The sequence below is a fragment of the Leopardus geoffroyi genome, chromosome E2 (genome assembly GCF_018350155.1).
Source record: "Leopardus geoffroyi isolate Oge1 chromosome E2, O.geoffroyi_Oge1_pat1.0, whole genome shotgun sequence".
In the NCBI taxonomy this organism is placed as follows: domain Eukaryota; kingdom Metazoa; phylum Chordata; class Mammalia; order Carnivora; family Felidae; genus Leopardus; species Leopardus geoffroyi.
The window spans coordinates 29019505-29091110 of record NC_059335.1 but is presented as its reverse complement, the minus strand read 5'-3'; positions in this window follow the sequence as shown (position 1 = coordinate 29091110).

Genomic DNA, 71606 nt, shown 5'->3' with positions numbered 1-71606 from the left:
TCTAATGCCTAACTTTTCCTCATTTCTGATGACATTACAAAGTACAAAGGGCATCTAACTGCAAGTGAATCCGTTTATTAACACATCTTTTACTCTATTCTTCCCTTGCAAAAAAAAAAAAAGTTATGAGTGTGTGTGTGTGTGTGTGTTAAAAAAAATAAAGGCTGTTTAAATCACTGAGAGCACACCCAAATCTCCATTTACATAGACACAGACGTAAATAAATGATTTAACAATTTGGGAGTCATGAGTCTCTGACCTCATGCTTTCTCGACTAACCTTCTAAAAAGATTTTGATATCAATTGTTTCTCTTTTTTCCCCAGAAGCATAATACGTGGTAACCTTAGCATGCGCAATCTGTTTCAACAGAAGCATACAGACGAGTGCAGCCAGCGGCGGATTTTAATATCGTGGTAGAGCTTGTATTACCTTGCTGGAAACCAAATATCCCCCCTCCTTCAAATGCAAGTCCCTGGACACCCCCATCGGAGATCATTTGTTATGCAGAGTTTTGTGAGGCAATCAAAATTAATTCACAGTGATCTTTTCACCCAGAACCTCCAGCCTCGAATAATGGTCCTTCTCAACAGGTGTTCATTGTGGCCGTCTGACTCCAAATTGCCAGACTAAAGGTTTTATTCTGTCATCATTTCTTTTTTAATCTCAAACTTGTAATTTACTAACCTGTAGCAGCTGCCAAGAAGGGCCCAGCTGCTTTACGAAGAGGGGAAGTGTAGCTCCAAGAAGGAGGCCAGGGAGAGGGGAGAACTTCACCTCTGGACAACCAGGAGGGCAAACTTGAAATTCACAGGCTGGGCGGAGCCCGGACAGGGGCTCAGTGGCACCTTCCTTCCTTTGAGGCTGACCTAAAATGGGTGATATCTGATTGATGAGAGCCGACCCCTCCAGAAAGCCTTCAGAAACGTTGTGGGTTTTGCGCAAGTGAGTAGAGAAGGGATCTTAACGGCGGCAACACCAATCGCCAGAAAAATACCATGCAGAGAGAAAAGATTTTGAAAACTTGCATATTTCAGTTCAGCCAGGCTAGCATACTGTCTTCGTCAGCTTTCACATCTGCCTCCTTTTAAGGTAACCCTAGAGTGGGGAGGGAGGAATTAAGTTTTACTGCGAAGATTCTTGGACTTCATGGCTCATCATCAGAATCAAGCTGGCTGAGTGTGTGTGAGAAAGCAAGAGACCAGACTCGCCATTTCCAGATTGCTACAACTATAAGTGCCAGGGTTCCGGCCCTAGAGATTCTGATGTAGTAGGTTGGCACCGGGCCTGGGATTATACATTTTAACAAGTATCAAGGGCTTCCGACGCTAGGGGCCTTGAATCCCTTTCATCATGGCTAGCTAAGCTGTTTCACTGCCTCAGTAATCTGATCTCTACAATGGGCTCCCCCTCTTCAGTCTCCACAATCACTTGGTTCCCACCACATGGTTCCACCTCTGAGCAGGTACCCCTGGGGGCCACCGTTCTGCCTAACAGGTGTCTTCTTCCTAAGGAGATGACGTCCTGGAAGAACATAGGCCAGGTTGTCAAGCAGCAACCAACTTTGCCGTGTTGCCAATTCTTGGCCTCCTGGGTTTTTTGGTAGATGATGGCTGCAGCTTGTTTATGACCCCTGGGCTGACGTCTTAGAGGATGCAGCTTCGGCTGAAGTGGGTGCTTTGTGCAAAGACTGGAACTGGAGGCAAATCCTCCCTGACGTGGGGGGGACGGAGGCTCACCGAGAGTTAAGAGGACCTCGGGAGGGATCAGTTGCAACTCTCCGCTTGGGTTTTGTCGTAGCCTACGAGTCAGCATCCTGCAAGGGTCAGAAAGGAGGCAGGGTGACCGGCACTGCTCTGTCTGGCCCCAGAGTTACAGGAAGAGGATTTGGATTCCTTTGGAATGTGCTGGAAGGAGTGGACACAGACCCAGGCGACTTCAGAGAGGCAAACCAGAAGGCTCATGCGTCCCGAGACCATGCCTCCGTGGAAGAATCCCCAGTTGGGAAGCAGGATGCGCCTTCCTTTCCGGAGACAATTGCTCCTTAGCATTTTAGCTACAATTGCTCCTTAGCATTTTAGCTTGGTTCTTCCTGAAGGTTCCCCTGGATCCATTCAAAACTTAATTATGGCTGTAAAAACTGCGAGGGGCGAAGCCGGGTTGACGAGTTTGTTGCACCGTTGTCCCCTCCGGTACATTTGTCCGCACGGAAGGCAGTGTAGCTGCTCTGCACACTGATGGACATCGATTTTGTAATACACGAGCAGCTCTGTTCTGCTCTCGGGAGCCTCTTTCGTTTCATGGCGGCGTGGAGAGGTTTCTTGGGCCCTGGACGCCAGGGAGCCCCCTCCCTCACCACGAGCCTACGGGTGAAAGCTCGTGTCTCCCAGCCTCACTTCTGGATTGCACAAGGCACCATTTCAAGTGAGAAGAGACACCCAGTAGACTCTTTAGGAAAATGTGCTGTTTTTTTTCTTGGCCTCACTGTAGGCCATTGCGGAAAGGTACCCCAAAGAGGTTTCTAAGTGGGAACTGACATCTCAGGTGCGTTAGGCCGCTTTGGTGACAGACACATGCAAAGCTGCTGGAGAAGTACAACCGGGGATGGTATTGTGCTCTAATTGTCCAGCATAAGTCTTATAATGAGTATTTATAAAACACGTAAGTGCAGGGCGTGTGGGTGGCTCAGTCGGTTAAGTGTCTGACCCTTGAGTTCAATTCAGGTCATGATCTCACGGTTTGTGGGCTCGAGCCCCCCCGCATCAGGCTCTACACTGGGATTCTCTCTCTCCTCTCCCTCTGCCCACCCCCCCTCTCTCTCTGTCTCAAAATAAATGAACTTTAAAAAAATACATAAAGGCATACTTCAACGTAACCTTACCCCCCATATGGAAGCTCCCAGAAATGATTGCCTTCATTTGAGAAAGTCAAGGCCCAGAGAGGGAAAGACTCTTGCTTGAGGTCACACAGCCAGTTTGAGACAGGGCATATAGCTCAGAGGGTAGGAGCCATCTTTTGGCCAGCCAGAGATTTTAATCTGTTGAATCTGAATCACCTACTTGTTACGAGAACATCGTACTTTTTTTGGTTTTGGGCCTAATGTTTCCCACGTGCTTGTATTTATGTTACTGTTTGGTCACCTGAACCATTCACTCGTTCACTCGGTCGCTCAACAAATGTTATTAAGCATCTGGCAAGAGCCAAGCATAGGAGCTGGAGATACAATGGTGAGCGAGGCAGACCTGGTTGAGGCCCTCAAGGAACTTTTGGCCTCGTGGGGGAAACAGACGTTATGCAGATTGATACACATAAGTAAGAGATTGCCGCCACGATAAGTGATCTGGAAGGAAAGTTCATGGTATCAGACGGAGACCTGACCAAGTGTGGGAGTAAAGCTGGGTGTATCAGCCCGGTCAGATTATGTTTTGCTGTGGAACAAAGCGCCCCCGCAAACTCAGGGGTTAACGAGGCATATGGGCTTCTCTCTCGGGCGGGCCTTGACCCTGTGCTCGCTCAGGAACTGGCCCACAGAGGCTCCATCTCGACCGGCTCCCCCGATCACAGGAGAAAGAAATGCACTTCCGCGTTCCTTCCCAGAGGCCGCCATGTTACCTCTGCTCACCTTTCATCGGCCAGTTCAAGTCCCAAGGCCACACGCAACTTGAAAGAGGGCGGGAGGGAATCCTCCCTGCGCCCGGAAGGAGATCCAGAATGTCTACCGCCTAGGGTTAGGGACCGCTTCTCTGGTTTTTCCCGAGGATCTGAATCGCGAGCGAGTGTCAACCAGGGAAAGGTTAGCATAATGGAAGCTCGAAAGTGCCATCAGCGCGTCTGCAGGCCCTGAGGTAGGGAGAATCGCAGCCTGTGTGAGCAACGGAAAGAAGTAGCTGGAACCCAGTGGGCAAGGGGGACGCGGTTCCCAGGCAAACAGGACATGTGGGGACTTAGCCACCGACGGAAGACTGTTAGCCCATACCGGAGAGAGAGGAGGGTGCAGGTAGGTAGAGAGAAGGGTCTCAGGGACTGGGTGCTCATGCATCACCACACACCTGTTAGGTAGCAGAGTACCCATTGTGTTGGAAGGAAATCGTGGCCCAGAGAGATTGAGTTGCTTGGCCTAATGGTTGCAGCTCGTAAGCACTAGAACCAAGATTCAAAGCCTCTCCCTTAGACTTGGACCCTCCCTGGTCCCCACTGCCCACAGGGGCCTCCCCCTGATGCTGGAAGAATCCGCAACGTGTTACGTCCCCCCCCCCACCCCCCAGCCCCTTGTGGGGCAGTGCCTACACTTGCAAGTCTCATGCACGTGTTATGGAATGGAATTTCTGGTCAAAGCGAATTCCGACGTTCGTATTTCCACTCGCTAAGGAGCTCCTCCGTGTCACGCTTCTGAGAAAACTTCCGAAGGACGGTATGTGCGTATCAACGAGAATGAGACGTTGGAGACGTCAAGGAGAAGTTTCAGCAGTGGCTGCTGGGGGAAGCAGGGAAAGCCTTCTCCAAGCTGAGCCCCCATCTCCCAATTAGCATACGGAAACATTTTTAAAGGAAATAACCTTCACGAATAAAATGCTATAATCTCAATAAGACATTTCAGCAGGGGAATTATTAGATATTAATTCATGCCCAGTTGCACTGACAGCTCTCGGCCGTCAATGCAGGCCTAATAGCACACTAGGTGAGAATTAATATACCATAATTCACGCTCTGTCATGCATTATTGCTTAAATAAGATACATGAAGAATAACCTATTCTGGCAAAAGAACTGGGATTCTCAGAGTTCTCCCGGCCAAGTTATAAATAGTTACGTTAGGACCCAGAATTTTTTTGTATTACTAAATTTGAAATAAATTGCATATATGTATCCTCATCTGTAATTACTGTGAACAGTTTTCGTAAGTACTGACATTAAGTTCAGTCATATTCCATGTTTTAAAATTGAACTGAAGCAAAATCACATAATTTTCTTGGGACCAAAATAGAAATCTCTCTCCTCCATGTATAATTGTATCTGGTGCTACAGCACGCGTGACGGAGCGTATCCGGACGTGGCTTAGGGACGACGAAATGGGTCTGACCTGGGGGTACAAAATAGAAAGAGTGGGGGTCTGGGGGGGGGCCTACGGGATATTCTAGTTATGTTTGTGAAGAGTTTGAGTCTCGCCGGACAGTGACCATTACTCATGATGCCTTGTTTTCCTCACAAGGGAATGCAGTAGGAAGCAATCCCTGTCTTCCGGAAACTTCCAGCCTCCTGAGAGAATCAGTATTGACCCAGGTGATAAACTAACCTTGTCCTCACGGGATAGCACCCAAGAAAATGCCAAGGTGTGAAGAGGAAGGCCATGGAATCCTTTGCAAGGGCTCTGTTGGCAGAGTGGTAGGATCCCAGAGTTATTTTTTTTTAATGTTTATTTTTGAGAGGCGAGGGGCAGAGACAGAGGGAGAGAGGGAATCCCAAGCAGGCTCCGTGCTGTCCGCGCGGAGCCCTATGTGGTACTCGAACTCATGAACCAAACCATGAGATCACGAGTGGAACCGAAATCAAGCGTCGGATGCTTAACCGACTGAGCCACCCAGGCTCAGTCCCAGGCTCCCAGAGTTATACGATGAATCACTAATAAACCATTCATGTATTTATCATACGGTTCTCGGGCACCGTACCCTGTGCCAGGCCCTGGGGCGGACATCGAGCCCACCAAGAAGCTGGCAGCCTGGGGAGGGAGCGGGCACTTAGAGATAACCACAATGTCAGGTGACAACAGCAAAAACCAGGGTAACACAAGGGCTCAGAAGGACGCAGTGCCTGTCTCAGACTGGCAGAGGGGAATTTGACCACGGGAGGCTTCAAGGAAGAGGTGACACCTGCAATGAGTCTTCAAAGAGAGGAATTACGGGCACCTGGGTGGCTCCGTTGGTTGGGCGACTGACTCTGGATTTCGGCTCAGGTCAGGATCTCAGGATGGTGAGTTCGAGTCCTGCGTTCGGCTCTGCACTGAGCACAGGGCCTGCTTGGAATTCTCTCTCTCTCCTCTCTCTCTGCCCCTCCCCCTGCTCACGCACTCTCTCTCTCTCTCTCTCTCTCTCTCTCTCAGAAGTAAATAAACTTAAAAATAGTTATTTAAAGAGAGAGAGGGAGAGGAATTAGATAACATATTGAGAGCTGTGGGCAAAGGTGAGCCGAAAGGAGATGGAGGTAAATGCAGGGAGAGTGGCAGAGGGCGGTGAGGGGCTCGTGACATGACTGCCCTGACATGACTCGATCTTACTTTGAGACCCAGCCTTCAGCGGGATCTGTGAAGTCCGTACCCAGGAAGACACGTGGGGGAAGCAAGGAGACCAGGTAGGAAGCTGCTGTTTCAGGTTGGGGGAGAGGGGGTGAGGGCCAGGATGGGAGAAGACGGAGGGACAGTGCAGGTGGGACAGGCAGGAAGCAGAGGGGACACGTAGAGACTAAAGGGAAAGAGGATGAGTTTAATCGTGGACGTGGTGGGTTCTAGGTCTTGCGCTCGTGAGAGAGAAGTCTGGGCTGCAGGTCAGGTCTTGGGGGGGTCCCCCACATCGGTAAGCCTGGACCATCAGAGCCGAAAGAGTCACTGGAGAGCATCTTACCCACCCGTTTCAAAGATGGGGCAGCCCAGTTCCAGAAAGGGGAAAGACCTTGTCAAGATCACAACAGACCTCTGAATCCTTTTCCAGATGGATTACTCCCTGCAACAGAGAGTTTTCCACTTTAATCGGCAAGTGACAGAACAGACTAAAAGCAGGGGACAGAAATCACCAGTGGAGCGATGGCTTACGACAGAGTGCCCTAAACTTTGGTCATCCGCAAACAGCACTCATAAATTTCACCATGTCAGTTACCTAGTATTTTATTTATTTTTTAACGTTTATTTATATTGAGAGAAAGAGCATGAACCTGGGAGGGACAGAGAGAGGAGGAGACACAGAATCCAAAGCAGGCTCCAGGCTCCGAGCTGTCAGCACAGAGCCTGACGCGGGGCTCGAACTCCTGAACCGCGAGACCATGACCTGAGCTGAAGTCGGACGCTTAACCGATTCGCAGTTATGAAGTCATGTGACCCCGTATTTCCTAAAACATGGCATACCTTGGGAAATACCGGGCTAGAGAAAAAAAAAAAAAAAAAAGAAACAATATAAGGTATCGTTTCCACATGGTCCGAAGATGGGCTGTTTTATGATTTATCAGAGTGAAAGAGGGGCACCTGGGTGGCTCAGTGGGTTGAGCTCCTGACTCTGGCTTTTGATTCAGGTCATGACCTCGTGACCCCGCGTCCGACCCCGCGCTGTCAGCACAGAGCCTTCCTGGGATTCTCTCTCTCTCTCACTCTCTCTCTGCCCCTCCCCCACTCACACATGTGCTCGCTCTCAAAAGAAATAAACATTAAAAAGATAAAAAGTAGGGGTGCCTGGGTGGCTCAGTCGGTTAAGCGTCCGACTTCAACTCAGGTCACGATCTCGCGGTCCGTGAGTTTGAGCCCCACGTTGGGCTCTGGGCTGATGGCTCAGAGCCTGGAGCCTGCTTCCGATTCTGTGTCTCCCTCTGTCTCTACCCTTCCCCCGTTCATGCTCTGTCTCTCTCTGTCTCAAAAATAAATAAACGTTAAAAAAAAAAAAGATAAAAAGTAAAAAGCAAAAAAAAAAAAAAAAATAATGAGAAAATGCCGAGCCGCCATGCATGCACTCGATGACTTTATCGGAGATGCTGTAAACCTATTTCGAAGAACTCTCTGGTGCAAACGCTTTGGTCTTGCCGCTTTGGGTCAAACAAGGGGGATTCCCTGTCCTGCCCCTGCCTCCTGGTATAGTCACAGCTCAAATGAGAAGGTCGTACACCCAAGAGCTGTCCTTGTGCCTATGAACTTTCCGCAAAGACGTCCAGATCTTTCCTGGAGGCCACCCCCACCGCAGGAAGGAAGCAAGGACACAACCATTGGAACAACACCTTCTGGGGAGTTAAGCGTTGCCCGCTGTGTGGGGTCTGCTGAGGGTTCAGCCCACAGCCTGGCTTCGTCTGGGGCAAACGAGGCATCTGTTGGTTCTCAAGCGTATGTCCTGGGACTCGCTCCCCATCTTTTGGTTTCTCATGCTTCTTACCTTTGGATCCCCCCCCCCCCCCACCCAAAGCACAGCCTGAGAAGAGGACTTGGGTGCCGAGAGTTTATTTGGAAAATGCGCCAGAAGCCACGAGTTGAAGGAGCAGGGAGAGTCAAAGAAGAAAGGACTAAAAGCCAGAGAAAGCGATCGAGCTGGTCACTGCTGTGGGCCTGTCTGGGAAGCGGGTGGGACGCACTCGGCAATGTCCGGCTCACAGGACAAAGCTGGGGTAGCTATCGTCTCCCACCCCACAGGCGGAGGGTCGGCCCTGGCTGTGCCTGCACCTGAGTTGAGTGCTGTTCTCGCTTCCAGGCACACTGAGGCCGAAAAGAGGAGAGGTGGCCCAGGCACGTGGACATCGGACGTCGCACTGTCCACTACCCCTGCGCTGAAATTAGCGGGGCCACGCGGCTGTGGCTCGGGCCCCCCAAAGGCTAAATCCCACACCGCGTCCTCCCCAGAGCTGAGAAACGCGGCTCGTGTGGAAGCCACTGGAAGGGTGCACCCCAAAGAGTGACGTGCTGTACCTGTCCCCCACGTGGTGTGAGGGAAGGTGGCAGAGGAGAGGGGCAGAGCCCTGCCTCGAACCCCGCCCCCACGTCTCCCCACGTACCCCACCTTTCTCAAGGAAGCCGCCTCACCTTGTCTTCTGGGAAACATTCCAGGTTGGAGAAACCCTGCTTGGGCAACCCCCCCCCCCCCCACCTCCCCAGAGCTCCGCTGTCGGTTTCAAGTTGACCTCGATTTTTCGTTCCCTTTGCGGTACTGCTGGCTGGAGGGGGCTTTTCAGGGCCACCGGCTTTCAGGGCTCAGCGGCCTCTTCCCGGGTGTAGTTTGTGGTTTCCACAAGCCGATCTTGCTGCAAGGGACAAGAGGAGCAGGAGGGGGAACAGACTCAGGGAAGAAATGCGTGAACGTCAGCCTCGGCGGGCCGTGCCTTCGACCCTCCGCCAGACCGTGGCCAGGTGACCTCTCCACGTTGCTGAAATGGAGGCACAGGTGGAAACTGCAGGGGCAGGGGGGAGGGGGCGGACAGCGGTGGAGGGTGAGTTCCCCACCGAGCCTCCCTGCCCAGCTTGTCTGAAAGGACCGCAGAAATGTCGATGGTCTCCTAGCTGTTACTTTGCTAACCCGATCAATCCATATGAAAAGAACAGATTAAATGGACTGATCCTCATATATTTAATGATGGCTGCTGTTTGACCAGGATGCGTTTCTCAGGAAGTGCTTGTCATGAGCCATTGATAAGTCTTTTAATCCCACCTTGCCGCAGGTTGGAGCTTTCTGGCTCCCCAAGATGGCCAGTCTGGGGCGACTCCTGAGCTCGCCCCACAAGAAAGTGAGATGGCTCCTCTTTACTACTGGGCGATTGGGTTATTTATTTTTGAGAGAGAGAGAGAGAGAGAGAGAGAGAGAGCAGAAGCAGGGGAGGGGCAGAGAGAGAGGGAGACACAGAATCGGAAGGAGGCTCCAGGCTCTGAGCCTGATGCGGGGCTCGAACTCGTGAACCATGAGATCATGACCTGAGCCAAAGTCGGACGCTTAACCAACTGAGCCACCCAGGTACCCCTGGAACTTTCAGTTGAACACACATGCTGACTGCCCACGTTTTAAAGACCTGTTTTGTGGGGCGCCTGGGTGGCGCAGTCGGTTAAGCGTCTGACTTCAGCCAGGTCACGATCTCGCGGTCCGTGAGTTCGAGCCCCGCGTTGGGCTCTGGGCTGATGGCTCAGAGCCTGGAGCCTGTTTCCGATTCTGTGTCTCCCTCTCTCTCTGCCCCTCCCCCGTTCATGCTCTGTCTCTCTCTGTCCCAAAAATAAATAAACGTTGAAAAAAAATTTTTTTAAAGACCTGTTTTGTATATTCACCAAACAACCATTTACCAAGGACCTACCATATGCCAGCCACTATGCTAAGAAAAAGAAAATGGCACGGTTCCTGCTCTCAGGAAATGAAGTCTCATTTCTGCAAGTGCGTAAAGACACATGCAAGGTAGTCTAAGCCCCATGACGGGTACTTGGGGTCCTGTGGTGGCCCAGAGGCAGCGTGGGCTGCAGGCTCGGAAGTCTTCAGGAAGGAGGTGGCATCTGTGCTAAGCCTTGAGGAGTATGTGGCAACAGCCAGTTGGAAGAGGGCTTGCATTCAAGGATGATTTGGGAGGTTTTTTGAAAGTTTGGCTTTTACTTTCGCTGCGTAGGGTTGGTTGGTTGGCACATGGTGGCAGGACCTGGCAGGGGGCCGGGCAAAGATGTACTAGAAAAATGAGACCGGAAGGGTCAAGCAAGTTTCACTTCCATCCAGGCACTGGGCTCCGTGGAAGGATTCTAAGCATCCCCGGGACGGGAATCTTACAGCTTGTAGCATAGAGTCTGACCTCAGGCATCCGGGCTGCGGTTCAAGTTCAACTCTCACTTAAAAGCCACGTGGCCTTGGGCTACCGTGTGTTTCACCTCCCAGTCCTTGCCAAGTAATACCCATCTCGGAAGGGAGCTGCGAGGCCTCAAGGAGAGGGGCGGGCGGGCGGGGCAGGGCGTGCGGGTGAAGTGCTTGTTGAAGAGCCAGGCACATAGTAAGTGCTAAATAAACAGCTGCTTTTGTGGGCTGAGGTGCATTTTATTTTATTTTATTTTTTAAGATATTTTTAAAGTGTGTTTATTTGTTTTTGAGAGAGAGAGCAAGCAGGGGAGGGACACAGAGAGAGAGAGAGAGAGAGAGAGAGAGAGAGAGAGAGAAAGAATCCCAAGCGGGCTCCTCACTGTCTGCACAGAGCGCTCTGTGGGGCTCGAACACACTGTGAGATCACAAAATCAAAAGTGGATGACTGAGGGGCGCCTGGGTGGCTCAGTTGGTTAAGCGTCCGACTTCGGCTCAGGTCATGATCTCACGGTTCACGAGTCTGAGGCCCACATCAGGCTCTGTGCTGATGGCTCAGAGCCTGGAGCCTGCTTCGGATTCTGTGTCTCCCTCTCTCTCTGCCCCTCCCCAGCTCCTGCTCGCACTCTGTCTCTGTCAAAACTAAATACACTTAAAAAAATAATAATAACTTTAGGAAAAACAAAAGTGGATGATTGACTGACTGAGCCACCCAGGCTCCCCCCGCTGATTTGCATTTTGGACGGCTCCTTCAGGGAGGGGAGTTCAGGCTCCTGTGTGGAGATCACTGATAGGGTCCTGCGGCCAGAAATGCCAGGTGCCTGAGCGAACACTGCCTGTGGCAGGAGATGGGGACGCCAAGGGGCAGGTACTAAGGAGCAGGGATGTTAAAGAGGTCAGATCGGCAGTCAGCAAGTAGCAGTGGACGAGGGAGCCCGAGGTTTGCTGACGGGGTAGACAGCGGTGTCACTCTCGGGGACAGTTATTACAGGAGATGTCACAGGCTTGGGAGGGAGTGGAGAGGTGTTGGGTTTGAGGGGCTGAGGGCCCCTCACTGACGCTGCCTTAGAAGGTTCTCGGACTGGCGGGGTCTGGACTCCTGGCAACGTCCTCCTCTCCAAAGGATTGAGAGCGCCTCACAGCCTGGGGCAGAATTTGTTCTTTTGTATCTTCCAGAGAAAGGCCCTCCGGTCAGGGTTTAGAGAGCCCTGTCCGTCTCCTAAGGATTCCCCCAGAACAGATGATCACCACTTTCTAGAAGCTTCTCAGACCACTCCCAGCCCAGAGCTCTCTCTCCTCTTAATTCTTACAGCATTATTACTTTTTTTGGGGGGGGGGGAGAGTCATTTTATAATTGCTGCTACATACTTAACAAATACGTGCCTTGCCTCGGCTGGGTGACAGACTCCTGGGGGGGGACGACCCCTTTCCTGCCACCCACCCATGCCTGGCTCACGACTGGGGTCTACTGCTAGCTCGCTGCTGGATGAGAGAATTCTGCCCCCCGAGAAAGCTCTGGGGCTTTCCGCTTTGTCCTCTGTGTCTGCAAAAATGGGGACCTTGCTCAGCCCGCTCGGAAGGGGACATCTGATCAGGGAGGCAAGGCTTTGCGGGGGCCCCGAGATGTCTGCTTGGAGCTCACAGGGCCGGCTTATGATGTCAGGAAAGCTGGCTTTGGGGAGCCCCTACCTCCCTCCACAGGGCTTTCAGGGGCTGATGCGTTTTTAGCTCACCCCAACTCCTGGTTTGTAAACACAGCGTCAGAGACCCATGCTCTGAGAAGGTGGAACCCACATAGGGGCCGACTCTTTTTATGGCTTTCACCACCCCTCTTCCCCAGCCATCCTGACCTCCCGTATTTCATTCTTGACTCTCTCCCGCCCCACCACATTCCTGAGCATTTGATCTATGGTCTATAAGTAGATGTAATAAAATGCCAAGTTTCTTTAAAAAGAAAATCACACCCCCCCCCCAAAGATTTAACCTGGGGATCGTCCAATGACAAACAACAACGCTCGGCTCACTGGGGTTGGGCTGGGGCCTGTCGCCTGCCTGTAGTCTCAGAGTCCCCGAGTCCCTGCCTGCGGCTCGGGTTTTGCTACTCGTTTCTCTCTTAACCTGTATTTATTTTCAGTTTGCTAAAGGAAGCCACAAATAATTCCAGAGTCACATGAAAAGCCTGAGCTAAAAGGCTCTCGTCTCTCCCCTAGCAACTCCTGCTTCAGCCAAGAGACAGATCTGGAGGGGAGTTGGTCCCTTCTGGCTTGTGAGCGTGACCTGTCCAGGTAGCATAGGACAACTCTGGTCCTTTACTTTGGGGGAAGGTGGGAGGGCACATGACCCAGGCTCCCCATCAGCCTAGACTGTCTGCCCCTTTCTTTAAAAAAAAAAAAAGTTTATTAATTTATTTTGAGAGAGAGAGAGAGAGAGAGAAAGAGAATCTCAAGTAGGTTCCATGTTCAGCATGGAGCCCAACATGGGGCTCGAACTCACGAATCGTGATGTCATGACCTGAGCTGAAATCAAGAGTCAGACGCTTAATGGACTGAGCCACCCAGGCTCCCCGTCTGCCCCTTTCTAATCAGGGACTTTAACGTCCTTCATTACCAGAGGGCTACTCAATGATCTTATAGTCTAGTCCCTTGTCAGACCTCAGCCTCTCCTTCTAGAAAGCGATGCATTGGAATAGGATTCCTATCAGAAGGGTGTGCATATATTAGGGACGCCTGGGTGGCTCAGCCGGTTAAGCATCCAGCTCTTGATTTCCGCTCAGGTCATGATCTCACGGTTCGTGAGTTCGAACCCCACCTCGGGCTCCGGGCTGAACATGGAGTCTGCTTGGGATTCTCTCTCCCTCATCCTCCCCTACTCATGCTCGCGCTCTCTCTCTCTCTCTCTCTCTCAAAATAAATAATTAAATAAAGAGAAGGGTACGCATCTCTGAGTGGATGAGAGAGAGAGAGGGGTAGTGGGCATCCAGAGCCCTCGTTCTTCTGGCCTGATTCAGAGGGGACTCCAGGTGTTAAGGCTGTGCACTGCTCTGTGGCTTTCCCACCCTTTCCGCAAGGCCTGCCCAGACCATCGGCCCAGGGCCTCCCTTCACCCACTCTTTGCCTCCACAATTAATTCTATATACGATTCTTTGTCTATAACGGAGCTCCTCAAACCTGTGCGCTGTTGACATTTTGAACCAAAGAATTCTTGATTCTTTGCCTAATTCCTTGTGCCTCGTGGGATGCTTAGCATCCTTGCCCTCTATGCACTGGGTGGCCAGGAGCACCTCCCCCGAGTTGTGACAACCCAAAAGCTCTCCAGACATGACCCGGTAGGCAAGGGAAGATGAGCCGTGAATAAATGGACACGTGAGCAAGATAATTTCCAGCAACGGTCGGCTCTATAAGGAGAGTGGTTAAAGGGCCAAAGACAGTGCAGAGAGCAGACTTAGAGGGGTGGTAGGGTGACCTCTCAAAGTACTTCTATAAAGTATTCATCTTTGCTTTTTCATCTGCCTCCTCGTGTTTGGCACTTAGTAGGTACACAATAAATATTTATCGGTAGAGCGAATGGTCTCTCCTCTCCATGCAGAGACAGCCAGGGTTGCAAACACTCACCACCCTTCGCGTTCTAACGGGCAGTTCCGGAATTATCAGCCAGTGAATAGGATGTGAGCGCACAACGTTTGTGGACAAAGTCTGAATCAACCCCCGAATCATCCTGTCTCCCCCCGGTTCTATTTTTTACAAAGCGAGTTTCTCTAAAATAGACTAGACAGTAATCTCCCCACCAAATCGATCATTTAATCGCATATCCATCATCATCGTCACTGAAAACCTGAAACCACATCTATACAGTCTGGCCATTTCCCAGCCCAGGTGTGAACCCCAGGACCGACCGCAGGGGGGAAAATAGGCGAGCTTCCCACCCAGATCTACCTTGCCGATCAAATGTGCTCCGAGGACAGGGTAACATTACCATTGTGCCCGGATAAGAAGGTCCCCATTCCGGCCCCCACCCCGCAGCAGGGGGAAGGAAAAAGAGCTTAATCATTAATAACACTAACTTGCATTTCTAGAGCCTTGAAAATGAGAATTTTGCCCTTTTTTCCCTGGGAGTAAATTGGGTCAGAGTGTTCCCAGAATTTACATTTCAATTAAAAATACAATAATAACACATTGTGCTAATAGTGAATGATTCCGACTCAGGGGAAGATGACACCGCCCGCTACTTTGTTAATGAAAAGCCCCCTTCATTCGGACGGGCCACACATCAGCGGTCACAAATCTCCTGTCTTGTTCTGGGTCTGGCGGGTGGAATGGGCAGGGAGGGGTGCGGCTGGGGGAGGTGAGTGAGGCATCGAGGGCCCGCTGGGGCTTTCAGGGGAGGCTGTCTGTCCAGCAGGGCAGCACGGCCCCGGAGCTGGGGCGTCCGTCCTTCCACCTGTCAAAACCAAACCGTGACTTTGCCTTTAAATCAAGCCTTTAAAAGCAGGGTTGTTTGTTTCTTTTCTTTTCTTTTCTTTTCTTTCTTTCTTTCTTTCTTTCTTTCTTTCTTTCTTTCTTTTTTTTTTTTTTTTTTTTTTGTTTCTGTTGTTTGGTTGGTTTTATGTATTTTTTTTTTTGTTTTGCTTTCCTAGGCAATCGTGGTGGCACCAGCGAGTTTGCCACAGACAATCCCCCACCCCAAGGCCTTTGGGAGTGGATTTGACTTTAAAAATATCCCCCATCAGCCTCTGGAGTTGGAATCCGAAAGAGACTTCAGCTCGCTGAGGCTCAGAGCAAAAGCGATCTGTCGGTCAAGGGGCTGCGGGCTGCGGAAGGACCACCACGGCTGTCTTTGAGAAGGCCCTTTGCCTCAGTGAGCTTCAGACTTGGTCTGAAAATCCCCCAGACATGTCCCTTGATCTAGATGCAGGACACCCGAGGAAGGGAAGGGGGACGTTGCCCCGGCAGATGCGGGCCTTGGGGGCCTGCTCCCAGGACACAGCAAGGACGGGGGGGGGGGGGGGTGTCTGCTTCCCAGACACAGAGTGGAGGTGTTTGCTCAGATTGTTTCTGAAAATAAATAACCCGGCTCAATCCTGTTTTCATCAGAAAACGACCTTTACGTGTGGGGAAAGAGTCGCACTCCGCACCCTTTCTACCGGAGTGGGGGCACCTTCAAAAGCAGGCACGGGAGTGGGGAGGGGGCAGGCGGCAGTTGGGAACCATGGCTATGTGGACACAGAACCCCCACTGGGAGTTTTCAATGGACCCCTTGTGGGCTCAGCGACTCCCATCTGTGCTAGGCCAGGTAGGGTGAATACGAAGCACATATGCACACGTGGCTTTTTGCCTGGCATTGCATGTTCTTCAAAATCTTTTAGTGGATTAAATATGTAATATAACGGGCGCCTGGGTGGCTCAGTCTGTTGGGCGTCCGACTTCGGCTCAGGTCATGATCTTGCGGTTTGTGAGTTCGAGCCCCACGTCGGGCTCTGTGCTGATAAGCTCGGAGCCTGGAGCCTGCTTCGGATTCTGTGTCTCCCTCTCTCTCTGCCCCTCCCCCGCTCATGCTCTGTCTCTGTCTCTCTGTCTCTCTCTCTCAAAACTAAACATTAAAAAAAAATTTTTTTAACAGGCAGGCCACGAGGTGATGGGACTTGGTCTCAAGCTAGCAACCCCCACATCTGTGAGGTAACTGCCATGCCCTTGACAGCCCTGAGGCTGGGCCTCTCTCTCCCTCTCTCTCTCTCTCTGTCTCCTGTTTCTGAATCACTGAAGGAAGACAAAGACCATGGAGGTTCAGGCCCGCAAGTGGTGAGTTCTGATAATTACCAAGAGTGTAATTAACATTCCTGATAATAACACTTCGTTTACTGTGATACTCATTTTATCCCAAAATGTGGGCCAAGGAACGTTGGGTACAGTTAATACACAAAAGTGGCATTCATCATTATTGGTCAGTCATTCCTTTCTCGTTTTAAGAACTCAAACCATCTTCCAACACTCCCCCTGACGCTGAGAACAAGTCACACTCTCCTACCCAAGTGAACGTGACTTTGCCATTCACGGTCTCCATTGGCCTACGTTCTAAGACCGTCCCACGCAGGCAAAGAGTTTGAATGTTCATCACTTCCCCGAGGACCCATCAGCTCCGGTGAAAGCACACAGTTTGTGCCCTAGGATTCTTTTTTTTTTTTTTTTTTTTAGAGAAACTTTTTTTTTTTTAATTTTTTTTTTTAAATTTTTTTTTTTCAACATTTATTTATTTTTGGGACAGAGAGAGACAGAGCATGAACGGGGGAGGGGCAGAGAGAGAGGGAGACACAGAATCGGAAACAGGCTCCAGGCTCTGAGCCATCAGCCCAGAGCCCGACGTGGGGCTCGAACTCACGGACCGCAAGATCGTGACCTGGCTGAAGTCGGACGCCCAACTGACTGCGCCACGCAGGCGCCCCTCCCTAGGATTCTTTTGACTCTGACCTCTCCACATCCTTGCTTTGCTGTTTCCACCAATGCCGAATTGAAGTCTCAGTGGATTCTAGCCCCACTTTCCGTGCTCAGAGACACCACCAGAACTCTGCCAAAGGGATCATCTCCTTTGCTGCGGTAACAACGAACTCAGAGTTGTCTGAGCACCAGGTTGTTTGGGTCATGTTTTGGGAGCCCAATCTCCTTTTTACAATAGAGCGTCGGCCTTGAGGGGCAGAGCTCTTTGAACCGGTTTGAATGTGCTCTCTAGTGAAAATGTTATTTTGTTTTAGTTGTGTTCGTTTTTTGATTCATTTAAAAAGTTGTGTCAGAATCATACATCAATATTACTTAATACATAGACGCAGGGCATAAGGCTTATAATGAACCGCAGACCCCTTGGTCCATCCCCCCCGCCCCCGCCGCAGCCCCCAACTTCAAGATCTCTGAAGCAACCTCTGTCAATTCTTATGGCAATTTCTTCTGGGTTTTTTTTCTCTCTGTACTTTTATTTTTATTTTTTTAAGTTTATTCATTTTTGAGAGAGAGAGAGAGAGAGCAGGGGAGGGGTAGAGAGAGAGGGAGACACGGGATCCGAAGCAGGGTCCAGGCTCTGAGCTGTCAGCACAGAGCCTGACATGGGGCTCGAACCCACGAACCGTGAGATCATGACCTGAGCCGAAGTTGGACGCTGAACTGACTGAGCCACCCAGCTGCCCCTCTCTCTGTACTTTTAAATGACTCATGTGTGCTGCTGGCTCCTGGTTTCTCTCACATATCAGGTAGTTATTAATTTCCAAATATGAGCAATGAGCAGTCTCTTAGACGACTTCTTACTCACATGTATTTCCTTTTCCTTCCAACTTCCCGCCATGGGTCTGTTGTATTTTTTTTTTTTTTAATTGAATCCAGATTTAGTGTTTTCATTATGATGAATGGGTAAATATTATTCACAGCTTAGTCGGGTAGTGTCTTAGGATGTCATTCTCCCCTGGCCTTTGCTTCCTTTGGCTTGGCTTTCTTTGAATGTCTGGGTGACTCTTCCCACACCCTCCAGTAGCTCTGTACAAAGGCCCTCAATCCAATTTTACACCCGGCCACACCTGTCAGTTAATCTGTCAGTTCCATTTTTTCCTGGAGACATCCCTCCTGGAGCCATCCCTCCTCCTGCCCCATCTGATCCCGTTGCTCCCCAGGCCTACAGCACAGCTGTCACCTGGGACGTCCCTTGCTGTTGTCCTGTGCAAGAGCCCCTGTGCCCTGGGTCTCATGTCTTCATCTTTCTTGATTTACTCCCTTGTTTTGGTGGAGCACACCCTCTGATATATTCCTGAGAAAGGGTGCATATTTTTGACACCATATGTACCTTTAAAAAAAAACATTTATTATCTGCCCCAACTTTGGGTTGATAGTTTGGCTGTGTATAAAATTTAAGCGTTGAAGTTATTTTCCTTCGGAATTGTAAAGGTACTATTCCACTGGTTTCTAATGTTGCTGCCAAAGTCTGTTGCTTGTTAAGAAAGCCTGTTGTTCATGAAAAACAAAGAATTCTTAATTCTTTATATATGTGACTTGATTATGGTGTTGTTTTGTTTCATTTTTTTCTCTCCGGAATGTTTTAGGCTCTTCTATTTCTGGTGCTCTGAAATGTCATGATGATTTCCCTTGGTGAGGTTGTCTGTCCATTCCTTCTGTTGGGTTTGCTGTGGGGCCATTCAATCAGAAAATCAAAGTCTTTCGTTTCTGGGAGATTTTCTTGTATTATTTCTTTGATAATTTCCTCCCTTCTGTGTCCTCTGGGATTTTTGTTTGTTTTTTTTTTTTGTTTTCGTTTTTGTTTTGTTTTGCTTTTTTGCCTCTATTATTTGCCTCTCAAAATTATTTGCCTCTATTATTTGCCTCTAAAAATGTCTATTATTTATTTTTTTTTAATGTTTATTTATTTTTGAGAGACGAAGAGACAGAGCACAAGTCAGGGAGGGGCAGAGAGAGAAGGAGACACGCATCCGAAGCAGGCTCCAGGCTCTGAGTTGTCAGCACAGAGGCCGACACGGGGCTTGAACCCACGAACTGTGAGATCATGACCTGAGCCGAAGTCGGACACTTAACCGAGTGAGCCACCCGGGTCTCCCTGGAATATCTATTATTTAAGTGGCAGACCTGAAACGATCCACTTGCTTTCTTATCCTTATTTTCTCTCCCCCATCTTTTTTTTTTTTTCAACCTTTTCCCTCTTCCCTGAGTGTTCCTTCTTACAATTCTGTGTTTCTATGTCGTGGACATAATATCTTCTCTTACCTGAGGACAGCGGAAGCCGCAGTGCCCACAGTGTCCCCACGAGTCTTACCATTTTAGCTCACGCAGGCCCAATACCTAAAGATGGTGTACCATACAGGTAGTAACACACTAAGGATTTGCTTATGTTGTTAGTTGCATTTTTCAACTTTTAGAACACGTGCCTTTTAATGAATGGAGGGACTGATTTTATCATCAGCCTTCCCCAATAATAAGCTTTCCATCTTCCCCTGGGATGGGGAGGAGTGGTCCCTGGCAGGAAGTTGGTGGGAGAGGGAATCTAGGGCTCTGAGAGACCATTTCATTTACAGGCTCTCTATTCATTTTACTGGCTTTAGCCCTTCCGCCTTTCCAGGAGACTTTCCAAGGCACTACCGGTCAGAACAGCTTATCTCTTTGCGTCCTTTATCACAGGCCTAATTAACCTATTTTCTCACTAGTCTCTAAAATTTGGTTGACATCTGTCATTTGCTGTCTACTCTTCTATTCCGTTTCTGGTCCTGTGGATATATGCCTTTTTTTGTTTTCTTATCACTTAACTACCATTTTATCAGGGTTTTAGCGACGAGCAGAGTAAAACGTTCGTGTTCAATCCACCATGAACTCCATTGTGCTTATTTTTATAGTCGCAGTCTATTTATGGCGTGCAGTATTGGTTTTCCAGTTTCGGCAGTGATAAAAAGTTTTCCTTCAAAAATAAATATGCTTTTCTTTTCCTACAAAAGTGAGGCGAGTTAAAGAAAAATAAATAAATACGATGCGGGGCATGGCCCAAATCACGATGGTAATTTGAAAATGACAGAAATTTGAGATTTACGGGAACTCGTGGGTCTGTTGCAGCAGATAAGACCGACTTATCTGCGGGGCTCTCTTCTTGGCCACCCCAGGAGGGAACACTGACATGATGCCGAGGTGCTTAGTGGATTCATAGTCTGATGACACCACTGCCCCATAAGTCAAGGTCGAGGTAGGTACGGGAATGTGTGTCCCCTGGAATTTTCCCTGAGACCAACTTCGGAATGGGTCCATGGGTAAGTGAGTCGGAGTTGGGAACACAACCAAAGTGAGAGAAGGTGATTTCTGGCCACTCCCCATGGATCCCTCCCTGGTCATTTAGCCCAACGTTCGGCATGGCTCCTGTCCTACTGGGATGCATTCACTGGGAAAAGGAGGGCTGTGTCTAGGGCCCTGCTAGCAATTGTCCCCAGTCACATTCACAGGGTAGACTCTAGAGACTGGTGTAGGGGCTACTTCTGGGTAGACCTGATATTTCTGCATGCACCACGCGCCGGCTCCAGACAGCTGACCAGTGGCGATGGAAGATGACTCCCATGTTTTCTCACGGAATATCCAACTCCCAAGCTGCCCTTCATGCGTCATGCCCCGCCCCCACCAACCGCAGCACATTGGACTGTATCCACTCTCTTACCCAGCAGAGAGCCCTAGCTGCGGGCAGTGGGGCTGGTCTCGTCTCCTGATTCTCGCCCTTCCACCCTCCAGGGGGGTGAAAAAGGAGGGCTGTACCCCGACTCTGTGCGGAGTAGATGGCCGGGGATGTGAGCGTGCTGTTTGGGCACGTGGTGTGGCGATTAAGGGGCATTGATTCTTCTTTGCGTCTAGTGAAAGGAAATCGTTCCTGCAGCCGCTGAGGTTCTGGCGGCTGATTGCCTGGGGGTTATTTGTTTATTTAAGTGAACAAAGTAATGGGCAGTGGAGATGTCTGAAAATTGCCTGGGTTTGTTCCCTTTTTGCTTACCTGTCCCTCCCGGGTACCATTACTCTCAAGCACCTATTGCGAGGGTGATGTCGCTAATCTATCTGTGTTGGGTTAAATCAATCCGCTCGCAGGCTGGGTAATGGGAGTGGCAGCAGAAGGGGGCCGATTTCATCTTTAGGCACAAGTTGAAGAGCCACGAAGGAGGCCCAGTCCTCCCTGGGACCTGGGTTCTACCTCGAAGACTTGCAGTTGTCAAGGCAGGGAAGGTTCCAGCTGGAAAGGAGCGTAGTGCCTCAGTGAGGAAAGAGGAAGCTAAATGGACAGGGTTTGGGGGCATCTTTATTCCAAGGTAACAGCTTCATCGTCACCCGTTCTCTATTTTGAGTTTCAGGAAAAGATTTGTTAGATAAAAGCTGCTGCTACGCATACCGGCCTGACCCCACTGGCTCATTGTACGGACAGGGCCACCATGCCTCTGAGCGATGAATATTGTCATCCCTTCAGCCTGGGTTTTGGTTTAGGCGGATACAGGCTGTGGGCAATTGTGTTTTCCCAACGTGGCCGTGGTCGTATTTCAGGCTTCCGTATGCTTTTTCCAAATTTTTCTGGTCACCGTCAGTATGTGGGGTCTATTTCCCCTCCCCTCGATCCTGGGCCTTTGACTGCCTCAGGGAACGGACCGTGGTGGAGACCCTGCCTCAGAACTGCCGAGGCTAGGACAGAAAAGGTGGGAAGGCTTCCTTCCGGCTTGCTTGCTCGTTTTCTCCACCTCTTTAGACACGTGCCTTTAAAGGCCTGTGCGGTCACGTGAGAAGTCCGTCTACCCTTAAGCCACCACGCTGGAGAGATCTCAAGGAGAGAACACCTCGAGAGATGGTCTAGTGACCCCAGCTTTTCCAGGTCCCCAGCTGGTCAAGCTCACGCACAGGACACATGAGTGAAGAAGCCTTCCAGATGACTCCGGCTCAGTCACGGCTTGACTGCGACTAACGCCACCCTCACCTCCCATGCCAAAACTGCCCGGTTGAGCCCAGGAACCCCCCAGGACTGGGAGAGATAATGATAAATCATTGCCATTGCTTTAAGCACAATTTTGTGGCCGATTGCTACGCAGCCAGAACGTGTTACACCCATTGCAAAAGAGGATGATCAGACATCTTCACCCCTTGAAGGAAAGCTCTAGTATTTTCCCTCTTCCCCATTTTCTCCACTCACGTCTGTCTGCCCTATAGAGGACAGTTGAGTCTGCAGCCTTGGAGTTTCTGAATAAATTCCTTCTATGCCTTCCCTTGCTCCAAAGGAGAGGATTCTAGCTGGGCTTCACATTGGCCTTTTCTTGAGGTGTCGGCATATTTCAACAGGGAGTGTGCATGCGGGTTAGAGACCCGCTTACTTTTCAGGCTGTACGCTTTCTTGAAAGACCTACTTCATCTGTTTGAATGACCCTTGCTAGTCGCTGTGCTGTCTACCCCAGACATGGTGAGGCAGGCGGAGTTCAAGCCCTCCCTTCAAGGGGCTTTTAATCTCCCGGGGGACACGGAGATCACAATGACTAACTTCAGGAGGTGATGCGACGCGACAGGTGCCAAAGAGAAATGCAAGCAAGGTGATGTGCAAAGGTGGAGTCAATGAGAAGGATCTGGGTGAGGACTGGCCTGGCGGAGCGCACAGGGAGAGGGCATACCAGATAGAGAGAAAACGGAAGTAGGACTCAGATGTGGAGTTAAGTTTTGGGGGATTAGGGGGAAAACATCTAGAGGAGTTAAAAGTGACAGGTGAGATTAGTAGGGAAGAGAAGAGGACTACCATAACAGGGAGGAATGTATTTACGACATCAAAATTAAGCATTTTGGTTTGCTGAAAGTCACTGAAGACAGTCAGGAGGGGTGACAGACTAGGAAAATGATGACGGGGTAAACCACGATGGGTAACGTGCCTACGGAGAGGTTCTCAACCTTCTAACAATCGGCAAAATAAAAAGCAAAACACGTGGGCGACGTTTGCTAACCATCGAGATTGGTTAAAGAAAATTGAATAGACGCTTTTTTCCAAAGAAGACATCCAGATGGCCAACAGACACATGAAGAGATTCCCAACATGACTCATCATCAGGGACATACAAATCAACACCACGGTGAGATATCACCTCACGCCTGCCAGTGGAATGGCTAAAACCAAAAACACAAAAAGATGACAAGTGTTGGCGAGGACGTGGAGAAAGAGAAACGCTTGCCCACTGCTGCTGGGAAGGCACCTTGGTGCAACCACTGTGGAAAACAGTTGGAAGGCTTCTCAAAAAATTAGGAACAGAATCACCATGATCCAATAATTCCACTGCACGGAGCAATGTATAGAAATGTTGAACGATTTTATTGTACGCCTGAAACTAACATAACACCGCATGTTAATTATCCCTCAATTAACCAAAAGAAAAACTGAACAATGTCTAGCATCGGGAATGATGTGGGCACACAGGACTCCTCCGGGACTGCCAGGGCCATGTAAACTGACATGGCTACTTTGGAGAGGAAGCTGGGAGCGCTTCTGAAACGGAGCATGCAGGTATAGACAGACCTCAGGCTGGTGTCGTCTCAGCCCTGGCCTCACTCCCAGAGAAACTGTCAAGGGGAGGGGCGTAAGGATGACCTTTGCTGTGCAGTTTCTGAGGCAGGGAGGTCGAAGTGACCTGGCTGCCCATCCCTAGAGCAATCCCCTCGATCCAACGTGGATGCGTGTGGAACACGAGGCAGCATTCAGAAGCGGGCTAGGTCGCTCTTAAAGACACGGAGTTTGGTGGAAAAACGTAGGTAACAAAAAGAATTCCCTAGCGCCACACCATTTATACCGTCGTGAAAGACTACGTATCTAACAGGTGAGTAGGGATGCCTCAGGGGAGGTGAGGGACAGGTAGGGGGCTCAGAGACTTGAACAAACACAAGACCCCTGATACAGTCAGCCACTTCCCAAAGAGTAAACTATCTCAATTCTTTGTACTTGAATTTAGAAAGAACAACAGGAAGGAAGCAATAAAAAACGACACCTTGCGGAAGTCAGGGGTCAATGGATGGGTTTTGAATGGGCCGGAGGCTGCCACCCCGGGGCGGGTAGCTTCAGGGCCACGGTCATTTTAGAGACCTATGGGGGGGGGGAATCTGCGTCCCTCAAAGAAAGGTGAAGCCATTCGCCGTGCGCTCACGTGGAGGCTTCGGGAGGCTTGCGGTCCCTTTGGGGAAGATTTCCGTGGTTAAAATGGCCTGGTGCCTCTAGGGGGAAGCAAGCGTTATCTGAAAAAGTCACTTCTGTGAAACTGGCTCTTCCTCTGACAGGGGCGGATAAATGAAGGCTTCCTGTAATTGTATGTAAATTGGGCTTCTAAAGTGCTTGAAAAGTTTGGTGTCTGGAGCTGGCTAAATGTCACCCCCTGCAAGTTTCTTCACCCTCTTAATTTGCCTAGTAAATCCCTTTTTTTCAGAGTGTGAATTACAGTAAAAGAGGTTTATCTCCCCGGCAATCTGTCAACCAGGCCTGGGGAGGGGGGTGGGGCGGTGCGGGACCAGCGAAATGATAATGGATGTCGCTGCTGGTGACCCCCTCCTCCTTGCCGCAGGCTTCTGAGTCATCTAAGAAAGTTGAAATGAATTTCTGCGGAGTCTTAGCATTAAGTAGACAGGACAGAAACCAAGCCTTTGAACGTTGGCCTTGTGTGGGTGGTGGTGCGTGTTCAGTCGGGGATTCGGTTTGCCCGAATGCCCGTCCCCGCTGCCACGGGCGCACGAGCGGTTCTGACACATGGAACCTGCCACTGCGACATTCCGGCTCATGGAGCTTTCCTGAGCGCTGTCTTCTGATAATCGGTGACTAAGAATGAAAATCATGGAGGAACACTCTTGCTTTCTGGCACAGCTCGGTCCCCTCGTGGTGGACCAAAGACGGCCACCGAGTCTTGTCACTCTTTGAGAAATGGAAACTGCTTCTCTGCCCCGTGAAGGAGGCCTGCCTCGGGCTGCTTCACCCCGGGACCGTGACAGAAGGGACGAGGAGCAGTCCAGGCCTGGATGTAAGAGTGCCGATGACTTCCGCCGTGGCTCTCTGGTAGCCCTCGCTCTTGGGATCCAACCACCACCTGAGGGAGCCCAAGCTGGCATCACCGCCACGTGGGGAGAGAGAAGGCCCAGGCCACCTGCCATCTTTGCCCCGGACCCAGGCACGGGAGAGAAGCTCTCTAAGGTGACGCGCGCCCAGTCACCACTTGGCCGAATCCGTGTGAGGGATCCCAGGCCAGGACGACGCCACCAACTCAACTCCATTTAGCTAGCTTTTGTGGTTATTTTTTTATTTAAAAACTTTCATGGTGTTGGGGCATCTGGGTGGCTTGGTCGGTGAAGCATCCAACTCTTTGGCTTGCGTCCTGATCTCAGGGTTCATGAGTTCGAGCCCCGCGCCGGGCTCCGCGCACGCAGACAGTGCGGAGCCTGCTTGGGCTTCTCTCTTTCTCCCTCTGTCTTTCTCTGCCCCTCCCCTACTCGCACTTGTGCTCTCTCACTCTCTAAATAAATATGCAGACTTGAAAAAAATGTTTTTGTTGTGTTAAAATACACACGACATAAAATTTATCGTTTTGACCATTTTTGGAGACATGCAGTTCGGTGGCATTAAGGGCGTTCACGTTTTTGTACAACTGTCACCAACAATCATCTCCAGAACTTTTTCATCTTCCCAGACTGAAACTCTGTCCCCTTTAAATAATAGATTCCCATTCCCTCTCCCTCCCGCCCCTGGTAACCGCAATTCTATTTTCCCTCTGTGGATCTCACTACTCTGGGTACCTCATGTAAGTGGAATAATCCTTGTGGGTTTTGCTTTTATGTTTTATAAAACCTCTTACCCACTGTGATGGTTAATTTCATGTGTCCCTTGATTGGCCCAGACAGCTGGTCAAACATTATTCCGGGTGTTTCTGTGAAGATGTTTTTGGATGAGATTAACATTTAAATTGGTAAGCTGAGTAAAGCAGACTCCCCTTCACAATGCGGGTGGGCCTCATCCAATCAGTGGAAGGTCTGAATAGAACAAAACGCTGACCCTCCTCCCAGGAAGAGAGAGTTCTCCTGCCCGATGACCTTCAAATTGGAATATCAGTCCTTCCTGCTTGATGGTTTTCAAACTGGGACATCAGCTTTTCCTGGTTCTGGAACAGCTTCCGGCCTTTGGACTCAAACTGAGATAGGGGTTCTGCAAAGTTTGGACTCACCGAACCTCCATAATTTGTGAACCAGTTCCTTGTAATTACCTGTGTATGTGTGTGTGTGTGTGTGTGTGTCCAATAACTTCTATTTCTCCGGAGAACCATGATTGATACATTCACAATGGCCCGTATTGAGATTTTTGCTGCAACAGAGACTATTTGGAAACCAAGTTGGGTGTAATGTCTCTAATTCACGTGTGATATATTTAGCCATAGATGTCTCCCGGGGGCTTCCTTGGTGGGGAAAAAGAAGCTGTGTTTTCTAGGAGGCGCCTAAGGGAAGATTATGGATATTGTCCCGTTTCCAACTGAAATGTCTGTCTCCCAGGTATGACTTCAAATCCTCCTTATTCAGGCCTGTTGTCAGTTCAACAGGAACAGACACCCAGAGAAAGGGAAAGCGAGGGTCAGGGGCTCAAGAGGTTCAGATTTAGAATTACTACATTTTTTTAAAGTTTATTTATTTATTTTGAGAGAGAGAGAGAGAGAGAGTGGGAGGGAGGGAGCGAGTGGGGGAGGGGCAAAGAGAGAGGGAGACAGAGAACCCCAAGCAGGCTGTAAGTGCAGAGCCCGATGCTGGGCTCAAACTCAGGAACCGTGAGATCGTGACCTGAGCCGAAGTCAGATGCTTACCCGGACACCCCTAGAATTACTACACTTGTCTGACTGTGGTCAACAGGCTTGTGTCAAGCCTTGCTGCCCTTTGTAGTTCATTAAAGAAGCCTTGAGGGGCACCTGGGTGGCTCAGTCGGTTGAGCGTCCGACTTCGGTTCAGGTCAAGATCTCACAGCTCATGAGTTCGAGCCCTGCATCGGGGTCTGTACTGACAGCTCAGAGCCTGGAGCTTGCTTTGGAGTCTGTCTCCCTCTCTCTGCCTCTCCCCCGCCCACGCTCTGTCTGTCTCTCTCTCTCTCTCTCAAAAATAAAAAAAAACACTAAAAATTTTTTTTAAGAAAAGAAAAGAAAGAAAGAAAGAAGCCGTGAGTCCGGTACAGATTCTATGGGGGTTCTACCCATCATTCTTACCGTTCGAGAAAGTGGAAGACGCTGCTTCCTGAAATACACTGAAATATTTTATCTTCGTATCTGCCTACACATGCGCTGTATTCTCCCTGCCTGACTTCCTCTTTGGTGAAGTCCTGCTTTGCCACATGAGAAGCGAAGTCAACAAACATAATCGGCTCCGTGCCATTCTCACTGTGCCTGCTCTTGTGTTTTTCTTAAATGGTCTCAGGTGTTCTCATCTCTGTATTGGTCAGACCAGAAAGGCAGAGTCTAGTCTAAGCATTATAAACAGTAAGAATTTAGTGTAGGGGTTTGGTCTGCACCGGTGATGGAAGAGGCGAGAAGCCCAAAGGGCCAGAGGGGCCAATCTGAGATTAGAAATTGCAGGAATCCACTGCTCACACCTCTAGGAGTGGGGGAGGGTTGTCAAAGGGAGGAGAAGGACTGCTGGAATCCAAGGTAGAAGCTGTCGGGTAGATCCTGGAACCACCCAGGGCACCTCCATTGGCTGAATGCAGCCAGAAACCAAGAGATGGGGGAGTGTGGGGTGTGTCCTGCGGGGGGCGGGGGTAGTGTTCCAGCCATCGGGAGCAGAGTGGAGCATAGGAGGGGTGAGGGAGGGCCCTGAGAGCACACAGCCTCCTAAATTAAGACCGAGCCCCAAACAGGTACCCTAGTCACACAGGACCAAACACCAAACAAGAACAGAACCTTTTTTTTTTTTTTTTTTTTTTTTTTTAAACATCAGCATTTCACCGAAGATTCACAGAAGGACCAGACTTGGCGAGTCACCTCTGGCTTCCTCATCTGCTGGCTGTGTGACATGGGGTGGATTTTTCCATCTCTCTGAATCCCAGTTGTAAATGAGGATAATTACGGTACATTTCTCCAAACACGTCAGGAGATCTTGCAGGGGAAAAGACCAGACTTGAAGTGTGGCTTCTCACATTTACGCAGAACGTGCAGGCGGGAATCAAGGGCCCCAGGGTGAGCTGGGGGGCTTCCTTACCCCCGTGGACACGTGCCTTCCACTGGCTCTCTAGTACGAATAAACGCACGCATTTGCACCTACTATTTACTCCGTTATACAGGCACTTACCCATCAATAACAGTGATTTGAGACATAAAGACGATACATAAATATGATCTCCTCTTACCTCCACCCCCCTTACCAGCTTCCAGAAAATGCTCTGGAATTCAGAAAAGAAGGTCCTTACACGCCCAAGAACACCAACTTCAAAAGGCTATTACATTTGAAAAGACATTCAAATAGACATTTTGAAAATAAAGGGAGTCACGGTAAACGAGGTCAGATATACATTTGAAAAGAAATTCAAATGTCCCTTTAGAAAAAAAAGGAGGCCCTGGCTTCCTTCAGAAGCACAAAGGAAGCGAAACCTGGAAGGTTTGTGAGGGGTCCTAGGGGTTATTCTAGGAGGTGCAACTGGGAGCATACTTTTTGTTTTTTTTAAATGTTTCAATTTTCTAATGTGTGACAGGAAGTTTTGTTCATTTTGAAGGGGCTGATTTTAATATCAGAGGGTTAAATGGGATCGTGTAAAAAGCACAGGGTCTGGGAGGGGGAAAAGTGCTTAAAAATGCTAAAGCAGCATCATTATCGTGTGTGTGTGTTTGTGTGTGTGTGTGTGTGCGCGCGCGCGCGCGCGTGCGTGCGCGTGCGCTCTCATGCGCGTGTGATTTTAAGGAGTGTGAATCGGTGGCTTTTCTCCTCTGCGGCCGTTCTTTTCGGGATGTCTAAGGTGATAGGAGAATTGGGGCAGCACGGGTAAGGAGGGAGCGAATGCGTGGCTACAAAATTTTTGGCAGCCTGGGAGCGAGACATATTTTCTGTGGCAATCAGTTGGAGGTGTGAGACAAGCGCGTTTGGCTTGTTTTTAAACTTCAGCAGTTAGCATGCCAACGTTTGCTACTAATTCTCACACACCAGAGCTAGTCAAGTCTGTGCACGCGCAGGTGCCACTCACTTGCATGCTGTGGGCTTTGTGGAACCATGCCTGGTTCACCCAAGGTCGGACGTCACTCATGGAAAATCATTCGTGTTTCTGTGGATGTTGGTTGCCGTGAGTGTTCCAGGCACCAGGCTGGGAGCCCTGAGTGTCAATGTTACAAAAATAACTTTGGGGCTTGTCTCCAGTGCCTTTTTCTCACTTTCAAGATAACTCGCAGCTCAGCTCAGAGGGCTCTAGACTCATTTTCTTGGCGAAGGTCTGGCAAGATTTTCCAGGGAGCTGGCTTACTCTCTTTGCCAAGGGAAGGTGAGGTAGGAAGGGACCAGACTTAGGTCCCTTGTGATCCAGACTAAGAGGACTTAGGCCCTCTTGTGATCCACAGATCAATCCTCCCTTGTGAGTTTTCTCCCCTTGGGGTAGCCGGGTAACCCAAACCCATCCCCCAAACTCAAGTCTGGCCAACCAGTGTCCAAAGGCTCAAGTCAACGCCAGCTCCAGCTCCTGGGTGCAGATGAGGACTAGAACATTCCAGGCTTGGCCCTCACAGATGTCTTTGATGGCCATCAATTCTTGCCAGGTCCAGCTCTGGGAACCCTACACAAACAGCTGCCATTGAAATTCACCCGTTGTTTTCATTTATTCATGTATTGCTTTTTTTTTTTTTAATATTTTTTTAAATGTTTATTTATTTCTAAGACAGAGAGAGACAGAACATGAGTTGGGGAGGGGCAGAGAGAGAGGGAGACATAGAATCTGAAGCAGGCTCCAGGCTCTGAGCTGTCAGCACAGAGCCCAACGCGGGGCTCGAACTCACGAGCTGTGAGGTCATGACCTGAGCCGAAATCAGTGGCTCAACCGACTGAGCCACCCAGACGCCCCATGTATTGCTTTTTATTTTTTATTTATTTATTTTTTTAAGTTTTTTTTCAACGTTTATTTATTTTTGGGACAGAGAGAGACAGAGCATGAACGGGGGAGGGGCAGAGAGAGAGGGAGACACAGAATCGGAAACAGGCTCCAGGCTCTGAGCCATCAGCCCAGAGCCTGATGCGGGGCTCGAACTCACGGACCGCGAGATCGTGACCTGGCTGAAGTCGGACGCTTAACCGACTGCGCCACCCAGGCGCCCCTGTATTGCTTTTTAAAGCAGCAAAACCTTGGGGTGCCCGGGGGGCTCAGTGGGTTAAGCGTCTGACTTCGGCTCAGGTCATGAACTCACAGCTCATGAGCTCAAGCCCCACATCGGGCTTTGGACTGACAGCTCAGAGCCTGGAGTTTGCTTCTGATTCTGGGTCTTTCTCTCTCTCTGCTCCTCCCCTGCTTGTGCTCTCTCTCTCTCTCTCTCAAAAATAAATAAACATTAAAAAAAATTAAAGCGGAAAAGCTTTTCTCTGAGCATCTCATCACTCTTTGGTGCCTGTTACCCAGCGTGGCTTAAAGGCTCAAGGAGGGAAAATGAAAAACCTTGTCAAGAGAAGAAAGGGATACTCAAAGTTCCAAGATTTTAGCTGAAGAAAGGCAATTCCACGTTCCCTGGTGAAAGAATCTAGAACTTAGAAGAACCGGCTTTATGTCTCATTTTGGTTCACCACATTCATCCCCCTGGGTGGCTTATGTCATCTCGCATAGGTCATTTGTAGTCCCCACCTGTTTCCTCATCTGTCACACGTGAATAATCATAGCACGGCTCCCGCCAACCACGCGCGGGGGGGGGGGGGGGGCGGGGGGGGCACAGCAAGCAAGGATTTGGTGAGAATTTCAACAGTGCTTTGTCAACTTGAAAGTGTGGCCACATGAAAGGGATTATTATCTTGTAATTAGTATTATTAGGCATTGTTCCTGCCCAGGTTGTTTTCACTGTAGTTGGGGAGATAAGACAGCCAGTGAAATGGTGAGGCCCAAGACGGCATCTGATTAATTGCAGGTTAGTTTGGTGCCCGCTGTATACAAGAATAAGACCTAGAAGAATATTCGAGGGAAGCTTCAAGAAAGTGGCAGTCCGGTCTGTAGGGTCCTCGGTCCTCGAGGTGACCAGAGGAGTGGGAACTGGCTGGGATATAAAGTCTGGAATGGTGGGGGAAATGATTGCTGCTGAATGATTTTCTCCAAGGGTAATGGTCATGGGGATCCTGGGGCCACGTCCGCGATGCTCCGCCTTCCAAACTTGCGCACCTCTCCCTGACCTTGCACATCCTGGGGGATTCTGAGGGAGTTTCCAAGATTCCCTCTGATTCATACTGTGGTTTCCCTGGGGGCAGCCAGGCCTGGCGAAGTTATCTTGTGGCCACCAAAGACGTGGACGCAAGTGTGAGTTTTGTTTGCCCCCAGACATGTGACTTTAAGCAAATTTTTCATTCCCTGACCTTGAGAAGCAAGCTCCCGTAGACCCCTTCTGTCAGGTTTGGTCTCAGTCACATTCTGACACTTCTGCTCATCCTTTGGGTCCACGTAGCCACGGAAAATGAGGTTAATTTTGGTCCTGTTGGGTAGAGAAGGCATGATTCCAGAGAGTCACAAATGAAGAAGCCCACCCAATGCTACGATCCAAGCTGAAAATAAGGCAACGTTGTTTCTCTTCCGTATCTTTTGCCTGGTAGTTCTTAGACTCTCAGCTCAAAGAACTCCCAAGTTATCTAGTCATTGTTTGTCTTTGTTTTTCTTTTATGCAACAAATATCACTGAGTTCTTGCCATACGCCAGGCTCTGGGCTAAGTGCCGTAGATTTCATGATAGTTAAAGTTGACCATACCCTTGCCTTCCTGTAATTTATACTCTAGGGAGGGACAGAGACAACACTTAACTGAATACATACTTAATATTTCAGGTGACTAAAGGGTCTTTGGAAGAAATAAACTGGGAATATCTTAGACGTGAAGGTGGCTTTTGGACGAATCGTTCGGAAGACTTCCATGAGGCAGAGGCGTTTGAGCTGAGAGCTAAAGTCTAAGGAGGAAAACTTAGGTGAAGAATTGGGAGAGAGAAGCATGGAGAACGACATGTGTAAAGGCCCGGAGGCAGCCAAGGGTTTGGAATATTTAAAGAGTTTGGGGCAATCCGTGTGGCTGAAGAGGGAGAAGAGGGGGAAGATAGGAAGGTGGGAGGAGGAAGCAGGGCCAGGTCATCATGGAAACTGAGGTTTATGGACCGTGTTCCATAGCTACTAGGAAGTCATTCAAGGGTTTCAGGTATAGACGTGATATGAAGTTCAGGTTGGAAGTTTCTTCTTCCTAAGGGCTTCCAACATCCCCTGTAAGTCCCGCATCGTAGCGCTCACAGGCACTTAGCATAACTGCCTGGTTCCTGGGCTCCCCCACACCCTGACCCACTAGAATGTGCATTTCTCGAAGGCAAGCTCTGTGACCCTTTCCTTGCTGAGTCTCTAGCAACTAGTCCAGTGCTATTCAAGAATATTGATTGAATTGAACCAAACTGGAAAAGATAACTAAAACGCTCAGGGAGCAGACGGCAGACGCCAAAGGAATCCTATGCTCAGCGCTGAAGGGGTTCAAAGCAGAAGCCCATCGCTTCCAGTCGGAGTAGTCAGGGGAGGCTGCCTGGGAGAAGGGGCCTTGAGCCAGAGACCTAAAAGATGAGGGGGATGTAGGTAGGGGCAAGGGAGGAGAATCTAGGCAGATAACGCCATGCGTCCAAAGATTGCCAGCCTCTTAAAGAATTAAAACCCGGCGCATGCTAATTTCACCAAGCTTCCAAAGCTACGGGGACTGAAATATACACAGCAGACGATTCTGGGAGAACTGCAGGAGCACAGGCTACCTCCAAGCGCATAGATCCACCCTCCGGGTTCATGCAGTTGATTGCGCAAGCCCTGGGTGGGAGGGGGAGGGTTCAAAAAAGAGTCTCCCGTTCCATCATCTGGTAAATCTCATCCTCAGCCTTGACAGCAAAACCACCAACCAGTTCCATCCCTCAAAACGTCCCAATATTTCTTGATAGACACTTTTGTTGTCTTATGTGCAATAGAATTGTAATCACCTGTATTTAAAACTAATGGATTTGAAATAACCTGCAGGCTTCCACTTTAATGAGAGTTAGATTAATGAAAAAGGACCTTTTGCCTCAGATTGCATGACAACATTTTCAAATTACATTCCTGGAACAGAGAATTCACTTATTCAGAGTAATTGGATGCTGACTTGGGTTAATACGTACAATGTCCTTAAATGAAAATGTTCTATTGTAAGTGGAACTGTATGATACCTGAGGCTTTCTCAATAGATTTGGTTGGGCTCTGAGTTAATTATACTGCATGCTATTTTTTGAATGAATTCAAGCATGAATTCTACACGGTAGAGATTGGGATAATTATATTCAATTCTGTTCGGTGCCCCGCTGAAAGAATTGACCTTTTAGATAAAACGAGTCTCCTGAGCAAGAAACCTGAAGAAAGTCTACACAAAGCCGGGGACGGAAGAGCAGAGAAAGTCTTAAGTAAGAGGGGAAATGGGGGCGGGGTAGGGGGAGGCGAGCTCAAGGGCCAGTAGCATCAGCAAGATTGATTTTTTGTCACGGGAAAGTATTTCTGTTTTGTAGCTTGTTTTGTATCCTTGGTACATAAAGGTATAATTTAAAACCATTGATTTTACTAAGCTGTTTTCTCATCAGTAACACGGCTAAAAAGTAGCAGCATGAAGAATGAGAAGCGGACAAAAAGCAATTTCTGGAAGATCTCCGGTGCGAGGCCCCCAGGAAGGAGCGGGGTGGGGGGGCGCCCAGCACAGTCCTGACCGCTAGGCTCTCCTGCCTCGCACCGTGCCTTGGGGCTGAGTGTGGCCTTAGAGGTCAGACCGCCGGGGCTCTAAGTCTGGCCCTCCTGCATACTAGCTGTGTGGCTTCAGACTCCATGCTTACCTTCTCTGGGCCTCGGTTTCCTCATCTGCCAAATGGGGGTGAACCTCGCAGCGTTGCAAGGAGGATTAAACAGCTATAAAACACTTTGCATGGTGTGAGTGCCCAGGAACTATTCATACCATTCTGCTTGGTTGTGAAATCTCTCTCCCCGAGGATGAGGGAAAAAAAGACAACCCATTAAGAGGATTAAACGCATGAGGAGGATGAAAAATACTTCGCCCCTTGGGGAGAGGAGGAAACTGGAAGGAGGGGGTGTCAAAGAGGTGTCCTTTGAAGGCCTGCCACAGGACGGGGTGAGATAACCCAGCTCCCTTGGCCATGCTAGTCAGAGGGCAGCCCGGCGCTCCCAGCCAAAGGGAGGCTCCTCACTCCAGCAGATTTCTTGAAAGGAGGGGAGGCAACCGTGTTGTTGCCTCTTTGGTCCAAGCTCCCCAGTTAATAAACCTCGCTATTCCAGGTGTAGGAGCCAGCCTCATAACCCACGCAGTACCCGTCTTTAAGCAAGTCCCGGGCTCTGACCACCAGCGGGGGCAGAAGAATGACTTCATCCTTCGATGGGATTCTTTCAGTGCTGGTGAAACTCGCTTTCCTGACAGTGTGGCCACGCTCCCCGGCCTGGCCGTGTCTGTAGTCCCCCTTCCCGGTGAGGGTTTGGCGACCCCCTTCTATCCATAACCTAACCATCCTGCTGCGGATTACCCGCTTCTCTCACACCGTCCGCATCAGCTCCCTGGCGCTTCTCTAACAAATTGCCACAGACTTGGTGGCTTAAAACAAAAGATCCGTATCCTCGCAGCTCACGGGCCCGAAGTCTGAATCGGCGTCATCGCTCATCACGCGGCGTTGGCCGCGGTCCCTCCGGAGACTTTAAGAGACAAACCGTCTCTTGCCTCTTCCAGCTTGTGGTGGGTGCCTGCCTTCCTTGGCTTGTAGCTGCCTCCCCCCGACCTCTGCCTCTGTGCCTGGGTCCAATCTCCCTCTGTCTCTCTTTTAATAGGATGCTTGTGAGGCCATTCAGAGCCCCCTGGGGTAACCAGAGAGGGAGACAGAGGATCCCAAGCGGGCTCTGCGCTGATGGGCTGACAGCAGGGAGCCCGGCACCGGGCCCGAACCCACAAACCGTGAGATCGTGACCTGAGCGGAAGTCAGACACTCAACCGACTGAGCCACCCGGGCGGCCCTCGTCTCAAGATTCTTAATCACATCTGCAAAATTGTTCCCGTGTAAGATAGCATGCGTGGGTTCCAGGGATTAGGACCTGGCATCTGTAGGGGCCACCATTCAGCCACTGCACCAGCTCCCAATTTTGCTACTGTTTCTCAGGAGACGTGAACCTGGTCAGTACCCAGCTTTCTCGTCTTGGGCCTGGAAGCATTCATTGGCCAGTGAGTTGGTAGGGGCTATGTTCATAGGCCCTCACCCCTGCCCACCGTTTCTTCTCGGCGAGTTATTCTTCTAACCGTCTCTGAGGGTTCTTCAGGAAGGTCCCAAGTTCTCCCTTCCCGCCCTGGGTAACACCTGTGGTTTGCAGTTGCACAAGCCTGGTTTTCCTTTGGGGAAACCAGCGCCCTGTGCCGTGGAATGTAGCTCTATCCATGCGGTTTGAAAGGGATTAGCCTTCCCGGCTCAACCCCAACGTGCCCTGAAAAATACTACTTACAACTTGCTGGGGGCTTGGTACGTCTTGGCCGGAATATATGGTGACTGATGTGAGATTCATCGTGGCCAATCAGAGCGCTGCATTCCCCCTGCCCAGGGTGAGTACTTCTGGGATGGGTGGGTGACCCAAGTCCCGTTGAGACTCAGACCTGGACTTCCGCCGGAACTGGTGGAAGAGGGGACTCTCTTTCTCTCTGATGGACTTGAAGCTGGGGGCACGTAAGTCCACGGTGCCAGATGCTGCTCCGTGGGGGGATGTGCCCCCAAAATGGAGCCAGCTGGAGGGAAGAAGAACTGAAATATGGAGGACAAATCTGAGATCCAATGACCGACTTGCGACCTCCTGGATCCAGCCATGCCTGAAATCCTGGCTATCCTGGACTTTTTAGTTGTGTGAACCACACATCACCAACCCCCCGCCCCCTTTATTTTTAGCTTAAGTTAGTCTGAGTTGGGTTTCCGTCACTGACGACTAGGAGAATTCTCGCTGACACGTTTACTAGTAGTCAACTGTTTGAGTCTAAGCAGGAGACACTCGACATCACCCGGGTCTAATGCCCCCCTGTTCTGTGCTCAGTACTACGTCGGGGCCTCACACAGGAAAAGAGAAAGACTCCATTTCTCCTATCGCAGGCTTTTTCCTTGAATCAGGGTGCCCAAGGACTCAGGAAATAAGTGAGGTCATGCCTCTGGCTGATCTAATTTATGTTGGTTTTCCTTATAGCTTTAGGAGCCTCTTTACTCTGACCTGCACATTTTTTTTTTATTGTGCATGAGATATCAAGCCCTACCTTAGCCCTTCTAACACAGTTGGATTTTTCCTCTGTATGTCTGGGGGTTCAACATTAAAATTTTTTTTTCATGTTTATTTTATTTTTGAAAGAGAGGGAGCGGGAGAGGGGCAGAGAGAGAGGGAGACACAGAATCGGAAGCAGGCTCCAGGCTCCCAGCTGTCAGCACAGAGCCCGACGTGGGGCTTGAACCCACGAACCGTGAGATCATGACCTGAGCCAAGGTCGGACGCTCCACCGACTAAGCCACGCAGGCGCCCTGAGAGGGGTTCAGCATTGCAACAATCTCTCCAATTGATTGAAATCAGTGGGGCTTCACTCATGGCCTCAAGAGGGCTGGCTTTGGCCTGAAGAAGCTTGGGACCCATGAGGATCTAGTTCTTGTCTGCTAGTGTCATACAAATATGAACTATATTGTTCCTTTTGCTTTTTAGAATGGTCGCAATTGCCGTAGGACAAACTGGGGAGCTGTGAGGGGCGGTCCGTGAAAAGTCTCAGTTCCTTATATTCTCTTCCCAGGTCTGAGCATTAACCACCTTCTGACTTTGGGCACTTTTGGCCCTCACCTTTTGGGCTTTGACTCCATTTTTATAAAGTAATCTCAGTCGGTTAAGCTTCCGACTTCGCCTCAGGTCATGATCCCATGGTCCGTGGGTTCAAACCCCGCCCCGGGTTCTCTGCTGTCAGCACAGAGCCCGCCTTCGACCCTCTATCTCCCCTCTGTCTCTGCCCCCCACCCCCACTCGTGGGCGTGTGCTCTCTTGCTCTCTGTCTCTCTCTCTCTCAAGAGTAAATAAACATTAAAAAAAAAAAAAGCAACCTGTGTTCCCAATGTGGGTCTCCAACTCACAAACCCGATATCACGAGTCACATGCCCTACCGACTGAGCCAGCCAGGCACCCCTGGCTCCTCATTTCCTAAATGAAGCCTTTGAACTTGGTCAGGTTTGGCATCATCTATGTCTTACTGGTCCCCGTGTCCGTGCCACACATCTCCGGTTCGTCGCTGCTCTTTCTGGTTGAACCCGAACACAGACTCAGCATCCTTCTCAACACTGAGCTAGATGATCTTAAAGTTTCTTCTAAACCTTACTTGCACGATCCTATGGCTGTTTGGACCCCTTTCACTGCATGTAGTTTTTAAATCTTGAGTTGGCAACTTGCCCCTTTTTCATCAATAACGGTGGTGGTTCATTTGTCCAGAGACGTGGGGTGGGGATAGAGACCCCGTGTCCTCTTTCTGGATCCCGGAGTGTCATCCGCATAGCTCAGTAGTGACAGGGTGGCTCTCTAACAGCAGAAGAACCCTATTCCCATAGCTCTGCGGAGTTCTGGAGGCAAAAACCTCCAGCAATTAATTTCATCACACACTTAACATAATTAGTCGGGTTTACGTATAAGGACCCACATTTGTGACTCAAATATTTTCATCGTTTTCCCTCTTCCTCCAAAGGTTCCAGTCCCTTAAATTTGTACATTATCTGCGACTGATATGTCATTTATCTAGAGAATACAGTTGTCATTCACTTCATTTAATTAGCTTATGGGTTCTAAATTATCTGCTACCATAAAATGTGATTTTATACTGCAGATTACACAAGTTTTCAGAAATTTAATATGCCACTTTTAATTGGTGAAGAGTACCCTAAAGGACTCATAATATTTTTTTTTTACTGCACTTGCATTTAGGCTCAAGAGAGAGAGACAGACTGAAGATGTTTAGTAAGAAATCGGATTTGGGTCAGTGAGATTGGTGATGATTTATTTGGAAGAAGGCAAATCCGAAAGGATGCAGTTGTAAATATAGCCATCGGAGGATTGCGTTTGAGCCGTGAGACCAGTGAGTTGAAAACTGCATATCTTCTGGTTTTCATCCCACAGTTCGTCATTTTGATGGGCTAACAACGTATTTATGGCGCATGGCTCCAAGTTTGCAGTGGTGATGAAGAATAACCTACTTTCTGCTCTGTTTTTCCAACCATTAAATCCATAATCTTCTGTGTATATGGTATTACCACACCTTCCCTAAATACATTCTTGGCCTTATTGATGCTTCGGCTCAGTTGTACAGCGGGGCGGCCGTTTGTTCGGCCAAAGCCAACGGCTTCTGTTTGATCCTTCGACTATGGAAATGCCGTACACGGTGAGGTTACGGTCATAATAAAGGGACTGGGTTATTGGGAGCAACTTCAAGGATTTCCACGCTCATCTGTCTTAATGTATTGCAAGTAAAAGTATATAAAACATGACAATGGGCATAAAAAGTCAAGAGCCTTAAAGAGAAGGTTTGGAAAGAGTCAAAGGTCAGGGAATGTGGGTGAAGCTGTGAGGTCTCCATGCCCCTCCGAGATCCTGTCCCTCTCTCTCTCTCTCTCTCTCTCTCTTTCTCTTTCTCACCAGGTCCTGATTATCCTACAAAATCTGCAAGGTACAGAGCCCACACTCACATTATGACCCACTCTTCTGAGTTAAGGCATTGAAAGTCTCTGTCAGAAGCAAATGTCGAGCTAGGGTTAACTCTTAGTACTTTCGTGGTAATTAATGTTATTGGCTAAGCTTGGCCATGAGAAACAGACTCTGGCCTGAAAGGTTTTCCTGGGGGAAAAGACAAGAGAGCAGACTTTGTTGGTGGGATGGGACAAGACCGGGACTTGAGAAGCCCAAGCTGGGAGTCTGAAAGAAGGGAGGTGTGCAAAATGAGAATCCTAACGCTATTAGGAATAGGTCACAATACGTAATCACAGTGCTAATCCCAAACACAACGTTTTGTTGAGTACCTGCTATGTGCCAGGCATCGTGCTGGGCTCTTGGTTCTATCAGCCCCTAAATCCGAGGTCGCTGATGCTCTCCCCGGTCATTGCCTCCCTGATGGAACATCCCCTCCCTGGAGCCTGATCCTGGTATGCAGGAGGGAGGCAGAAGGGAGTAAGAAAGACACACATTCTGTTGCAGGCAGGTGGCAGGGAATCTCTTTCCGGGCTTCATATTCTAGCTCCTTCTGATTCTCCTCCTCTAGAATATACCCACCCTTTGTTTTCAATAGGTGTACATGGAGCGTGGATCCTCAACAGCCAACTTTCTTTTCCAACCTTAAAATATTTTTGCCTTTTCTAATGAAAAGTCGATGTATGGCCTCATTTTATTTATTTTTAATTTTAAAAAATGTTCATTTATTTATTTTTGAGAGAGAGAGAGAGCGTGAGTAGAGAAGGGCAGAGAGAGGGGGGGACAGAGGACCCCAAGCAGCCTCGGCGCTGTCAGCACAGAGCCCGATGCGGGGCTCGAACCCACCAACCGCGCGATGGTGACCTGCGCGGAAACTAGGAGTCGGGCGCTTAACGGAATGAGCCACCCAGGTGCCCCATGTATGGCCTCACTTTAGAAAAACTAAACAGAGAGACAAGCAAAAGAAAACAATAAAGATGATTCTTGAGCCCACGACACAAAAGTAGAAAACAGCGACGTACGTGTTGGCGCCTACGTGCACGAGCGTAGACACACGCGTTCATGTGCAAACGAGTTATATTCGCTTTCACACTTAGCAGGAGGGGAAATACCGGTGCAGTGGTTTCATCTCAACCTCTCTGACCCTCAGATTTCTCGCTGAGTAAAGGGGCCAGATCACAGTGCCTTCCTCACGGAATTTTTGTGAGGAAGGAGGCTGGTAAGGAATTCAGCAGAAAAGGGCCGCCAGTAACCGTGTCTAATAAATGTTATCCACAATCGTTATTATTATTAAAACTGTAACATGAACAGCCTTCAGTGTTATCGTATGTTCGTGCACAGCATCTCTTTACAACAATTTTCTTGTTTTTGCATTATCCAAGTAAATATGCTTGTTTATTAAAGTAGAGATAAAAATGATAAGCCAGAAAACCATCCATGATCCCATTGATGAAGAGATGACTGTTGTCTTACTTTACATATTTGCAAGTTCATTTAATCTATATACACATCTGAGCCTGTGCAGCACACGTCATTTTAAACCCTGCTTTTTCCCCTTTAAAAAATTAGGTTGTAGGCGCGCCTGGGTGGCTTAGTCGGTTAAGTGCCAGACTTCGGCTCAGGTCATGATCTCATGGTTCGTGGGTTCCAGCCCCACCTTGGGCTCTGTGCTGCCAGCTCAGAGCCTGGACCCTGCTTCAGATTCTGTGTCTCCCTCTCTCTCTGCCTCCCCCTGCCCCCGCTTGCACTCTATCTTTCTCTATCTCTCTCTCAAAAAATAAACATAAAAAAAATTTAAAAATAGGTTGTGAACATTATCTCATGCGATTATGGGATTTGCTGCACGTAGAAAATCCCAACGGCTGAACCACAGTCCATAGACAAGATTTAACACAATCTACTGAGCCAATCCTCTATCACAAACATTTAGTCTTTTCCCCAAATTTTGCTTTTGTACTCAAGGTTGCCACGAGCAGCCCTGTAAACAAATCCTTGGGTCTTACTAGAATACATTCCTGGGGGCGCCCCGGGTGGCCCAGTCAGTTAGGCGTGCAATTCTTGGTTTTAGCCCACGTCGCGATCTCGTCGTTCGTGACTTTGAGCCCCGCGTTGGTCTCTGCCACGACCATGTGGAGCCTGCTTGGGATTCTCTCTCTCCCTCTCTCTCTCTCTCTCTGCCCCCCTCTGTTCTCTCTCTCTCTCTAGCTCAAAATAAATAAATAAACTTAAAAAAAATTTTTTAAAGCATACATTCCTAGGATTGGGATTTCTGGGTCAAAGCGTTTGCAGGTCTTTAAGGCTCTTGATGAACGGTTCCCACATGCTCTTGGGGCTTCGGGGCAGAAACACAAGGCAGCCCTGTTATGTAAGACAACAGGGTTTCTTGGACAAATTTTGAGTCGCAGCCTGGTGACTGTATTATGCACCGTGCCTATGGGCCACCAACCCTCACGGTTAGTTGAAGAACAGGCAGCAAATGCCTGTTCCCCTTTGTGGGTGTGTTAGCCGAAGGATAGCAGAAGGCATACCTAAAAGAAATAAATGATTATGTTCGACAATGGAAAGGTAAACACAATCATAATTCATGAGATTTCCCATTGTTCTTTCCTGACTTTAATCCTGTAGCCATAAGGCGGCCATACCCTATTCAATTCAACAGACCCTTATTGAACACTTACTTTGTACAAAGCTGGGAGGTAGGTGCAAAAAATAATACTGAGTATTTGTACAGTGTTCACACTTGACAAAGTGCTTTCATACGCTTTAGAAAAAAACCCCGAGCCAGGACTCAGGAGACCTGATTGCTAGAGTTGCTTCCACCATTTAATTGAAGTATGACCTCAGGCTGAATGTCTCTGCTCCTTGTGTAAATACCAGGCTAAGAAGCCAAGCCTTTCTGCCTTAGACGGCTTGTGTGGTGCTCATGTGAGAGGCCGTGAGTGTTCCACGGATTTACGAATTGCAGCAAATTACCAAAATGGACGGCGGTATTAAAATATTTTTTAACTAGGGGCGCCTGGGTGGCTCAGTCGGTTGAGCGTCCGACTTCGGCTCAGGTCATGATCTCGCGGTCTGTGAGTTCGAGCCCCGCGTCGGGCTCGGTGCTGACAGCTCAGAGCCTGGAACCTGCTTCGGATTCTGTGTCTCTCTCTCTCTCTCTCTCTGCGCCTCCCCTGCTCGTGCTCTGCCTCTCTCTCTGTCAAAAATAAACATTTCACAAAATAAAAAATAAAAAATAAAATATAGACCTAAATTGAAAACAACCTTGGAGATCATTTAGGACGCTGACTTTTCCAGCTTCATTCCAGGGATCCCAAAGTTTTCCTGGGGCCACTGTGGGGACAGAGGGGAAGGTGAATCAAGGGCTTGGTTCCGTGCTGACTACCCTAACTCCTAACTTCAGGCTCTGGAATCCTACTGCTCATGTGGGACCCTGGGCAAGTTACTCAAACTCCTTTGGAACCTCATCAGTTTCCTCATCTGTAAAATGGGCATCTGGGTCGCTGTGAAGTTTAAGAAGTTAATAAGTCTACAGGTGTTCAGAACCACAGTAGGCACATACCTAGCTATTGCTATTATTTTTATGGTCCACCGTGGGGGTCCTCGTAGGGTCAGATTTCACTGAAAATAGCATTTGGAAAAAAATCACCGGCTTCTCCAACGTTTTCATTTTGCAGATGGAAAATTTACAGCCCAGAGAAGCCAGAGTTAATAGGCTTTTGGAGACTGGTACACATGAACAGTCACGTGTATCTTGAACATGGACCCACAGTCCCATCAGCCAAAGCCCTGTCCCAGCCCCTGGTGTCTGCTCACTCACCTGCCGATGAATGAGAGGGTGCTTCCTCAGCAAATCTCGCCATCCAAGCTCTTCTCGCCGAGAAACCAAGAACCTCTGTGCCAGGACCAGTGTCTCCAAATTCCCAGCAGACACGGATCTTTGGGAGCTGGGAGTGAGAAACTGGAAATCCTGAAATCGTAAGTTAGTCTTAAACCACTTCGAATGGTCTTCATGGACATCTAAAGACATTGCCTGATAAAGAAGGAACAGTTCGTTTAACAGTATTTATAAAGAGCGTTGCAGAAAATGTATGAAGGATGCTTGCCTCTCGCAAATATCCACATCCTAGAAAGTGCCAGTGAACATTCCTGGGTAATGTACGAAGCATGTCACATTCAGATCTCCCAGCAAGAGTGAAGGAACCACAAAGAGTCAAGAAATTGCCAAAGGACTTATTTTATTTCCGACCGTGTTATTTCTTGGAGCTCTGCTTGTAGGATTTGAGTGAAGGGTACGATGCATATAAACACCAACATTTATTTTACTCGCAAGAATGGCACACTGTTGGCAAGATACAGGGTCACAAACACACAACAGCCAGCATGACTAAGCCAGTAGACTAAGACCGATGCTCTCACATACGCTGGTTCTCACCCTTCTGGTCCACACGGCGGTTTCCCCCCCCTCGCTGTCCTCTTGATGTCGTCGAGTTCCTTCAAACGAGTAACGTCAGCATGCTGATTGCTAAGCTTTCGTCCTCACGGAAGAATTATAATACTTTTTTTCCCCTCATTTTTCCAAGTTTTTGGGTGATTTTTTTCCCCCAGGAGTTGGGAAAACATAAATTTCCTATAAAATGCTAGACAACAAAACACAAACACGAGAGACCTCAAAGAGAGTAAGGGAGAGCGAGATTTCAAGGTCGTGTGCTTGGTACTGACCACAGACGCGGTGAGTATTTGGAGGGGAAGGGGATTTTCGAGGAGCCAGCGTAGCTTCTAGAGGGAGGCGGGAACGGAACTGGGGTTTGCAGGATGTGTGGGACTGGAGAAGACAGCAGGGGAGAGACGGGGCGTCACAAGATGAGGAACAGCCTGACGAAGCTGGGAAGGAGGATAGAACGCACAGGAGAGTGAATTTCAGGGAAGAAGAGAATCAGGTCAAGGAGCACCCAAGAAACGTGGTGTTGGGAATGGATAGTAATGGGGCGCCTGGGTGGCTCAGTTGGTTAAGCGTCTGACTCTTGATTTCGGCTCTGGTCATGAACTCCAGTTAGTGGGTTGTAGCCCCGCGGGGGGCTTTGCACTGACAGTCTGGAGCCTGCTTGGGGTTCTCCTTCTCTCTCTGCCCCTCCCCCGCGTGCATGGGCTCTCTCTCTCACACAATAAATAAATAAACAAAAAATGCCTTTAATAATGGATACTAATGGATTGGTTGGCTTATGAGTTTTTATTAGGACTTCTTAAAAAGGATTTTATTTTTAAATAATCTCTACACCCAGCGTGGGACTTGAACTCACAACCCCGAGATCAAGAGCTACGTGCTCCAGCGACTAAGCCCAGCTAAGCACCCCTAGGACTTTTTCATTGTACAAGTAACCCATGGGAGCAAATGCACATAATTTAGAAGGGTATAGGGTAAGAAATAAGAGACCCCCCCCAAAACAAACCTCTCTGAGGTCCTCAATCCCGATCAGCGTTCTCTTTGAATCTTTTACCTGCACAGGTAAGAAATGAATAGCCTTTTCCTTTTTAAACGAATGGAGCCACACCAAGCATTTGTTGCTGTATGCTCTTTTAACAAAGGCAGCAATTGACGTTTTTTTTAAATGTAGACCTTTGTCTATTTCTTTTTTTTTTTTTTAATTTTTTTTTTTTCAACGTTTATTTATTTTTGGGACAGAGAGAGACAGAGCATGAACGGGGGAGGGGCAGAGAGAGAGGGAGACACAGAATCGGAAACAGGCTCCAGGCTCTGAGCCATCAGCCCAGAGCCTGACGCGGGGCTCAAACTCCCGGACCGCGAGATGGTGACCTGGCTGAAGTCGGACGCTTAACCGACTACGCCACCCAGGCGCCCCTGTCTATTTCTTTTTTATGTTTATTTATTTTTGAGAGACAGAGAGAGACACAGAGCACAAGCAGGGGAGGGGCAGAGGGAGAGGGAGACCCAGAGTCCGAAGCAGGCTCCAGGCTCTGAGCTGTCAGCACAGAGCCAGACGCGGGGCTCGAACTCACGATCTGTGAGATCATGACCTGAGCGGTCAGCACAAGAACCCAACCAGGGCTCGAACTCGCGAGATCGCGACCTGAGCCGAAGTCAGACACTTAACCGACTGAGCCACCCAGGCGCCCCCCCTGCAACGGCTTTTTTGATCTTCTGTGGTGACTCCCTTTTGCAGATACGTCTGTGGGATTTAGATCTGGAAGTGGAGTGGTTAAGAATCACCGGAGTTGTGCGCTTCAGATTTTGCCAGTTAGCAACGAGTGACCCTCCAAAAAGATTGCACCAGGCTTCCATTTCCGCGCATGGTGTGTGAGAATGTTTCTCTCCATCCACGGAAAGGACACTGGCTGAGAGACTCGGCTCTGGAGTTGGTGAGCCTGAAATGAATCCGCTTTCTACCATCTCATCGCTGTGGGACCTTTGAAAAGTCATTTAACCAAGCACTTTGTGTCTCTGCTCATCGGAAAGTGGGGATCAAAGTACAATCTGTATCATGAGATGGTTCTAGTATTAGATGATGAGACATACACACACCTTCTTAGTGGTGCCCTGCACACCATGAGAACCGAACACGAGTCACCTTCTGCAGCTGAACCTGTTGCTGCCCTGACCTTGCACCCCTTCACCCTTATCACTTGGGTGCCTGCTGCCCGAACCGCCTCCTGCATTTTCTTCGCCTCAGGCTTTGTTGGCTGCCTGGGGCCGCTTTGCTCAGGCAGGCTCGCCATTGGCCAGAAGGGCTGGGGAATGAAGCACCAGCCGCTCTTAGCAACCTTTGACCCGTGTCCAGTGGGAGTGGGGCCCTCACCTCTTGGTCAAGGTAACTCTGAGGGCCCCCTCTGCCTCCTCACTCCACCCCCCACTCCCTCAGTGGCATCCAGGCACCAGGGCAACACGCTTCCCCGTGGAGGTCCCAACGCCTCTGCTCCCCAAGACCCCTCCCAAATCAACTACTTGTACTCAAGCAAGTGTCTCAGGGTCTGTCTGCTTCGGGGAGTTCCGAATTAGGATAAGTTTTAAGGCTTGCCAACCTTTCTTTCTTTCTTTCTTTCTTTCTTTCTTTCTTTCTTTCTTTAACAATGTTTTATTTTTCTTTCATTATGAGTGAGATTGACCTTCTTTTCATGTTACTGGCCAAATACCTTGCTTTTCTCTGCTATCAGCCTGTTCTTGTACTTTGCTCATGTATCTATTGGGCTGTTTGTCTTTTCCTTATTGATTTGTAAGAGCTCTTTGTAAATAATAAAAATCAGCCCTTTGTCTATTATGTGATTCTGTTTCCCACATTGTCGCTTAGATTTGACTTTGTTTAGGACCCGTTTTTGTTTGTTTCTTTTCTTCTTCTCTTTCTCTCTTTTTTCTTTCTTCCCTGTTTTTTTTTTTTTTTTTTTTTTTGGCCATATGCATGTTTAAAATTTTAATGTAATCAATGAGAAGCACAGGCTTAAAATCACTGGTTCTTTCTACCCATTTACTACTGTGGTTTTGGTTCTTCCCATAAAAGAGGTAAATATGATGGATGGCACATTCGGGCAAGAAGAAAATTTTTCTATATACAGACGAGTAAATAGATATATATGTGTATATATATGTATATATATAGTCATAAATTATAATAAAATTATATATATTATGTTCTACACACACAGAATAGAGTTCTAGCATTAATTTCTAATCTCTCCCCTAGGGAAATTATCCATATGTGACTGCAGAATTCTGCGTTCTATGAGGATTTCTCTCTTGTTTTTCTTTTTAAATGTTTTTATTTATTTTTGACAGAGAGAGAGAGAGAGAGAGAGAGACAGAGACAGAGCACGAGTGGGGGAGGGGCAGAGAGAGACGGAGACCGAATCTGAAGCAGGCTCCAGGCTCTGAGCTGTCAGCACAGAGCCTGATGGGGGCCTTGAACTCATGAACCGTGAGATCATGACCTGCGCCGAAGTCTGATGCTTTACCGACTGAGCCACCCAGGCGCCCCTCTCTCTTGTTTTTTAAGCCAAGTTTATGACACCAACTCGCTTCTCTGTGATCCAGGCTGGCCTAGGGAGAAGTCACTTCCCGCTTTTCACACCCGTTGCAGAGAATTCTTGATTTCTCTGTGTGCAACTTCGCTACGTATCGACAATTATAATTGCATGTTTATTTTTTTTAACTTTCTTTATTTATTTTGAGAGAGAAAGCATGCCAGATGAGGAGTAGGGGAAAGCGGCAGAGAGAGAGGAAGACAGAGAATCCCAAGCAGGCTCCGCCCGGCCAGCACGGAGCCTGACGCACAGCTGGAACTCACAAACTGTGAGGTCACGACCGGAGCCCAAATCAAGAGCCTGACGCTTAACCGACTGAGCCACCCGGGCGCGCCTATAACTGCATGTTTAAAGTTCCATCGAGCTCTCTTCTTTATACACTGAGATTTAAGGTTTGTTTGGTTGTTTTCCACGTGCTTCCACTGCTCCCTGCAAACTGCCTGCAGCCCAGGGCTGGGCTCTTTGCCTGGGCTACACCTGCCTCGCTCTGATTTAACCGTGTCAACTTCAGCGGGGAAGCTCTGTGGAGGTTCAGGCGTGGAGTCCCGGACGTTGCCCCTGTTCTGTTATTAAACGCCTCCTTGGTGGCAGACACTGGTGGTGGCGGTTTGGGGGGGTGGGGGGTGCTGGGGGGCAGGTGCTGTTTAACCTTCAGAGGCTGCGACACAAGCCCATTGGTGGTGCAAGTGGAGGCTCCAGATGATTTTTTCCCACTTCTCTAGGTCACCAAATGACACCCAGAAACGTGAAAGCGTTTCTTTCTTTTCCTTCAGGATGTTCAGCTCATTCGCCCCCAGGGCATGTCTGTGTGTTCTTCTCCTTCTTGCCTTCCTTAAGTCTCTGCTCAAACGTTCTGCCCTGCCCACCCCGTCTGGGAAACCATCTCTCCCGACGGTGCCCTGTCAACCTTCTGCGTTATTGTGCTTGCAAAACACTGTTTTCTACCTGGAGTTGAGTTATTGATGGGTTTGCTTGCTTGTTATAGTCTCCCTGCCAGAAGGTACCCTCCGTGAGGGCAGGGACTTTGTCTGGGATTCCTGGCACCTGACAGACACACACAGTAGGTACTCCAGGTGATGGCCAACATGATTCCTTCTGTGAAGGGAGGGATCCAGGCCGCTCGGGGGAGGGAATACGGACTGGCACCCTCGGAGGGGTGCATCTTGAGACCTTCTCATTGGCTTCATGGTCATGGTGCCCACGGAACAGATGCCTCCTAGTTTGCAGAGAGGACAGAGCATTCCGTTCAGACTCTGTCCGCGGCATCACTTGTGTTTAAAGTCCCCACAGGGATGTGACTCAGCCTGCGATGTCAAGTGGAACTTGGGGTCGGCTCTAGAAGAACAGGAGAGTTCTAGAAGGAGAGTTTCTAGAAGAAAGGAGACCAGAGCCTAAGAAGCTACTGTAGGGTGGGGGGGGGGGGGGCAGGGGTGGAGGGGAAGGACATCTCCGCCTCGGTGGGGGCCCCAGAAATCCCAAGAAGGAGTCAACGTCCTTGCACTCACCAGCGAACTTTTCAGCACCTGGGCCTGCAGACACGGGACAAGGAGACGGCCCCCGTGGCTTAAAGAAAACCGGTTCAAGAGTATAACGCGTGATTTCAAAGGCAGCACAGAGAAGTAAAGCTCACTGTGTCCTTCTCAGCCTCTCCCTCTGCACTTCTCTGTCTTTCTCTGCCTCCGCCCCATCTGTCTGTCTCCCTCTCCCTCTCGATCTCTCTTTTCATGCTCTCTGTGTGTGTTCAGATGTCTGTATCTCTCTCCCTCTGTGCTCCTTTTATGGTGCATGTGTAAACGGATGGCTTTGCATGTGAGCTCATCGGCAGTCATTTGAACGGATTCCATAAAAACTTTCTGAAACCAAATCAAATGAAAACCAACCCATAAACCGGGTAGAACAAAAGGGCTCTTTGGACTTGAAAAGGTTAGAGAAGACTGCAGGGGCCGCACACACCGTTCGATCGTGTTCGAAGCTGGGGTTTTAATTTAGTTTTCCTATTTCCCCCGTAGAAGTTCTTCACTGCTCAGCTGCTAATGCATTTCCAACTGAAATTTTGTAAATTATATTGGGAAACATTCTCAGCTAGAGTAGATTGTGCAAGCTCTCATAATGGCTTCCCGCTGCTGCTTCCGGCAATATGGGCTCTTCCAGAGCACCGCGTGTGTGTGTGTGTGTGTGTGTGTGTGTGTGTGTCCTTAAGAACCTTCTCCACCTTACCCTCATGGCCCACGGCTGGGAGCAGACCAGACTTTCCATCAGCACGAAAAGCTGGGCCTCGGCATGTCCCCTGCCATCTTGCGAAGGCATCGCCTAAACCCTTCTTGTTCATCTTGAAACAAATTGTTCCCCACCCTCCCAAATCTATGAAAGGACATGACTTTTCTCGAATATAGTTCACCCTGACCATGCCGTTCCTTGGCTTTAAAATCACCTGCAAAATAAAATCTTTCTCTCTCTTTTTTTTTTTTGCCAGGACTGTAAGGTTAGCCAAAATTTTGACCCCCATTCATTTTCTTTTTCTTTTTTAAGTTTATTTATTTATTTGGAGAGAGAGAGGGTGCGTAAGTGGGGGAGGGACAGAGGCAAGGAGAGAGAATCCCAAGTAGGCTCTGTTATTTGCTGTGCCCTCTGCCTAGAGCCCTCTTCCCTTAGACAGTGCATGGCTGGTGACCTTAATTCATTTAGACGCAAATATCATCTCACGAGGTCATCTGACTTATGCTACTGAAGTACTTATTAATCACTGTCTGTCTCTGCGTGGCAGAGTGCCCCACAATCCATCCTTCTCTTCCCCCTTTTAGTACTAAAATCCCCAAGTTTTATTTGGGCAGAGGGCCAGCCAGCTGGAGACTACATTTCCCAGCTCTCCTTGCAGCTAGACATGACCGTGTGACTGAGATCCGCTCAATGGGATGTGAGCAGAAGTGATGTCTGTGCCCCCTCAGGTCAGGCCCTTTGAGGTCCCTCCCTGTCCTACACTTGCCTCTTTTCAGCTCTGACCAGATGAAAGGCAGCACCATGCGGGGGGCTGGCAGAGCCCGTGGAAAGAACCTGGGTCCCGCATGACTTATGGAGCAAAGCCACGCGTCTCCATGCTTACCCCAAAACTGCCTACCAACTTGGATTTTCAGTGAGAGAAAGAAACCAGGCTTGTGAAAACCATTGTTCTTAGTTTCTGTTAATGCACCTGAGCCAGTGTATGAACCGAAATGTGCCAATCGATTGTCAGCTCCAAGAGGACAGGGATCTGTGTCCCCAGCACTTGGACCAGGGAGGGGCACACAGAAGGCACCAGATAATTATTTGGTGGCTGACGTTGTGAAATAAAGGTGGGAACTGGGAACTTCCTTTGGGCTCAGGAAGGGCAGAGAATAAGTTAACAACTTGAAGGCAACCGTTCCTCTGCGTCCCCAGCAACCTCACCATAGACATCTGTGGTTGGGACAGGAGGGCCCTGGATTGGAGGCCAGGGCAGCCTCTGTCAGGCTCGGTCACCCTCCGAGAGTCGGTGTCTCTTACTGTGAAATGGAAGCCGTGGTGGTCGTTCGATCCTCATCTCGAAGATGCAGAGACAGAGAGGCACGGGCAGTACTCAGGGAAGCCCACCGATGCCCCTTGGGGGAAGGCTATCCCTGTGTCACCAGGACTCAGGCACCTGACCCAGAGCTCTACAAGCCAAGGAGGTCGAAGCAATTTCCTTCCAGCTACTGCCCACCCCATGGGTGTGGCCTCGAACTGAGAGTAATGATGGCCTGGAGGCAAGGGACCGGCCAGGCTCAATCCACCAGGGAGGGAAGGGGGGATCTGGTAGAACGCAGGGCAGTTTCCTCTTCACTCCGCTCCGGAGGCAGGCGAAGAAAGCAGCAGCGGGCAGCGGCGTGCTGACACGGGGGTGGCGATGAGCGAATTCCCCGTGCCTCACTGCCAAAAGCAATAGAGCCAGCAAGCTGGTACAAGTACATAATCTTGGGGCCGGAACATGGGGGAGCCACATTCTGACCTCTGAGCTGCCCGACCACCCACATCGGGTAAGAAACTGGAGGATTTCACTGACTTGCTCTTTGGTTGATTTCAGAGGTGCATCCGCTCAGGGAAAAGCCCAGTGACTTTCAGAAAGGTTTGCCCGACCCTTCAGCGGGCACTTACAACACACTGTGTACCCTGGGCTATGCTAAGTGCTCTGAAAGGCGAGGAACAGAAGACAAGACAGGATCCTGTTGAGCGCCCATCAGGCTTCACACACGGGGCCAGTGTCTACGTGCATCTTCTATGTGTCCCCAGTGCACCCTCACGAGTTTTCACAGAAGATAAGGCTGAGGCTCAGAGAGGTTAAGCAACGTGCCCGAGGCTACACAGCCAAGGAAGAGGTGGAACCCGGGCAGGGCCCGCCCTAGCTGGCTCAGAAGACCATCCTGCTTTCTACAGCAAGTTCCCACCCTCCCCGAACTTGCTGTTAGCCATTTGTCAGAACATTAGGGTAACTAGATTGTCTATTTTGAGACCTCTGATTGGAACACCACGCATCTACAAACAAGTGCAGATTCTCGCGAACGAACACATCCATGTAACCAGCAACAGATTAAGAAACTGACTGTGGAAGCTTCTGGGGGAAACCCCGCCCCCCTCCTGGCAGTTACCGCCCCCACCCCTCAGGGCACCCACTCCCCTGACCTCTAAGGGCACAGGTGGAATCCTCCTGCACCTGTTACGCTGTGTCTGGCTGCTGTCACTCCTGGTAAAGCTAAGGAGCCTCATCCACACTGCCGGGTGTGGTGGCACGTCGTTTGTCCTCATGGCTGCATAGCATCTCCTTGTGTGAATATCGCTGACGTCTACTGCGGATGGGCGCGTGGGCACTTCCCGGCGGTGCTCCTATGAAACGAACATGCCAGTGCGTGTCTTCCAGTGGACACGTGAATGCCTCCCCGTGGGACACACACCTAGGAGGACTGTGCTCTCTTGTGGGCCATCGCTGCCTGGATTCCCACAGGGACCCTAAGAGCGGGTACGATTGTTAGCCTAATTCTCTAGTTGGGTGGGTTCAGGCTTGAAGCAAACTCTCAAGTTCCCCCAGGTAGAAAGTGGCAGACCAGACGTAGCCCCAGGTCTCTGACTTCAGAGCCTGAGCCCTTCGCCACCCCCACTCTGCTTCTTCATCGGTGAGCTGAAGAAACCCCAAACAGGAAAACAAGACCCACTTGCAGAGAGGTGGCATGGTGGGGGGCTGGTGGAGGGTGTGGGTTTCAGCCAGCTCCCGCGCTGACTCGGGACAAATGCTTTCCCTTTCCAGGCTGCAGTTTCCTCCTCTGGAAGCTGGGGGTGGGTGTGAGGTGTAAATGGGCTTCAGAATGAGATTTAAAATACCTAGAGCGTTTCCAGCACGGGCAAACACACAATAAGTGCTGGGTAGCGGCTAGTGATACTGTGGAGCCAGTAACACCGCAGGGCAGCAGAGCAAAATAGAAAGCAAAAGAGCCCTAAAAGCAGGTTTCACACTGTGTGATTTGCACCTGATTGTTATAGCTGGAGGGGATCTCAGTGGTCTGTGAGTCCAAAGCAAAAGGAGATGAAACCCTTCCCCCAGGCCACACAGCCAGCTAATGGTAGGGTGGGAACCCCCTGACCCCCAACGCCGCTCTTTCCTGACCATCAAGCTGCTGTAGGATTCGTGGCTCCTGCCCCGTTAAAAAGCTTTTACATCAACAGTGGAACTTTCAAACTCTGTTTCCCCCTCCAGATACTGATCTTGGTCTTTCTTTAAAGTCTCACTGTCAGGGGCAGATGGGAGGCTCAGCTGGTTGAGCATCCGACTTCGGCTCAGGTCATGATCTCCCGCGAGGTTCATGAGTTCCAGCCCCGCAGCAGGCTCTTGATGACAGCTCGGAGCCTGGAACCTGCTTCCGATTCTGTGTCTCCCTCTCTCTCTCTCTCTGCCCCTCCCCTGCTCACACACACACACACAATCTCTCTCAAAAAAAAAAAAAAATTAAAAAAATAATAAAGTCTCATGGTCAAGAGAAGGCTTGCGGTAAGGGTGAACAATTCGGTCCGGTTTCCTTTGGATTTTTCTGAGTTTTGACCCTACAAATCTCACTTCACTCCCAGGCCACGCCGGGCAGATGTGGTCCGTGGTCCCAGGTCCCAGCTCCCAGCCCACTGCCTGGCTGTTGTGCCAAGCGTCCAATGAGTTAGTCATCCCAGGAGCTCGTATGTTTCGCTGAGATGCCTCCCCGCCCAAGGAACCCAGGGAGCCAAGACTTCAACCGAAGGAGTTATTTTCCCCCTAAAGACACACGGGCTACCCTTTCAGAGAAGAGTGGACGAAAATACGGTCCCGGGGTTTGCAACCTCCGACTCTTGAGTTGTGGACACGCGGGCACATCTGCGTCTCCCCGTGCCTCAGTTTCCTCACCTGTCAAACAAGGAGGCCACCCCCCTGCTCTGCTTTTCTCTCCAGGTGCAGTGAGGCGCTCATGTGAACACACATCAGGTGTTTTTACCCTGTGCCGCCCAGGGCAGCAAGTTACTTTCTGCAGGAAGCCTTGCTCTCTCTGACGCAGGTGCATTTTCTAAATATGTTTGAAAATTGTTGCGCTCTCCCCACAAAGTCAGTTTGTACCAGAAATATTTGTGTTTTCTCCTTTTCTGCCTTTCAAAAGAAATGTGGAATATAATGTTAGGGAGTAAACACCTCAACGGCTTCCAAGAGTTGTTTCCCTGAAGTTAAATTGTTCTGAATTTCAAGCAAATCCGCCCGGGTTGCCGAATGAAGGAAACGATGTATTTTTAGTGGGGTCTGCCCCCGCCCCCAGAGTCAGGTGCGGTGGGGAGCAGACGGGTGTCGGCAGACAGATGAGTCAGGGTTCAATCAGAAGAGCAGAACCCACCAGGAGACTAGGTCTGTTCCAGGGATTCGAACTTACACACGGGGGAGATGGTTAAGCCGTTTCTGGAAAGCTATTCTCCCACGTGCGATGCCGGGACTTGCTCTCGGGGCAGCGATGGGGAAGGGGTGATGGACATAAACTAGGAGAGCAAAACCAAGCATGAGTTTGGGTCCGTGACAGACAGAAATCTGTGTTGGTTCTTGTCTCTGATCTCGGTGGCCTGGGGTCCCAAAGAGCCCAGGGCCCTTCACCGGAGTCCAAGAAGCTGAAGGAAAGATCCAGGGGAAGGTGGCACCTCGTGGGTCCAGTGCCGCTTCCAACTTGGCGAGCCAGCAGGTGACGTGACGACCGCCACGCGGGAGCTGCCCGCTTCTGTCCTCCAGACGTCCCACGAGGACCTCCCTGGGGAGCACCCTCACCAGAACTCCACAGGGAAGGGGATTCCGGGGAGTGGGTTAGCCCAGCAAAATCAGCACCTTACAGAGCCACCACGGCAGATGAGGTGGGATTAAACTATGCCGAACGAGAAAGAATTTGTCTTCCTGGTGACGGGGCCGGAAGCGGGGTGTCCGACCCCGATGGCTGCTTATACTGATGGCGACCGTTGGGTCTGGGCCAGTTGGCCGCTCACACGACCGGTCTCCAGATAGGGACGGGCACAGAGCAGAGCAGAGCGGGGTTGGCTGAAGGCTTCTGTAGTGCTAAGATCCGAACGCTTTTGTCCCCACAAAACTCATCTGCTGAAATTCTAATGCGCCATGTGACGGTATTAGGAAGCGGGGCCTTTGGGAGGTGCTTAGGTCCGGAGAGCCCTCAGGAATTGGACCAGTGCCCTCATAAAAGAGACCCCACAGAGCTCCCTAGCCCTTCCAACACATGAGGGCACGGCCAAAAGTCTGCAACCAGGAGAGCGTCCTCCCCAGAACCTGAGCATGTTGGCACCTTTGTCTTAGATGTCCAGCCTCCTGGCCTGTGGGTGCTAAATGTCTGTTGTTTATAAGCCACTCAGTCTATGGGATTTTTTATTACAACAGCGTGAACAGACGAGGACATACAGTAACTCATCAACCCAGAGCCTTTGAAGAGCTCAGCGGGGGCGCCTGGGTGGCTCAGTCGCTGAGGGTCCGACTTCAGCTCAGGTCACGATCTCGCGGTTCGTGAGTTCGAGACCCACGTCGGGCTCTGTGCTGACGGCTCTGAGCCTGGAGCCTGTTTCGGAGTCTGTGTCTCCCTTTCTCTCTCTGCCCCTCCCCTGCTCACGCTCTGTCTCTCTCTGTCTCAAAAATAAATAAACATAAAAAAAAACAACAACAACAACTTTGAAGAGCTCAAGGGAAGAAGCATGGCTTCTGCTCCCGGGTGGGGGTGAGGTACAGGAAAACAGAGCCTTGCTCAAAGGGAGAGCCGAGGTGTCATATCTGAGCACTCTTCATGGGCCTTAAGTGGACCCACAAAGAGGTCTTGACAAATGGGGACACCTGCGGGGGTGAGATCTCTAGAAAGACTGTGAAGAGGACGGTCACGGGGGTGACTTCTTCATGCCTGTAACGTTTCCTGCCTGGCAGATGGTGTGTCAGGCTCAGGGGGAGTAGCGACAGTGTCTAACCCGTGGTGACCCGCCTCAAGAAGCTGGTAGCGTGCGGGTGAGAGAGAAGGAGAGAGAGACCAAATCATGGTCGGTGGACAATAACCCGGTTCAGAGATAAGGATCAGTAGGTTTTCGAAAATAAAATACATAGAAGAGAACAAAGCCGCCTTTGTATAGCGTTTGACAGTGATCCCCTCCTTCTCAGACATCGCCCGTGGGTCGCGCCACCCAGTGTCCCGCCCCTCGCGCCTCCTCAGCCTCCCCCTGGGGTCGAACACCTGCCTGATGGGCCGCCTGCCGACTGGTTACGCGCTGAGCCCGCCACATTCCCCCTCTCTCTGTGGAGCTTGACTCAAGGGCCACTGAGAGCCGAGAGGAAATTGGGCGTTAGCTGTGGGAATTGAAGCAGAAAGGCTGGCGAACAGGGGCGGCAGGTCGCCGGAGCAGGTGGCCGCCTCGGGCCACGCACAGGCCTCGCACCGTTCGATGGGACAACGGGCACAAAGATAGAGTCCAGACTCCTTGAAAGGGAAGCCCCCTCCCTGGGCCACCCCAGCCCGATAGGGAACCCAGCCTCCGGACACTCTAACCCCGATGATGAGGTCGTTCTTTGCAGATGCCTCCAGGTGTCTGGACCCTCAGACTCAATCCCACCCCACCTCACCCCCTCTTCTTGGCCGACTGAGGACAATTTCCGCGCCTGGAACAAGGCCACGCTTCTGTTCTCCCATCAACACTGTCAAAAGAAGGCTGTCTGGGGCACCTGGGTGGCTCCGTCGGCGAGGCATCCGACTCTTGATCACGATGTCACGGTTCCTGAGTTCGAGTCCCGTGTCAGCCTCTGCGCTGACAGCTCGGAACCTGCTTGGGATTCTCTCTCTCTCCCTCTCTCTCTGCCCCTCCTCCACTTGCTCTCTCTCTCTCTCTCAAAATAAATAAACTTAAAAAAAAAAGAAGAAGAAGACTGTCAGGACCCTCCTCTTTCTGCTAAGCAGAGATGGAGGACAGTCAAGTACTCTGGCCGACACAAGCCAGTGTGTGGGAGAGTCTGGACTCAAACCTGGGCCTCAGGATCCAAACTCTTCACTCTTTTTCTTTACCAACTGTTCCCTCCGGGGTTTGGCAGCTTAAAGACTCGAGGCAGGCAGGCAGATGTGCATCCTTCCCGTTAGGGCTGCAGAGGAGACACGAGGACAGCAGGTGCCCGAGGGTTCATCTGAGACGCAGGAAGCCAAAAACTCTCTTGGCTTCTGCTTCTGGGAGTGTGGGGGCGGTCAGACTTCCCGTTCGGGAGTGTGGGTCACCCATGCCCGGAGGAGTCCGACGATGAGGTGACAATCCTGAATGGATTTTCCAAGCTCTTGGTTCGTGCCCCGCTTTCATACTTTTGTCTACGGACCAGGAACAGATTAGGTCCTCACATCTGCTGAGGGGCTGTTCAGAGAGAGTGACGTTTAAGTAAGAGAGCGGTGTGGTCACATTGGTTCTGAAAGATCCATAAGACAAATGGCCCAGAGAAAATGTTCATGCCCTTCTTATCTCCCTCCTGGGACTCTTTTTTTTTTTTTTTTTGATTTTATGTATTTATTTTTCATTAAAAAATTTTTTTTAACGTTTTATTTATTTTTGAGACAGAGAGAGACAGAGCATGAATGGGGGAGGGGCAGAGAGAGAGGGAGACACAGAATCGGAAGCAGGCTCCAGGCTCTGAGCCATCAGCCCAGAGCCCGACGCGGGGCTCGAACTCACGGACCGTGAGATCGTGACCTGAGCTGAAGTCGGACGCTTAACCGACTGAGCCACCCAGGCGCCCCTGTATTTATTTTTTAGAGAGACAGAAAGAGGCAGAGAGAGAGAGAGAGAGAGAGAGAAAATGATTGGGGGAGGGGCAGAGAGAGGGAGACAGAGAATCCGAAGCAGGCTCCAGGCTCTGAGCCATCAGCCCAGAGCCCGACGCGGGGCTCGAACTCAGGAACCACGAGATCGCGACCTGAGCCGAAATCAAGAGTTGGGTGCTTAACCGACTGAGCCACCCAGGCGCCCCCCTCCTGGGACTTCTTTTAAGGAATGAATCCTTAAGAAGAAAAAATCCCGCATGCAAAAGGATGTCAAGGGATGGGGGTGGGTAGGGGGTGTCTGGTCTGTAACATGAGGCACGCCAGCCCGTGTACCCACAGGCACTCACCCGATAGGTGGCCCTGCAGGGCTGGCCCCCAGAGTGAGGCCTTCCATCCCAGTGCCTTGTCCTCCTGCCCCCGCCTCTGCTCTGGAAGCCGGCCTCTGGCTCCTCAGACCTGGGGCTCCCTCCTGACTTGCGCCCCGGGGCGGCCTGCCCCACGGGGGGCCCCCAAGGAGGCTGCCGTCTCCCCCTCCACATCAGGTCCTACCTGTCCGCCTGCTTCCCGGCAATCCGGCCCCACTGGCTGTATTTCTGGTCTTCGACGTCCCTGCCTCAGGGCCTTGCCACCTACGCTTCCCTTTGCCCGGAAGTTGGGCGGCTCCCTCCACAATACAAGACTGGGTGGCTGAAACGATAGAAATTTACTTTCTCACCTCTCTGGAGGCTGGAAGTCCAAGATTCAGTGCTGGCAGGTTTGGTTTCTCCTGGGGCCTCTCTCCTTGACTTGCCGATGGCCGCCTTCTCTCCGGGTCCTCCTCACGTGGCCTTTCCTCCGTGGGCACACATCTCTGGTGTCTCTTTGGGAGTCCAAACTCCCTCCTCTTGTAGGGACACCAGTCAGATTGGGTCAGATTGGGTCAGGGCCCACCCTCAGCCCGCATTTTAACTTCGTCTCCAAATATGTCCACATTCTGAGGCACCGGGGGGGGGGGGTCAGGGTTTCCACGTGAATTTGGGGGAGACACCACTCGGTCCATCAGACTGCCCCTCAAGTGTCCCCTCAAATTTTTTTTTTTTTCTAGGAGTATCTCTGGGGCCTGCCTGAACGCATGAGCAGGCTGCTTTCGTTGGGACGATGTTCAGTTCCAGGGGTCGCGTCAGCCCTGCCCTGCCCGTCAAGCCCTGTGCATCTGGGACAGGAGGAGCCCTTTCCTCTGCCACAAGCACCGTCTGCTCCTAGAGCCACACAGCCATGGGCCAGGCCCGCCCAGAGGGAACCCCGTTTTCTAGTTCTCGTAAAGATCAGACAGGCAGGTGGGAGCATTCCCTGTCCCCAACCGGCACCTGCCCCCCCCCCTTTATCTTCTCTCCTTATCACTGTTTTGTTTAGTGCGCTCACCACAGCCTGTCTTGGGGTTTGGTGTTTTGTTTCGTCTTGCTTTTGACCACTGGCCTCTCTAGAAGGGCCCTCGCCCGATTCAGGGCCACATCTCTGCGCCCAGCGCAGAGCCTGGCGCATGAGTAAATATTCACAGGAGGAAGGCAAGCACTTTACTGCCCCTGCCTGACGCTTCCTGGCAGCTGCTGGCCCCCCTCGCTGCTCACTCGGCCCCCAGGTCTGACTTCGGCTCCCAAGTCCGGTGAGCTCGCCCAGGAGGCGAGGGAGAGAGAACCAAGAGGCTTTCTAAGGAACGCGTCAAGTTCACCAGAGGTCAGGTGGCTGCTGGCCGGTTCTGAACCCTGGTGAAAATGCTGAGTGAGACGGAAAAACGTCTGGAGCAGAGAGGAAGGGGCTGAGTGAGCCTTGGAGACACATAAGGTGCACTTACGGGGGGGGGGGGGGGGGGGAGAGTGAAAGCGAGCCCGGCGGCCCGTCAAAGAGCCCACAGTCTGCGTAAAAAACGCCACCGGAGGCAGAGGCAGCCTCAGATTGGTGGGGAGCAGCGGGGCCCAGACCAACGAGGCGTGTCTCTACCTGCAAGGCCGGCGCGTAAATCACTCCCACGGCTGGCATGTTGCAGAAGACATTACCCTCCGAGGAAAATCGTTTCCTGACCCATTGGCTCATCTATTTCAGGGTGTTGTTTTTGGAATCATTGCAGGCGTATAACTTGCAAGAGCATCACCGGGCTATTTTTCTTGAGGCGGGGTGAACCTCCAAGCCTCCCTGTCGCCTGTTCCTGCTCAGGATGGCCCGGTCGGGTCATGGCCCAGAGGCACAGTTTTGAGATTTCCTTTTCTTGGCTCAGGGGGGCCATTGTAAATCCAGGCTAATATTTTTCGTCGCAGGTGAACGTACTCACTCTCGGGGTTGGTGCGAGGCCACACAAAGTCCTAGGAAGTGGCCTATTGTTCCAAGGGGCAAGGCAAAGGCACAAAAGTGCTGACGTTCCTCTTAGAGGTCGGATGAGTGAAACACAATCTCAAAGTTTCTTTTGTTCTTGCCCACGGAGCCCACAATTGTTAATCTATAACTTGCTACATGGATTCAAACTTATTAAAGCAAAATTCTGTGCAATGACAGAAATGGAAAATGAGGACTCAATGAAATGAAATGTCAGTCTGGTGCCATTTTCCTCTCGGGTGGATGTCAAGTGGCAGAGTCTGGAGTTCCCCCTCCCCTGCCCCCCCCCCCACCAGAGAGGGTGGTGGGGAGCGGAGGTACGGGCCACCAGGGAGGGTGGAGGGGAGCAGAGGTATGGGCCAAACCGGGAAAGCTGGAATGTTCCTGGGTGAGGGTGTCATCTCTGCCCCATGCACAGGTGTGGGCAAGGCCTTGTGGATCCAGGCGAGACCTTTGGTTTGGCCACGGTGGGGTGGGGGGCTGCTTCCTGGACTCCCCCCACTGGGGTTTGCTGCCGGGAGTAGGAAGCTGGGCTGGAAAGGGCTCAGCTTTTCTGGCCAGAACTTACCATGAGAATTCTGAGTTCTCCTACCTCCATAACACTTTAGGATTCATGAACTGTTTTATGACCACGGTCCCATTTAACCTCACAGCGTTCTTGGGAGGTAGCCGGACTGGATTTATTATCCCCGTTACGTAGGTAAGCAAACTGAGGAGCAGAGAGAAAAAGTGACACGGCCGGATTACAGAGCGAGGACTCCAGTGAGGTCTCTCTTGACCTGCAGTCCAGTCCCCCGACCCATCACTGCGCCCTACTGTGTGCCAGGCTGGGCACCTCCAGGAAGTCCAGGCCTGGGGGCAGAGTGTGCGGGACGAGGTCCTAGGAAAGGGAAAGGACTTGCTTCTCTTTCTAATAAGATTGTGCAATGGAGAAAGGCCCAACCCTGATGGTTTATGGGAGGGGATATGACTTTTGTTGGTTTTTTCTTTTTAATTATTATTTTTAAATTTTTCTTAAATGGGCTCTCTGCCCAACGTGGGCCTTGCACTCAGGACCTTGAGATCAAGAGTCCTATGCTCTGTGACAGAGCCAGACAGGCTCCCCAAGTTTTTGGTTTGTTCCCTGTGCCCCCTAGAATGGGCGGTCCACGAAAGTGGGGAGATTGGTCTGTTTTGTTTACTCTTGTTTCCCCGGTGCCTAGAAGAACACCTGGCACATAGTAGGTGCTCAACAAATACTTGATAAGTGAATTAGTGGATGAACAAGTGAATCTCAGGACTGAGAGTCCCCTTCTCCATGTACCACTCAGTAAGCCTTCTCTGAACCCTCAGACAACCTCCTGGCTCTTTCCTAAGAGATTCTACTCCAACAGCCGAGGAGTCCCGTCCAGAGAGCAGACTCAGCACCCATCGTCACCGCTGGTCCTGGGAAGGAGAAGACTCCAGTTGGGGCCACGTCCTGTGTCATACCTCCCAGACCTTCTTTTCCCTAACTCTTAAAAAATAAATATAAGCAAACACACAAACGTGCCAGATATTGTTTTCTCTTTTTGTTTTTCTTTCTACTAAACTCAATCGATTAATTCATAATTATTTTGAAAACATATAACTATCTGGGATTCCAGAGTAGACATAATTATGTACATTAAAAAGAACATATATAGCAATTTATATTTCGTGGAAATAAGCATGTAATTAAGATCCAATCAAAGATACAGAATTTTAGGTATAAAAGATAAAGTATCTAATTCTCAGAGCAGCCAAGTAGGTGTATGTGGGTAGGAGGGTCAGAGACCCAATGTCCATCAGTGGAGAAACAAAATGTGGGGTGTATACATGCAATGTTCAGCCTCAACAAGGATGCAAAATTTGGGGCGCCTGGGTGGCGCAGTCGGTTAAGCGTCCGACTTCGGCTCAGGTCACGATCTCACGGTCCGTGAGTTCGAGCCCCGAATCGGGCTCTGGGCTGATGATGGCCCAGAGCCTGGAGCCTGTTTCCGGTTCTGCGTCTCCCTCTCTCTCTGCCCCTCCCCCGTTCATGCTCTGTCTCTCTCTGTCCCAAAAATAAATAAACATTGAAAAAAAAAATTAAAACAAGGATGCAAAATCTGACATCTGCTATCCACATGGATAAACCTTGAAGAGATAATGCTAAGTGAACAAAGCCAGGCACAAAAACACAAAAACCTGTATGGTTCCACGTCAGCGAGGTATTAGAGTACTGAAATAAATCGGTACGGAAAGTAGAAAACGGGGTGCCAGGGGCTGGAGAAGGAGGAGGGGGGAGTTAGTGTTTACGGGGGGCAGAGGGTCCAGCTTTGCACGGCGAGGAAACTTCTGGAGATGGATGGTAGCAATGGGTGCGCGACAAACGTGAACGGACTTAACGCCACTGAACTTTGCGCTCAAAGATGGTTAGAAAACGTAAACTTTATGCCATGCGTATTTTACCACAATGAAAAAAGGAAGGTGAAAAATGATATAAAATGTTAACCACGGCGCCTGCCATCCCGCATGTTAGGTCTAAGACAAAACAAAAAGTCCCACCCAAAACCTAAAAGAAGATGTAGCTTGCGGGAACAGGTGCGTTAAAAGCGAGTTGAAGAGCCTCCCTCTTCCCCGAGCATGTATACCTCTGGCATGTGGTCTGGGGGAGGGTGCAGATCCAACAGGCTGGTCAGGATCAGACGGAAGGCAGATTGTGAAATAACGACGGACGTAGAAACTCCCTGGAGGTTGTCCTAAGAATTCTCCGTCTTTTCACCGACTTCATGACGGCAGTGCCGAAGTCAAGTTCAATGAGAGAAAAAGTTGCAGTGTCGAGGAAGGAAACAGGTTTTGACGTCAGTTCTCTGGCTGTGTGGCTTTGGGAAACTCGGTCAGCCCCTCTGAGTCTCGGTTTCTGTATCGACAGAGTGTGGGAGTGTGGGTAGCTACCCTTGCCTTTCCAGATTCTTGTCCTTCCCTTTGGAGAGAATGATCAGAGACCATGTAAAGTAAATAACACGGCCCCTTTGCCTCAGATTAAACATGGCCATAACATTTTTAAATTAAGTTTTTATTTTAATTCCAGTTAGGTAAAATACAGGGTAATATTAGTTTCAGGTGTGCAATATAGTGATTCAACACTTCCCTACATCACTCTGTGCTCATCGCGACAAGCGCACTCTTTTTGCAAACGTTTTATTATTTTTTTTAATTATTTTTATTTTTTTTCTAATATGTACTAATTTGAGAGAGAGAGAGAAAGAGAGAGACAGAGCGTGAGCAGGGGAGGGGAGAGAGGGAGACACAGAATCCGAAGCAGGCTCCGGGCTCTGAGCTGTCAGCACAGAGCACGACGTGGGGCTCAAACCCATGAATCCCGAGATCATGAATTGAGGCAAAGTTAGACACTCAACCGACTGAGCCACCCAGGAGCCCCTTTAATTTCTTTTTTTAATTTTTCAATGTTCACATATTTTTGAGAGAGAGAGAGAGAGCACAAGTGGGGGAGAGACAGGGAGAGAGCGGGAGGCACAGAATCCGAAGCAGGCTCCAGGCTCCGAGCTGTCAGCACAGAGCCCGACGCGGGGCTTGAACCCACAAACCGTGAGATCATGACCGGAGCCGAAGTCAGGCGCTCCATGGACTGAGCCACCCAGGTGCCCCAACATGTGTACTCTTAATCCCCATCACCTATTCACATAGGTAACCCCTGGTAACCATCAGTTCTGCTTCTTGGCCTCTCTCTCTCTCTCTCCCTTTCTCTCTCTCGTTTTCCTTTGTTCGTTTGTTTTGTTTCTTAAATTTCACGTGTGAGTGAAATCGTATGGTATTTGTCTTTCTCTGACCGACTTATTTCACTCAGCAGAATACACTCTACCTCCATCCACGTTGTTGCAAATGGCAAGGTTTCATTCTTGTTGATTGCCAAGTTATATTCCATTGTGTATAGATACCCCATCTGTATCCATTCATCTATCCATGGACACTAGGGCTGCTTTCATAATTTGGCTATTGTAAATAATACTACAATAAGCACAGGGATGCATCTATCCCTTGGAATTAATGTTGCTGCGTTTTGGGGGTAGATACCCAGTAATGTGATTCCTGGATCTCAGGGTAGTTTATTTTTAATTTTTAAAAATGTTTATTTATTCATTTTTCGAGACTGAGAGAGAATGGGCACACACACCCACGTTCATGCACAAGTGGAGGAGGGGCAGAGAGAGAGAGAGAGAGAGAGAGGGAATTCTAAGTAGGCTCCCCGCTGTCAGCACAGAGCCTGATGCAGGGCTGGAACCCACAAACCAGGAGATCATGACCTGAGCTGAAACCAAGAGTCTGACGCTCAATGGAATGAGCCACCCAGGTGCCCCTATTTTTAATTTTTTTGAGAAACCTCCATACTGCTTTCCAGAGTGGCTGCACCAGTTTGCATTCCCACCAGCAGGGCACGAGAGTTTCTTTTTCCCCACATGCTCGCCAACACCTGTTGTTTCTTGTGTTGTTGGTTTTAGCCGTTCTGACAGGTACAAGGTGATAGCTCCTTGTGGTTTGGATTTGCATTTCCCTGATGATGAGTGATGTTGAGCATCTTTTCATGTGTCTGTTGGCCCTCTGCGTGTCTTCTTTGGAGAAATGTCTCTTCGTGTCTTCAGCCCATGTTTAATGGGATTATTTGCTTTTTGGGTGTCGATGTGTATGAGTTCTTTACACTTTGGATACAAACCCTTTTTCGGATATACCATTTGCAAATACCTTCTCCCATTGAGTAGGCTGTCTTTTAGTTTTGCTGATTGTTTCCTTCGCCGTGCAGAAGCTTTAAAGTTTGATGCGGTCCCAATAGTTTCTCTTTGCTTTTGTTTCCCTTACCTCAGGAGACATGTCTTGAAAGAAGTTGCAATGGGCGATGTCAAAGAAGTTACTGCCTGTGTCCTCTTCTAGGATTTTTATGGTTTCAGGTCTCGCATTTAGGTCTTTCACCATTTTGAATTTATTTATGTGCGTGGTATAAGAAGGTGGTAACGTTTCATTCTTTTGCGTGTCCAGTCTTCCCGACACCATTTGTTGAAGAGACTGCCTTCCAATTGGTTACTCTTTCCTGCTTTGTCAAAGATTAACTGACCATATAATTGGGGGCTTATTTTCCCGTTGATCCATGTATCTATTTTTGTGCCCGTACCATACTGTTTTAATCACTACGGCTTTGGGGCGCCCGGGCGGCTCAGTCGGTTAGGCGTCCGACTTCGGCTCAGGTCGTGATCTCACGGTCCGTGGGTTCGAGCCCCACGTCGGGCTCTGTGCTGACAGCTCAGAGCCTGGAGCCCCCTTCGGAGTCTGTGTCTCCCTCTCTCTCTGCCCCTTCCCCACTCATGCTCTGTCTCTCTCTGTCTCTCAAAAATGAATAAACGTTAAAAAAGATTTTTTTTTAAAGAATTTTTTTTTTCAACGTTTATTTATTTTTGGGACAGAGAGAGACAGAGCATGAACGGGGGAGGGGCAGAGAGAGAGGGAGACACAGAATCGGAAACAGGCTCCAGGCTCTGAGCCATCAGCCCAGAGCCCGACGCGGGGCTCGAACTCACGGACCGCGAGATTGTGACCTGGCTGAAGTCGGACGCTTAACCGACTGCGCCACCCAGGCGCCCCAAAAAAGATTTTTTTTTAAACAAAAAAAAAAAATCACTACGGCTTTGAAATATGACTTTGAGTCCAGAATGGTGATGCCTCCAGCTTTGCTCTGCTTTTCCGAGATTGCTTTGGCTATTCGGAGCCTTTTGTGGTTCCATACAAATTTTAGGACCGTTCCAGCTCTGTGAAAAATGCCCTTCATATCTTGATAGGGATTGCATGAAATGTATAGATTGCTTTTGGTAGTATAGACATTGTAGCGATATTGGTTTTTCTAATCTGCGAGCATGGAATGTCTTTCCACTTCTCTGTGTCGCTTTCACTTTCTTTCATCAGTGTTTTATAGTTTTCAGAGTACCGGCCTTTCACCTCTTTGGTTAGGTTTATTCCTAGGTATCTTACGGTTTTGGGTGCAGTGGTTAAAGGACTTGCTTCCTTCATTTCTCTTTCTGCTGCTTCATGATTGGGGTACAGAAATGCAACAGGTTTCTGTACGTTGATTTTGTATCCCGAGACTTTGCTGAGTTCATTTATCGGTTCTCGTAGATTTTTGAGGGGGTCTTGGGGGTTTTCTATATAGAGTATCGTGTCATCTCCAGACGATGAAAGCTTCACTTCTTCCTTACCGGCCTTCTATTTTTTTATGGTGTGATTGCTGTGCCTAGGACTTGTGGTACCATGTTGAATAAAAGCGGCGTGAGTGGACGTTCTGGTCATGCTCCTGACCTCAGGGGGAAAGCTCTCGGCTTTTCACCATGGAGTATGATGTCGCCTGTGGTTTTCCGTATCGGACCTTTACGATACGGAGATACGAATGATTCTTTTAACGTACTATCGGATTTGGTTTGCTAGTATTTTCGTTAGGATTTTTAAATCTATGTTTATCAGAGATACGGGCCTCTAGTTCTCTTTTTTGGCGGAATCTTTGTCTGGTTTGTATCAGGGTGGTGCTGGGCTCATAGAATGAGTCTGGAAGTCTTCCTTCCTTTTCTGCTTTTTGGAACAGTTTGAGAGGGATAGATATGAACTCTTCTTTAAATGTTTGGTAGCGTTCCCCTGTGAAGCCATCTGGCGCTGGACTTTTATTTGTTGGGAGTTTTTTTTTTTTTTTTTGATTACCGATTCCGTTTCCTTCCTGGTTATCAGTCGGTTCAAAGTTTCTACTTCTCCCTGCTTCAGTTTTGGTAGCTTATATGTTTCCAGGAAGTTTTCCATTTCTTCTAGTTGCCCAATTTGCTGGCATAGACTTCTTTATAATATTGTCTTATGATTGGTTGCATTTCTGTGCTGCTGGTTGTAATTCCTCCTCTTTCATTTGCGATTTTGTTTATTTGTGTCCTTTTTCTTTTTTTTTCTTGATGGGTCTGGCTAGGACTTTATCAATTTTGTTGATTTTTTTTTTTTTTTCAAAGAACCAGGTCCTGGTTTCATTGATCTGTTCAATTTTTTTTTTTTTTTTTTTTTTTTTTTTTTAGTTTCTATATCATTTATTTCTCTTCCAATCTTTATTATTTCCTTCCTTCTGCTGTTCTGGGGTTTTGTCTGTGGTTTGTTCTTTCTGTAACTCCTTTAGGTACAAGGTTAAGTTGTTTATTTGACATATTTCTTGCTCCTTGTAGGAGGTATGGCCACAACATTTTGCTGCTCCTTCTACAGAGGCAGAATCTATTTCCCTACCTCTGAATGTGAACTGGCCTTGACCAGTAGAACACAGCAGGAGTGATGTCATGGACTTTGGAAGCTGGGCCTTAAGGGGCAGTGAAGTTTCTACCTTGGCCTTCTTGGAACGTTGCCCTGAGGCCATTGGGTCGGTCAGGAAACTGGTCTAGCCTCCTGCAGGCTGAGAGGCCACATGGGGGGGGGGGGCCACCAGAGTGCCCGGCCCAGTGCCTCCGCACAGTCCTAGGCCTGGGAGGGAGACCATCTTGGGACCTTCCGGCCCGGTTGACCTGCCAGCAGAAACAAGTGACAACACCTGGCCAGCTTATAGAATTGTGAGAAGTAGTAAGCCGTTGTCGCTTTACATCATCAAGCTTTGGCGTGGTTTGTTACATAGCAAAGGCCACCTAAAATGGTCCTCACCATAGACTGGTTGAATTGGGTGATAGTAGACGTGAAAGTCGTTGGGAAAATACGGCATGAGCCTTTAAGCACAAGCTGCTATTATCATTAGTAGCCGCACCGATTAGTTCTAATAACAAAATAAGGTAACACAGTGGCATAATCGGTGGTGGCTGATGACTTCTTACTCCCCCCTCCCCTGGCAGAAGACCGCGGTCAGGCAGAAGAGCTTCGACAGGCTCAGACAGGCAGCAACCTTCTCTGCACACGAGCCTTTTAAACCTCTATCTTGTCATGTCGGCGGCAACCGCGTCGCCTCATTCGGCCACCTGGGACGGTGCCACAGCCCCTGTTAATATTGCCGTAGGTGGCAGCTTTGCACCCGAGTACCACACTCTCGGCTGCCTGTGTGGGGCACGGAGCCTATTTTTAGCGTTTTGCATCTATAATTATGTATGTTTCACTGCCTCTCAAATGCATATTTGTTCTGGGGAGAGGTTACGGTTATGTAATCTAGGTTATTTTTGATAGGGCAGATGTGTTATGCCAACCTGCTAAGTCTCACTCAACCGGAGAAAAATGGCCAGCTGTTTCTTCCTCACTCAGACTCCCCCGGAATCAGGGGTGAATCGAAAAACGTGCAAGTACTAAGAAATCAGAATAAACCCAGCCATCACATCAACTGATTCATACGGGGCTCGTAAGGACCGATTCAGTCTAGGACTCGATTTGTGATTTTTACAGACTAAAGGTCCCTTCAAGGAAACCAACCCCCCGGGCATAACGCTGGTCTTAACGGGGTGGTATCGACCTTGCTGACTGCCTAGGTCAACTTCCCAAGGTGTCCTGGTGCTTGACCCACAAGTTTCTCCAATGGGGGTTTGGCCCATCGGGCCAAGCAAAGCGGGTGGGCCCCCGTGAGGGAGATCTGGAGCCCGGGACTAACAGATGGGTCCTGTGGCAGAGCAGAGGGGGTCTGGGCAGCACCCCCAGAGCTCGCAGTGGCAGGTGTCGGGCCGGCAGATGGTGGAGGTTAAGGCATCCGAGCAGCTGGAAGCAGGAAGCAGGAAGCAAGCAGCTATGCTCCAGGGTCCCAGGCCTGGAGAACCCAGGCCGGCAGAAGATGCCCCAAGAAGGTGAACCTTGGGTAAGACACGTATCACTTGAAAATTCGTATTTGTTTATTTTTAAATTCCAGTATAATTAATATATGGCAATCATTAGTTTCATGTGTATGATATAGTGATTCAGCTACTCTACATGTTATTTCGGGGCGCGTCGCGACAAATGCCCTCCTTAACCCCCATCACCTGTTTCACCCATCCCCCACCCACCTCCCCTCTGGTAACCATCGGTCTGTTCTCTGTAGTTAAAAGTCTGGTTTTTTTCGCCTCTATTTTCTTTGTTTTGTTTCTTAAATTCCACATGCAAGTAAAATCACACGGTGTCTGTCCCTCCCTGACTTACTTCACTTAGCGTTGGACCCTCTAGATCATCTATGTTGTTGCAAACGGCAAGATCTCATTCTTTTTTATGGCCGAGTAATATTCCATTGCACACACGTAACATACCTTCTTTATCCATTCGTCTCTCGATGGGCCCTCGGGCTCCTTCCATAGTTTGGCTATTGTCCATAATGCAGGAATAGGCACAGAGGTGCATATATATTTTTTGAACTAGCGTTTTCATTTTCTTTGGGTAAATACCTCGTAGGGCAATTGCTGGGTCGTAGGGTAGTTCTATTTTTAATTCTTTGAGGAACCTCCATGCTGTTTTCCAGAGTGGCTGCACCAGTCTGCATCCCTACCAACAGCGCACGAGGGTTCCCTTTTACCCAATCCTCGCCAACACTTTCGGTTTCTTGTGTAAAGCACACTATCTTTTTATTCACTCACTCACTCACTCACTCACCCATGCAGCAAACATTAGCAAAATATCCACTGTGAATGAGATATTGTCCTAGTTGCTAAGGAAACAAAAATTGCCCTAAGCATCCAACTTAATTTATTTTTTTTAAATTTTTTTTAAAATGCTTTTATTTAGTTTTGAGAGAGACAGAGATAGAGCACAAGTAAGGGGTAGTGGGCAGAGAGAGAGAGGGAGACCACAGAATCCGAAGCAGGCTCCAGGCTCTGAGCTGTCAGCACAGAGCCTGATGTGGGGCTCAAACCCACGAGCTGAGCTGTGAGATCGTGACCTGAGCCGAAGAAGTCGGACATTCAACCAACTGAGCCACCCAGGCACCCCTCCAACTTAATTTAAAAGGTATCTTTTCCCCCCTGTGGATCAAAATATTCAAATGGAAAACTTAGCAAATAGAGAAAAGCATAAAGAAGAAAGTGAATCTTCTGGAGTCTCATCTCTTGGAGAGAATCCTTGTGAGTATCTGGTATATATCCTTCTCATTATTTGTACATAGTATATACATTTGTTAATCTTAGAATTGAGATCATATGATATAAACTATTTTTTTTCGCTTGGTGTCATATTGTGAGAAGTTTCTTATTCCTCCCATATCCTTTATGAATATGACTTTTAATGGAGGTAGAGAATCCCATCCCAGGAACATGCAGTAAGTTATTTAATCAGCCCCCAACTGTTGGTCATAAATGTTGTCTCCAAATAAGGAATTTCCCAGCCCCCTCAAATTGTCATTTATATGCCATGAACAAAATGTCACCTGCTGCTCTCACGAAAAATAAAAAAGCATCTAAATAAAGAGTGGAGGTCTCTCCCAGTTGAGAATTGCATCAGTGAAAATTATAGAATTAGAGCAAATAACCTTCAGTTTGCTCCAATTTGTAAAAATTTGTCAAACTTCTGTGCTTCCAATATGTTATTTTCACTATTATTCCTGGCAGAATGATAATCACCAGTGTTGGCAAGGGCGGAGAGAAACGAACAGTTTACATAGTTCTGGTGAGACTCAAACTCTCACTGTGTTGAAAGATTCAAAAATACTCAGACGCAGCATTTTACCTTCTAAGAATTTATGTTAAGGAATCGGTATTAGAGATGTGCCCGACGAGTTATGAAAAACAATATTTATATCAGCATTATTTTTGTGCTTCGTACACAGTAACTTCTAAAATTGGAAGCTTTAATTACCCGTATTACCATCAATTCCTTTTCCAGCCCCATCTGGCTTTTAGAATAAGAATATTATAATTAATATATTTTTACATTGCACGCCATCTCTTTCCAGAATTCTTTTTTGACACTTACATTGTTTCATAATCATGTTAACTGCAATTATTGAGAAATTAACTGTAAGGTTTTTGGTTCGCTGCTTGGCAATCTTGCTTTGGTGCTGCTTTTCCTCCTCTCCGAATAATCTATCTTGCTGCATTTTTCAGCCACCTGGGATATTTCGTTGATCATTTTTTTTTCGAGGAAGTAACAGCCCATGGCATGTGTTCTGAGCCTTTCCAGGCAAGACTTCCAAACGTAAGAATGGCCCATTGGCTACGTAGGCGATTCTTGGTTCCTAGTCTCATTCCTCCAAAAGCCTTTCCATTTTGACACATTTTACCCTAGAATTTGCTAAGAAGTTTGGCCTAATGCAAAGTTTTTCCTCCCCCCCACCCCCCCCCTTTTTTTTTTTGAAGGAATTTGGGGTATGTTTTTACCCCAGAGGACTAAATCGTTACAGGGTTTTTAAAAATGTACCCTTGAAATTCAAATATTTTACCCACCTGTGTGTCAAAGAACGCTTATAGGGTCAGCAAACCTTTTCGCAAGGGGCCATGCGGCTCTAGAGGTCACAGGTTGGTCTCAACTCTGCCATTCTGCTGTGGGAGCCCCAACGTCAGCCATAGAGGATACACAAACAAGCAAGTATGGTTGTGTTCAAATAAAACTTTATTTACAAAGCCAGTTGAACAGCCCACAGGGTGTAGTTTGCCTTTAGATTCAAAGGTGTAAGTCTTTCTTCAGCTCCGAGGAATTTTCCATCAAATGTATAATGAGTTTTTTCTTCCTCACTTGTCGGCATGTCAAATATCTTGGATGTGAATATTTGAGCCCCAGCATCTCGTTTCTTCACCACCCCTCTCTCCCCTCTTGCTTTTCCTCCCTTCCTCTCTCTCTCCCTCTCTCCCTCTCTCTCTCTCTCTCTCCTCATTACCTCCATTGGTTTTCTCCTTTTCGTCGATTTCTGGGAGAGTTCCTGAGCTCGTTTCTTAACTCACAGGTTCTGCTTTCTGCTCTATTAAATCTGCTTTTCGTTGCCTTAAACGGCACTAGCAAATTTCTGGGATTATGTTTTGCATGGGGGAACGATCTTTCTGAATTTCAGGGGTTTCC